This window comes from Solanum verrucosum, unplaced genomic scaffold, assembly GCF_900185275.1.
Source record: "Solanum verrucosum unplaced genomic scaffold, falcon-dt-bn FXZP01000182.1, whole genome shotgun sequence".
NCBI classification, from domain to species: Eukaryota; Viridiplantae; Streptophyta; class Magnoliopsida; order Solanales; family Solanaceae; genus Solanum; species Solanum verrucosum.
The window spans coordinates 288168-360256 of NW_026020378.1; the positions used below are offsets into that span (position 1 = coordinate 288168).

Below are 72089 nucleotides of genomic sequence, written 5' to 3' on the forward strand. Positions count from 1 at the left end.
CGACTTGAAACTTGAACCTTAAAACGAAGGTAAAATGTTTAATAACGACTCTTGAAAAGCTTTAGCGACTTGCTTGAACTTACTTCTTAACTTTGCTTGACTTGACTCTAACTTCACCTTAACTTGATACTAACTCGCTTTGAATTGGATTATGGATTTAAGGTGTATGATCACACGTTTTTGGATGAGTTCTTGACGTTTAGAAGTACTTTGGAGTGTTGGAAACAATTAGGGAACATAGGTACAATACCAAGGAACATGCATGAAAAAGTATGAAAAGGATGGAGGGAACTTGGCGCTCTGCAAGGCGCGGAGCGCCAGCCCTTGAAGCTCAGAAGGGACCTGCTGGCGCTTTGCTAGGCGCGGAAACCCAAGGGAGAAAGCTCAGAAGCTCTTTTGGGGGCGCTGGCAGGCGCGACGCGCCACCCATTTCCCTAGAAAACTCGACTTTTCTCCCTCCTTTTCCAACTCTAAACCACCCTAACTTGAAGGCTTTCAACTCCAAAAACTAAGGATCATAAAATCCCTCAACATACAAGAGATTCAACTCAAAAACACAATCAAATCATGTACTAAACCAACAAGAACTTCCAACAACACAACCAACAACTTCAACAACACAAACCAACAATTTCAACAACCCAACCAAGCTTTTCTCGGAAATTAAACGAGTTGGGCATGTGGGGGAAAGGATCAACCCAACACTAAGAACTCACATACCTAGTGGGGATCACCCCCGACGATATCCACGACGGAAACTTGCTTGATCTCCTTTTTCTCCTCTTCTTCTCCTCTTCTTCTCTTCTTCACTCAAAACCCTCACTCTCACTCTTTTAAAATGGGATAAAATGATCCAAAAATCAGCCTAACACAACAATATAACCCCAAAAGAAATAGCTAGGGAAAAGACCAAAATGCCCTTAAAATTTCCGGGCGGATTCCCTGCCAAATGCCCAACTTTCAAAATGGCAAAACTCACTCATACGAACTCGGAATCAAGCAAACTCGGTGGCGTTGGAAAGATCATTCCACAAGCTTCGCAAACATAACTGGAACTACTCCTAACTCATCCTGAGCTAGGAGTTATGACTGCTCAAAGTCGGCCAAAAACTCACTGATTTCTACACTTAAACCAATTTTCCAGATTTTTGAATTCCTTCCAAAAATGACTATTTCCGATTTTTAAGCCTCTTCATAGTTATTTCAACTTACCGGATGTTACACACGTCATCAGCGAGTGTTTTACACACACCTTACAAATTTGGCAGATTGTCGAAAAAGTGTCAAAATGACACAGTTGGGCATGACATGAGGTGTCTAAAATGAACAAAGCCTAGTTAAGGTGTCTAAGTGAAAGATCGTGCCAAGTTTAGGGGGCCACCGATGGGTTAGCCCTTTTATTTTTGTCAATTTTGTTTGCTATTTTTCGTCAGTTTATTTACTGCTTAAGTTGAACATGTAAGACAATAACTTAGTGTTTAAGATAATATATATATATTTGACAACTATTTAAACATCTATCTATATATATATTTGACAACTATTTAAACATCTATCTATATATAAAAGGAGAAGAAAAAATGACGCATGCCATTATGCCAACACCACAAATTTTCAGAATTTTAAATAATTTTAAATAATTAATAATCAATAATTAAATAAATAAATATAGACACATATCAATAATTAGAATTAGAACGACACATGTCGATACCACAAATTTTTAAAATTTTAAAATTTAAGTAATTTTAAATAATCAATAATTAATTAAATAAATATAGACACATGTAAAAAGTGTCACGTGTCATCACCAATTCAAAAAATAATTTTAAAATATTTTAAATCTGTATCTAAAATTAACCAAAAAAAAGTGTAACCAACTAAATAATTTCATGTTTCTTGTTTTCATAAAATAAAAATTGGTTACTGCTTTTTAATTTAATCTTTTTAAAAAAAAAAAAATTGGAATAGTTTAATAAGTACGGACTCTATAAGTAATGGTTCCTAAAACATAGGTAACACCAAACATATGATAGCTGTTTTAAAAATATTAACTATTTAAAACATAAAAAAAAAAAGTTATATATACTAATTGATAATAATAATAATAATAATAATAATAATAATAATAATAATACCTAAACCGTTAGAATTTTTAAATTCTAAACTAATTATAATTTTCAAATTAAATATATACTAATTGAAGAGATCTATTTAATTGTTTAAAATTTCTATACATAAATTATACAAAAACATATTTAATATTTAAAAATTATTAATTGTCAAAACCACAATTAATTAGTACATATCAAACTTTTAAAAATTCCATTTTTAACGTTCCATATTAAAAGACACGTTAGAGTTTCTAACATATTTTTTTAACAAACTAATTATAAATATGTAGCTAAAATAACTAATTATATTAATAGATATTTGTTTATGCTTATTAAATAAATATTTTTTATGCTTATTAGTTTTAAAAGAATTTCCTTTGTAAATTTTATATAAATACGTTAATGAAAAGAAAAAAAAATAGTTTTATAACTTTTCAGTACCTTTCCACTACTACACATTCCTATAATAAATAAAAATTTATGTTAATAACCTTTTATTTATTTTATTCGTAGTTATCTTAAATTAAATAGAAATAAAAAATCGTGAATTATGAAAAAAAAAAACATTGAAATAACAAATTTTAAAAAAATAGGAAAGAAAAAAGAAAACCAAAATGACTATGGACCAGCCATTTTCAATAAATAAAAAATTAAATATAATTCTTACTTATTAATAAATAAAAAAGAAGCAAAAAACGCACACGTTCTGCATATCCTTAAATAAATCAAAACAAAATACTTATTCAAATTTGTTTTACATAAATCCAAACAATTAGGATCTGGTTAAATACAATAATATACTATAAAATTGTATTTATACAAAAAATACTAAACATGTGTAATGACGGTTAAATATTTTATAATTAATGGGATCACTTTAAAATTTATGTAAATGTCATTATTTTAATTTTCAATTTTGGATGGAGTAATGGTTCCTAAAATATAGATAATCGATTAAAATACGGTTTTTTTTAAAAAAATAACTATTTAAAAAATAAAAAAATAAAATCAAAACGTATATTACATCGAAATAAATCATGAATTTTATATTTTTCTTTACCTTTTTAAATCACATTTTAAACAAAATTCAAACACTTTTAACTATTTATTAACGGTTAATATTTGTTTATACTTATTAAATTAATATTTGTTTATGCTTATTAGTTTTCAAAGAAGTCTCTTTATAAATTTTATCTAAATGAATACGTTAATGAAATATTTACATAAAGATAATTACTTCAAAATCTATTTGTTGTATATGTAGATAAAGCCAAATAATTAGAGAACAATTATTTTGAAAAGCGATATACAATTTATTCTTTTTCTATTTCTATCTATGCAAAAAAATAATTGACCATATAATTTTTTCCTTCTATGGATGTGACTTTGTAGTTGTTGAGACAAAATTACTATAATCAACTTCATATTTAGAATTAACACTATCACTGAGATTTGTGTATGCATTATATAGATATAGCAACTTTTTGAGCATTAAAATCTATTATCTATAATTATTGTAAACCATTATAAGTTTTTCTTTTTTGCAGGATGATTGGTGTTTAATGTGCATATTTGAGTTTTTATTTTTATTTTAATATACTGTTGAAGTTATCATTTACACATATTTAGTGTGAAGCATTTATTTGATAATATTATTTAATAATAAGTTAAATTTTAAAATTGTCAATAGATTAATTTTTATAATTACATTTATTAACTAACCGCACAACTCGCGGACACGAATACTAGTATAAGATAATAACATGATCTTTTTTCGCTAGTTTATTTACTGCTGAAGTTGAACTCATGTGTTCAACGTATTATGTTTTTTAAATAAATTTCAGTGTGACTTATACTTATTGTTAGAATTTAATTTTATAGTTGTTTAATCTTTCTTGTTTAGTTGTTAATATGTTTGTTAAACTAAAGTTCATAGTAATCTTTCTTATACTAGTTATCTTTCTAAAAGATGCTTTTATAGTATTTTAGAATTAACTTTATATGATGCTAAATATTATGATTTTGAAGTTGTTTCTACTAGTTTTTTTAAAAGTGATTACTTTGATATTTCTTAAGGTCTTGAGTCAGCTGTGCTGACCTATTTTCTAATGTTGAAAGAAAAACGTGTGCAAGACACATATTTGGATAAACTAACAAAAATTGAAGAGGTGAAGAAATGAGAAAAATATTTTAATGATATGCTAAAGATAATTTTGAGGTGAAATTGAGTGATGAGTTGGAATATATGAAAAAAATTGGTGATAGAATATGTATTCATTGCTTGTCTATAATAAAGAATATTGGTATATATATTTATTTAGTGAAAGAACCAAGTATTATGTGGTGAAAAATAATTTGTATATGTTAGTCCTAGACACAAATCTATATTAGTATGCTTGAAGATATTGGAAATAAAATAGTGGATAGGCATGAAGATATGATTAAAATTGCAGATACTTAGATCAGTAACATTTCACCCATGAAAAGATTAATTTTAGAATAAAAATAAATTGACACGAAATTAAATGTGAATTGAAACCATAATATTGAATTTGAGATCAAGGAAGGAGAATATAGACACATAATTGACATGGCTAATAAGACATGTAGACACAAGTTATGACAATTGAAGGGTATTCCTTGCCAACATGTAGTTTGTGCCTTGTATCATATTGTGCAAGAATCAGAACATTGGTATAAAAAAGATACATTCCTACATGCTTATAAGTACTTGTTATAATCTATCTCTAGTATGAAAATGTGTCTTGAAACCAATAACCCAACACTTGAGCCCCCTGAAGTAAAGTCAATGTCTGAAAGAGCAGATGTAGAAGAAAAGATAAAAACGAATCAAAAAGAAAAAAGTGAGGAAAACATCAAAGAATGGAATGAAAATGGCATACTCTAAATACCATCAGATTGGGCATAACAAAAGAAGTTGTGAATCAGTGGTAAGCATTTTAAAATTTCTTTCATTTTTAATCATTTTAATTTTGTTTCTTAATGCATAACCCTCTCAACACCCTACTCAGCATCTTTCACAACTCTTTCAAAATCTTCTTCAACAACCTTCTTAGTAGCCACTTCAATCACTAGTAAGTCAGCCTAGCATTCAACATTTCTCTTCTTTATATTTAGAAACTTCAAAAGCTAAAGAAAATAAAAGTCAACAAACAACTAGTTATTCAATTGTAAGGGCAACATATTCAGTTGGAAAAAAAGAACAATATAGATAGGATTTGATATTTAAACAGATATATACACAATCATTAATGTATGTATATTCTTTACATGATTTTCTTACATCTTTATTTATATCTAATGAATAATTATATAAATTATGCGGGAGATAAGTTATTTCAAGTGGATTTAGGATAACATTAAAAGATGCATCACAAATAAATGTTGATTTTGAATTCAAGTTACCTGATTTAAAAATGAAATGAAAAAAAAAATATTATGACCGAAACCAACTTCAACAAATGTTATAACGAAAAATTGCAAATCAAATTCAAGTGAGTTCCATATGAGTTCAACAGTGTTAGTGATGTGGTTTCATGATGAAAAAATGTTGATCTTGGGCAGCCTTGTTTTGCTTATTTTGATATATGTTTTTTAAAAAGCTTATTTTAATTATTGATCATTTGAGTTATTTTAATATATGTTTGCCTTTGGACAAGTTTTTGAAGGTTTTTATGGATCTTTATGAAGCTAGTTTAATGGATGTTAAGCTGAACTAGCTTCACAAAGAACCATAATAACCTCAAAGACCTAAAGACAAACATACATCAAAATGATACGTAATTGGAGTATGCCTTTAGAAAACATATATCAAAGTAAGAAAAAACAAAGCTACCAAGATCAACATCTTTTTCATCATGAAATCACATCACTGAGACAGTTAAACTCTTATGAAATCTACTTGAATTTGATTTGCATTTTTTTTTTTGCTGTGACATTTGTTGAAGTTGGTTCCTAATCATAACATTCTTTTCAATTTCATTTCAAAGCAAGTGGCTTGAATTCAAGATCAACATTTTTTTGTGATGCTCTAAACCTACTTGAGTTAACTCTTTCACTTGGTCTCCCAAGCTGTATAAATCATATATATTATGCATTATACATAAATAATAATGTAAATAAATCATGTAAAGAATATACGTACATTAATGACTTGTCTTTCATATTGTGTATCTGTGTAAATATCAAATTTTATATCTCTTGTTCTTTTTCTTCCAACTGAAAGAAGATATTGCCCTTGCAGTGAAAGAATTAGTTGTATGTTACCTTTTACTTTCCTTAACTCTTGAAGTTTATGGACATAAAGAAGAGGAATGTTGAGTGCTAAGGTGACTCACTGGTGATTGAAAAGGCTAATGAGAGGGTTGTTGAAAAGGCTCATGAAAAGATTGTGGAGGCTGCTGAGTGAGTGTTGAGAGGGATATACATTAAAAAATAAAATTAGAAATCTAAAAATAATTAAAATTGCAAAGAAATTTTCAAAATGCTTATCACTAATTTACAATTTTTTTGTTATGCCCAACTTTATGGCATTTGAAACATGACATTTTTACTTCATTGTTAGATGCTTTCTTTCACTTATTTTTTCTTGGTTCATCTTTATCTCATCTTTTATATCTGCTTGATGTTTCAGATATTGACTTCATTTCAGGAAACTCAACTAGTGGGTTATTATTTCAAGCCACATTATCATTTTAGAGATAGGTTATAAGAAATACTTATAAGCACGTAGGAACGTATCTTTTCTATATAAATGCTCCACATAATCCTTCAATTTTTTCCCAATGTGATACAAGACACAAACTACATGTTGGCAAGGGATACTCCTCAACTTCCATAATCTGCAGCTACATGCCTTATTAGCTATGTCAATTATGTGTCTATATTCTCCATATTCTCCTTCCTGACTCCTAAATCTAATGTCATGGTTTCAATTCACCTTTAATTTCCTGTCAATCTCTTTGTTTTGTTCTAAAATTAGTCTTGTCATGGGTGAAATGTTACTAATTCAAGTATCCGCAAACTTTAATCATATCTTCATGCATATTCATCAGTTTACGTCTGATATCTTCAAACATACTAATCATAGAGTTTTTATTTAGGACAAACAATTTATGAATTAAATATTTCACACATATATTTTTCACCACATTACACTTGATTATTTCACTAAATAAAGTCCTATTCTTTATTATAGACAAACAATTACTTACATACTCTGTCTCTAAATTTTTTTCATATATTTCGACTCATCTTTTAATTTATCAAAAGTAGCCCTGATACATCTTTAAAATACTTTTGTTTTCTTTACCTTTTCATATTTTTAATCAGTCTACCCAAATATGTCATACACATATTCTTCTTTCAGCATTAGAAGTAAGTCAACAACAACTGATTCAAGATCCTAAGCAATATCAAAGTAATAATTATAAAAAAAACCAGCAGAAAAAATTTTAAAATTACAATATTAGCATCATATAAAATTAATTCTAAAATACTACAAAACATCTACTAGATGATAGCTAGTATAAGAAGACTACACTGAACTTTAGTTTAACAAATACATTAACAATCGAACAAGAAAGATTTTCATAGCCATGAAATCAGATCCTGACCACAAGTATGAATCACACTGAAATAACATAAGATGCTGAACACATAAGTTCAACTTCAACAATACATAAACTCGTAAGAAAGACCATGTTCAAGTTACTGTCTTACATATTATTTTAAGGACTAAATTGTTATCTTACATGTTCAATGTAAGCAGAAAATAAATTGATAGAGAAATTTAAAGAAAATTAAAATAAGTAATTTTTGCATGTCAACGATGATTGTTATGTCATTTTCAACATCAAGTTATAAATCTTGAATGAGATAGCTTAAGCATCAACTCCAAGATTGTTTAGTTTCTTTGTCAACCATTGTCCAAGATATTAGATATATCAGTTGGTTTTCATTTTTTCATAAGCCCCTAATAATTCTCCTCTATAAGCACTCTTCAAAAAACATTCATCTACTCTTACAATATTTCTACAACCTTCTCGCCATTTTTTCTTCAATGCAACAAGGTATACATAGAAATATTTGAACAAGTGTTTGTCACAGTCTGTCTAATCGTCAGTTTTCACCCAACAAAATGTCTTAGAATTTATATTCTTAATCATATCAATATAATCTGATAATTTTGAAAACTCAAGCTTCTAATCACTCATGAACTTGATAATAACATTCATTTTTAGCGTGTAACATATTGATCATTTCATTTTAATCTTCAGTCTTTTCTTATTGTCTTTTGAGGCTTATGAACTTCAATGTCAGATTGAGATATTATTTTGTCTCTCATCTACATTTTCACATATTTGGCTAATCACAACTTGTTTATGTTCTTTGTCATACATTTATGAGCAGGATAGTATTTTTTCATAATTTTTTTTCGTATTTTATTCAACCTTATAAAAAATATTTCATTTACACTTTTCTTCACTTCTTATCTAACTTTATGAGGTTCATTGAGTTTAAGCTTTAATTGAACCTTATGTTAAACAATATAATCAATAACAACTTTTTTTAAAACTGAGTTGCACTCTTAAATATCATATACAATTCAAAACAAGAAATGAAAGAAGAATAATCATACCTCAACTTACTGCTTTTTATTCTTGAAGGTAAATCAACATCTAATTTTACTAAAACATCTTACTCTGCATCACTATCTTCACTTGATTCATTTGATGAACCAATAAACTCTTCATCATCTCCCAACATACCAATATATTTGTCTGCCTTGTTGGTGAAAACATTCTCAAGTTCATTATCTATGTAGCTCTTCCAAACTCAACCTCTTGATCCTTGAAAGTTTTGATAATTCTCTTTTTTCGCTTTGTAGCTTCATTATTTTTTCTTGTTTAAGATTTTCTCTAAAAGCTCTCAATTCTTTATCAACTTCACTGTCATCCTGATCCGAAACATCATCTAAGTCTTCCTCTTCAAAGTGGAAAAAATCACAATTTTTTTCTCAAATAATTTTTCAACTCTATCTATCTTATTTATATCATCTTCAAGATGTGAAATCTAGAATAATCGCCCTATTCTTCATTATTATTTTTTCATTAGAAAATAATGGCAAAACAATAGACACCCCTTCTTTAACAATCACATGTTTCATATTCAACTTAAAAGATGACCCACTCCACAAATCTTTAACAAAATTGTACAGTTGGTTGTTACTTTCTAACTTGAAAAAATTATGGGTAATAGAGTTTTCAGTATAAAAGGCTTCAATTTTATCACACCTAATGTCTTTTGCATAAGATTTCAATTTGGTCAAAGAGAAATGATCTTTGTCTCTATATTAAATACATTATTTTCCAATTCGACATATATTGATCTTTATAAAAGCGACCTTCATGATGAAAAATAGCTATATGATAACCCATATGACCAAAACTGTAAAAGGGAGCGAATTTACAGTCATAGTGACAAAAAAATATACCTTCTATCAAAAATAAATTTTCAAAAGGGTAAAATTAAATATATCTAGACTAAATTGAGAAAGAAGAATATGTAAACATACAAGTAAACAAACTTTTACCACAAATTTTAAATAATAATATTCCTTTGATTCATGAAGAAATTAGGGCTAGAGTTCGCGTTTTTAACTTCAAGAGAAAACCGAGTAAAATTATGAAGTATTTCACTCTACACCCTTGTATATTAATTTAGTTTTTTGTTATTTTAATTCTAAAATTTATGTGTAAAATTTTAAATTAGCTGGCAACTATTCAGTGGCTCACTAATCCACGTTGGAGAGACTGCATATCACACGTTTTGACTTCATGATTCGAGTGTTTTTTTTATTTATGTATTTGATAGTTAAAGTGTCTACATATGCACTCTCAAAAATAAAAGCCAGAGTTATAATTTGAAACCAAATTAAGGGTCTTATTTAATTTGAAGATCCAAACTTATACTTGATCCATATTTTACATATGAACAAAAAATATTAAAATTTCATTTTGTGTGTGTGAAAGTAACGAACATTTCATTGAATTTCGTACTAGTCATGAGATTTTATGGCTATTAGTCAGAGTTGGTGTCTGTCTGCCACTGCTGCTAAAAACTGTTTATCTTTAAAAATACTTTGTCAAAATAGTTTTTCAGAATAGTGCTTTTGAAAATAAAAATAAAAATTTGTGTTTGGCTAATTCATTTGAAAAGTGTTTTTGATAAACAAATTGTGTTTGACAATTTAAAAAAAAAAGTGTTTTTGAGAGTCAAATTACGAAAAAGGGCAAGTATCAAGTAGAACTTACATAAATCACATAGTGTAAAGAGTAAATTACATTCTATCCCTACTCTTTTTCTAATTACAATAATTCCTTAAAATTTGTACCTTTTGGATACATAAGTCACCATTCGGATACATTAGTTCACCATCCGAATACATTAATTCGATACAAGAAGAATCCATCTGTTGCGCTAAAAAAGGGAACAAAATCTTTTCTATTGTGCCTAAAAAGGAACAGAAACGTAAATTAAATATCAAATTCATAAATCATGCAATTACGTTGTTGTCACTGCTAATCAATCTCTCCCAAAGCATAACAACATCAAAAATTCAATTTTCAAATTTCTTCTCCAAAATTTTCAAAAATCTTTTCAATTTTTTGATTCAAAATCATTGAAAATTGAGTTAATACATCATGAATATCTCTATTTTGTTGTGACATTCAAGAATATGAGAAAGTGAGGTGAGTTAAATCAGTCATTGCAGCTTGGAGATTGATGAGTTGAGAAAAATCTGGAGATTTGAGACATTACAAAGACGAGTGTTGCTTTATCCTTATACAATTGTTTAAAGATCCTCTCGATTTTTATTCAGAATTGTCACAAAAAAATTGAGATTCAAAATTCTTCTCTCAGTTCATCAAAGATCCTTTCAATTTTGATTCAAAATTATCGAAAAAAATTGAGATTCAAAATTCTTCTTCCAGTTTATAGAAGATCCTTTCAATTTTGATTTAAAATTGTCAAAAAATATTAGAAGATACATCATGAATATCTTCGTTAGTATGTACTTGGAGGTGAAAAAACATGAGAGGAAATTTGCAATGTATCTAGTATACATTGATACAACACACAAAAACGTTGGAGAGATGTTGTGTGGTCGATTTTTTGATTTGTGATCTCAAAATGTTGTATAGTCGATTTTTTGTGAATAATTGTATCATTGGTTATTGTAATGTATCTGGTATATGTTATAAGATGGTTACAAAATTGTGCCGCTATGTGTTAGTTTGTCGTTACATAATTTCTATAATTTGATACATAATAAAGTAGTCAACATTGTCACTGTTATGTATCATATACCTATTATTGGAACTGATACGTACTGCTCTAATTATAGAACATTATGATTAATGTATCAAGATTATTTTTGAATAATATATACATATACATAGCCTTCTAAGTTGGATAAGATTGAACACACACTAAAAATTGTAGATACATAATACGCAATTGATTTGGTACTGTCTATATAACCTTTTAAATTTGAATAGGATTAAAGATACATTGTAGAACTTGATACATATAAATGATACATTAAGTAGTATATGTCAAATACATTTATATTAAGTAGGATAAACACCATAGATACATTGTTTCGTTGTTTATATCTTTTTTCGAGGAAAGTTTTCATCATCAAAATCTATATGTATTAAAAAATTGTGGATGAAAAAGCTAATTTTTTTTTTAAAAAAAAACGATAATTCAAGAACTGGAAAGGAAAAAAATTGATGAAGAAATTGTTCTACCTCTTTAGGAACTTGAAATCGATGAACTGGAGAAAGAATAGATTTGAAATTCAAAAATAGAATGATGAAGGTAACTACTGATCTGTGGGATTGATTCCAGTCGTGAAAATAGGAACAAAAATTGTTGGGTTAGAGGGCAGTGAGTTATGTATCTAGAAAAGGAGAGAAAGAGAGAAAAATAGGATTTTTTGTAATATTTTAAAATGGTAGGAAATTTTATAGAATATGGAAAGAAAAATTGTGTAGTTAGGTAATTTTTCTAAGTATCAATGAACTTTTAATATTAAGATTGTTTTATAGAGAAAAAATTATTTTAAATATCTATTACACAAGTTTAAATTAAAATTTTATTTTAATTAAGTGAAAATGTACATATTCAAATTTTCAATCAATATTATACATAGAAAAAAATAAACTAAATATTAATATAATATTAACATGATGATTTAAATATAATTTAAAATATCAAGCAAGATAAATTTAAAAACGATTCCACAAATTAAATCACTACATACGAAAATTAATATTTTTTTCTTAAAAATCATTCTACATAAATTTTCTTTTTTTTAATCCCACAAAAATATTGTTGTTACCTTTATTTCTAGTTCTATAAAATAATATATAAATTATGAAATATAAAATAATAATGTATAAACGTAAAATAAAATAAAAAACTTATTATATAAAAATAAAAGTAAAATTCTTGAATGAAACTTAACTAAACTTAAAAGATATGCTAATTAATTAATAAGAAATATATATATATATGGAAGGATAATTTAGTCATCAAAAAAATAATCTTTTGCTTTTGCTTCTGCTTTTGCTTCTGCTTTTGCTTCTGCTTTTTTTAAGAAACATAATTTTTTAGCTTCTTTCCAACACCAGAAAAACTGCTTCTGCTTTCATTAAAAAACAGTTTTAAGGATTTGTCAAATACTTCACTTTTAAAAAAAAAATTGGCCTCCCAACAATAATGTCAAACATGCTCTTAATATCTTAAAAGGTCACTAAACTATGAGAAATTATCTAATAAAGTGATTAAACTTTTTTTGTTGTATCACTAAAATCACTTAACTTAACACTTTTATCTTCTAAAATCATTAAAATTAATTTGACATGACAAATAAAATTATTTTTAGACCGTGTAATCATAGACCCCACAAATAAATAAAATTTATTTATATTAATGTCATGTAATCATGAACCCTATGAATAAACAAAATTATAAAATTTATTCATTTTTATGCCTTCTTCTCTTAAATTCAATTTTTGCAATAAAATCAGTAACATCTTTTTTGGAGTATTACATACAACCAAAATTCCTTTTCTTATCAACAACATTTGAAAAAAATTCTAAATTGATGAATGGAAGGGCCGTCGCTCAATGGATAAAAGTTCAGTTTTGGAAATAAAATTAAAGAGAAATGACTGTTAATTTCAATGGCATGACAATAACTGCCTCTAGTGTGCACCATGTGACATAACCATGCTTGCACATCAATAAAACACAAGTAACATTAGACTATTTCTAAAATGTATATGACATACTAGGTTGTTATGAGTACCATTATTAGCCAACAAAAAAAGAAGACAATAATATATTGTGTCATAATAGGTGTCTGACATAACCAAAAAAATTACAAAGAAATGAAGGAATCCATTGTTTATGAAGAATTTCAACATCAATGACCTTTTAAAAAAAAAATTCAGCACTTGGAAGAAATAAAGAAAGAAGTAGAAGAAGCGGAAGATTTAGCAAGAGAAATAGGGTTTTAGTCTTTTAGAGGGAGACAATTTGTGTGTGGATGGGTGGGCATATTAATAAATATATTTTATAATTTTATTTATTTGTGGGTCATAATTTGACATAATTTTTTTATAATTTTGTCATATCAGATTCATTTTAGCAACAAATATAGTTTAATGATGATTTTAGAAGATAAAAAAAAATTGGGTAATTTTAGTGATACAAAATAAAATTTAATACTTTATTAGATAATTTTTGGGATAAGGATCTGAAAAATATCTCAATTTTGGTTAAATTTGCTGTTGCGATACTAAACTTTCATGAGGATCTATTACCTCCCTAGACTATTTAATATCATATTTTTTTACCCCCTGAACTATTTAATAGTGTATTTTAAAGGTATATATATGCCCACATGGACACATTACTATTTGTAATTTTACATTATTTTTTATGTCAACGTGGGCAAATATATATGTTTAAAATATGGTATTAAATAGTTTAGAGAGATAATAGGTCCTCATGAAAGTTTAGTATCACAACAGCAAATTCGACCAAAGTTGAGGTATTTTTCAGACCTTTATCCCATAATTTTTCATATTAATTCCTACTAATCACCATGTGAACCCTTTTGTAATTTCAATATTATTCATTATATTGAACCCATTTTCCATTATTAGTAATACTAGATAATGGGGCCCGTGTTCAATATATGTTAGTTTCTTTGTCCAATAATAGTTGTCTACTATACTAAAAAAATAGTTGTCCAATAATATTTGTCAAATTTAAAAAATCAAGAGATAATTTATCTTTTGTGTCTATTTTACCTTTACTATTAAATACTATTTATCATCTAACACACTCAAAGTATTAAATTTAATAAAGTCAAAGGATTATTTATTGTTTCTTAAGGAGTGTGTCAAATCAAAGTTTTTGGCCAAAAACATCCTTAAACTACACCCCTAACTTAAATTACATCCTTATATTATTCTTCTTAACAAAAAACATCCTTAAAGTATTTTAAACTTAACAACTTCCATCCTTCTATTAAAATTTGACAAAAAATTAACAGAATTCATACAAAATATGTGTAATTCATACTACTCTAAGCAAAACTCCCTAAATCACCAAAGATTAAAAAAATCTCTTCATTCCGAGATGTTGACACCCAATTTTGACCCTCCACAATTTAATTAATTTTCAAGCTTCTTCAATTTCAAACAATTTGAAATAATTGTTTTCGAGAATCAAAAATACTTTCGAAATTATTTTCAAGGCAATTTTTTGCCATTTCCGTATAAAATATATATTAGATTCATATATCTACTACTTTTAATAGAGATTAGGAAAAATGGTTTTACCAAAAAATAGTGTTTTAATTGAATGTGCATTTTATTTCCCTAAAAATTGACTAATTCATGAGTTAATTGATATGGTCGATCTTTTATTTCAAAATAATTATTTTATCTTGTTAACTTAAGAAGCTCGATTAACTAATTTTAATTTGCATCGAACTGCATTCTTCGAATTTAATTTCTTGATGAAATACATTATTTGGGTCCATATTTTAGGCCCAATTTTCCAATAAACCGGCCCACACCCTTAATTATTCAACAATTTTCCTAATCCTCCTATACATCACGCGCCCACAAAAATTGGGTTAAAACCCATAAATACCCTTCTTTTGCTTACTATTTGAGGACGAATTTTTGGAGACCAAAGAGTACCCTAAAATTTTTGGGAATTCTTGGTTCCATAGTTTAAAATTTTGTGGCTTCTTGTGGTCGTTCGAGTTTAAAAGGGGTAGTGGAATCGCTTCCGTCAAACTTGACGTCCGATTCGCTGCCCACAACCAGGTAATCTTCTTGCTCTTTCTTCAGTCTTTTCTTTCTGTTGCATTATATAATTTTTATTTGTCTTAGTATTGTTAATCATCTTTTAGATTCAATGTGATTAGTGAAAATAAGGGTGATGTTTATGTAATTGGCACCAACAGTTTTCATTATCCTGATCTCTTAGTTAAGTCAATTTTTGAATTAGTTTATTAAATAGTTTGTTGCTCTGTTGATGGCTGTTTTCTTATAATTTAGAGATGTGAATGTGATTCTAGTTATTGTTAATCTTATTCGACTTCGAAATCCATGTTATATAGTTGTAGTTTTCTACCTTAATTTGTTGTCTTTTGTATTAGATTTTTACCTATGTTTTTATCAAAAACTGGTTTCCTTAACCTGTCTTATAAGCGTTGATTTGGATAATTATCGATTGTTATTTTAAAATAAGGTCTTGTTCGTAATATGAATTTAAGACGATTCTGTCCAAATGGTGAATGTTAAGCAATCTTTAGTTTGTTCATTTGTTGGGATCGGCTGCCAGCTCTCTCTGTCATGTTAGCATTAATTCTGCATATTTTCTATATTGTGTAGAATCAACTCAGCTATATTTTAACTTGTATAATGTGATTTTATTTTATTTTTTTATTGCTTTTTCCTAATTCTTTATAAAGTTTGTTAATATGTTATTGCCTCAATTTTAAGGTTAATGCTTTTTATTTTATTTTAAATAAAAATTTATGCAAGTTCTTTATGAATATGTTAAGTATGTGGCTACTTGTCTTTAGTGTTGTAATGTTGTTCCCTCTCGTGTATGATTATCGGTTTCCTCCCTTCACTCTGCCCTCTTTGAGTGCATATAATTGGAGATATAATTTGTATATTTTTCCTCATCTAGTTGCCTGGTCTAAAGATGCTATGTCGAATTTGTTGGCTCTTAAATTGCTCACTTATTGTGTTGCTGAAGTCTATCTCTGTTTTGCCAAAAACTGATTATTATTATTATTTTTTAAAATCTGTCTATCTTGTTGGAAATCAAATATTGATAGTAACATGAATATGTTTTCTTTCAAGTTTTATTTAGTTGTATCCCATTAAAATCTTAGTTGTAGGACAACTATTAATTTCTATCGCTTGAAGTTTGTTCACTAATGATAATCTCCTAGAATTAAAATTTAGTTGTGATTAATGAAAACAACTATGTAGTCAGCTAATCTCCTACTTATTTGATTTTTATTAAGGTTGAATATGTAGTTAAGGTTTGTTGTTTATACATGTTTTATTGCTTTCACTTGTCTTGTGACTAATTCCAACATGTTAAGACAGTAGTTCTTTGGTAATAATGAGTTTGTTGTTTAAATTGTTGAATTGATTATCCTTGAGTTTTGTATCTTAGCTTATTAAAGAATTTGTTCGTTTACTTATCTTTTTTTCCTCATTTTCTTTGCATGAATTCACCCGTTTGAGTCCATTCAGACTTTCCATTCCCTCACATTCTCTTCTTTTCAAGTCAAACCTCCGTCAAGTTACGAAAGGAAAGCTAGTATATTGGGTTGAGACCCAAAAACTAGCAGCAACAGTAGCTCTAAAGAGCTAAAATGAGCAACAAAAAATTGGGTTAAAACCCATAACGGTCGAAGCAACAGTACAAAAATTTCAGCCTCCTAAAATGGTCGAGTGTGGGCTAGAAATTTCAGTTATTTAATTCACTATTTACTTTTATTTCCTTGTTATTATTATTTTTGCGAATGCTAACTCTTATTGACGTTTTCTTTAACTTCGATGAATCCTTGGGAGGTTTTTTGATGACTTTTTTTTATCTCGTTACTTATTCATTTTTAAGTAGTCAAGTTTTCAAAACTCTTTCAAGATTAGGCAACTTAAGCTCTTAGACTAAGTTGAGAATTATCCATATTCTTTCATAGTTAGTAATTAGCTTTGAATCCATGTTTATGAATTTGAATTAACTATTTGGTTCAAATTTTTACTAGGATAGAATTGTTAAGTTTTGTTAAACTAAATTAGTTCTCCTTTAAAATAACTTAAGACTTTGTATGAATGACTTATAGATTTTCTATATCCTTTCATAGTTGTTAAACAAGGTCCCTTGTTTCATGTTGGTGAGTTTGAATTAATTGTATGACTCAAAACTTGACTATGGATAAAAGTTTCAAGTTAGGATTATTTTTTGAGATTTTTACAAGAATTAAATGATCATTTTATCTAAGTTTCAAACAAGATTTTTATAAGTAATTCTTTTATTTTATAAAATTAGCCAAACTTCTAAATCCGTCGATCAACCGTGTGTTAGCGAATTCTCTAAGATGTCTAAACCCTTCCTTAGAGAATTATTTGAACTCTTACCCGACTCTGGTTTTATTTAAAATATTACATTTCAAAAAAAAAATTCCTTTTAAAATGGTTTTCTTAATTTTTCCTAAAGAATTAAGTAGCGACTTCCAAATAACTCATTTTTCCAAAACTTAACAAAATTGCCACAAATTTGCGAAATAGCTTCGACATCTTAGTTTTCGAAAATCGGATCGTAACAGAATGGCGACTCTGCTGGAGATTCATCTAGGTTCTAACCAAATTTTTTTTATCGTTTGGCTAACTATTTTTGTGCTAATTGTTAGTTTATGCAATTATGTGTTTAAATGATTGAATTTTAACTGTCATATTGCATTAATGACATTTTCTGATATATGTATAGTATATTAAAGAACGGTTTCTGCATAATCGCAGCCGAACTTTTATACTTAACCTTTTTTCAGAACGATTAGCAATTTATTGGTACGTCATGCGTCCAATGGTTATTGTGAGTTTCAACCTAAGTTGTTCGCTTGGATTCTCGATCAATCAAAAAACCACTCTTAGTCAACTAGCGTAGAGCGAAATCAAAACTTTATTTTAGGTGCATTAATGTAAGATGGTCCAATATCCAAGGTGTATTGGGCCCATTAGAAGTCCACCTTGTGTCTAATTGACCTTCGGTCAATATAAGATGATCATTCAACTATTTGTTAAATTTGAAGGATATGTATGTCGATTTGTGCGTACTATTTCCCTTTGGATTGAGTTTTTATTTACATAGGTAGTTTCTTTGTTGAAGTCAAAGGAAGATCATCCTCATCCGAAAGAAATTCAAAAGTACCAAGAAGTTCGGGAATGAAGATTTCATATGGAAGCTTAGTTTAGTTTACCATTGTACCCCTGCGTGGGACTGATATTGATTTTCCCTTTCCTCTATTATGTATCCCCATTTGCTTTATTCATAAGGTTTGTATTTTTTTTTGGGGCAATGGAACGTATTACAAACGATATACACATCCTTCAATCGTTAGGCCTACCTTTGGCTCAAAAAGGTCACATGCATGTTAGGAGGCGTTATATATTGTTTGTGTGTTAAATGTTACAAATTTTGTTTCGTTTGTGCTTGTTTGACTTATGTGTTCTATACATATGTTTTACTTTAAACACAATTGGTCCATTATTTCATTCTAAAGTCTTAGAACATCTTTTAACATATATACTCAATTTTCAAACTTTCTGAAATACTCTTGACTTCATTATCAAAATACGTTCAAAATCACTCAAATTCTAGGTTCAATAGTGCTTTAAAAAATTATTAGGTCATTATTCAAATTCATGTTGACCTTGTTGGTTCTTGAAATTTATTTTTCAAACCTACCTAGCCGGCGTTACTAAATATTCCGTCAGTTTTAAGTCTTAAGTCCCTATTTCTCGGAAGGGCTTTTCAATTGAACCTTCCAAAATGTACATTTGAATCTTTACTCAAATCATGTAGTTTGCTTTGTTCAAACTCCTTTCTTTCGTTAAAATTTTAATTCACAGAACGATCAAAATTTTCCCATTTGGTCACTCTTTTAGAGTCCTTTGTTCTTCGAATTTTGGACTAATTTGTTTGAAGCAAAACAAATGTTATTTGTTTTATATGTTATTTTGGTTGATTATTATGATTAATGGACTAACTCTCTTATTTTTTGAGTTGTAATTAGAAGAAGAGACTGATTTGTGTTGGTAATCAAACTTGCTCACATCACCAAAGTACCCGCTAGCAGAACATCAATATTTTACACGGTCTAAGGTCAAGGAAATTTCTACAGACTCTTCATTTCTTACTTGGACTACTAAGAGGACTCGGTCAAAAATGGATTCCACTATCAACACGGTTGCTTCGTCCGGCATGATCCCCACTCCATCTGTCGTGGCCAATTCTAGTGCCTCGGTAGCAACTGAATCACTTATGGAAGTCATTGCTCGTCTAGAGCAACGAATTGGTGAACTGAACCTCCTGGTAACACAATTCCGAGCTGTTTCTCAGAACTTACCACCTGATGCTCGCCAAAAAGGGCCCATGCCACCTTCGTTTCCAACTTTAAGTGAGCTCAATCAAGGAGATCATTTTACCACCTTTCAGTAAACTCAAAACGCCTCACTCCTTCATTTAACTCAGGATACTCCTCTTGTGTACACATTTGCACCTCCAAAAGCTCCAATGGTAACACATCATGCTCCGCCAGTGTACACTTATGTCACTGCTCCACCTGTTACCAAGGCTCAAGAGTTTCACCGCCAAGATGTTAATCACTATGTTGAAATTGAAAATGATGCAAGATCAATTGATGATGAAATGATGAATAGGAAGATGAAAAGCTTAGAGGATGCTATGAGAGGTCTTCGTGGGTTCGATAGTAGGCAGAGTGTGAGATATGAAGAGTTGTGTACATTCCCTGAGGTTGAGCTTCCACCCGGTTATAATATTCCGAAGTTTGAAAAGTTCAGTGGATCAGGAAATCCTTTCTTTCACTTGAAAATTTACTATGAAAAGTTGATTAGTGTTGGAAACAACGAAGGGATAAGAATCAAGTTATTCAATCAAAGTCTGACTGGAAAAGCCTTGGAGTGGTATTCAAAGCAAGATGTGACTAAATAGAGTACTTGTGATGATCTAGCGAATGCTTTTGTGGATCACTACAAGTTTCATGTTGAAATTGCCCTTGACAGGATCTCTATTACCAAGTTAAAACCAAAGTCAATTGAATGCTTTCGAGAATATGTCATTCATTGGAGAGAAGAAGCTATTAAGGTGCATCCACGTATGGAGGAATCAGAAATGATCACCTACTTCATTCAAGCTCAAGACTCAGAATACTATGAGCGAATGGTGATAATGGGTGGAAAAACATTTGCTGAAGTTATTAAGGCTGGAGAAATGATTGAAGATGGTCTCAAGACTGGCCGAATAGCAAGTTACACCTCACCTCAATTTGCTAACAGGACCTATCAAACTGGTTCCTTTGGAAAGAAAAAAGAGAAAGAGGTTATGATGTTAATGACACGAGGAGCTACCTCATATAACCGTCAACCACCTCCAAGCTATCATGGTTCACAATACTATATTTGAAACAATTAAGCAACATTTCGTCCTCCACAACCAATGCAAAATCATCGAAACGAGGCACATCGTCCCAATTTTGAGAAAAAGCCTCCCCGAGGTTTCACTCCATTGTGTGAGACACAGATTCAACTTTTTGAGAGATTGAAAGAGGCAGGAATACTCCATCCAGTGGAAGCCAAGACTGTGAACACTTCAACCGAGTGGTATGACCCAAACAAGCGGTGTGCTTATCATTCAGGAGTTATTAGACATGATACTGAGAAGTGTATCACTCTGAAGCACAAAATTCAAGATCTGATTAACAACGAGGTGGTAAAATTTGCTCAAGCTCCACCGAATGTGAACACCAATCCACTACCCAAGCACAAGGAGTAGTTGTTGGCCTAACCACTTGCAAAGAAGAAGCAAGTTTCCTGGAAGTCGCACTTTTGGTGTCTTTTAGTCTTGCATTTAGAGTTTGGTGCTTTATTTCCTTGAAATTGCACTTTATCATTTTGTTTTCTTTGTAATCGTACGTTGGTTTGATTTTATCAGCAAGCCCTTTTATCTTTACATGAACTACATCTGACCTAAATTCTCAAGAATGAGATACGTAGGCGGCCTACGTCGGCTTCGATCACCCATAGATTTTTTAAAAACATTTTCTTGTACATGAACTACATCTGACCTGAATTCTCAAGAATGAGATACGTAGGCGGCCTATGTCGGCTTCGGTCACCCCTTTATCCCCTTTTTAATGTTTTCTTTTATGTGAACTACGTTCGACCTGATTTCCCTAGTGGAATACGTAGGCGACCTTCATGGGCTTCGATCATGTTATCAAAAATATTTCATTCTCTTTTGTTGGAACTACATTTGACCTGATTCCTGCTCAACGGGATACGTAGGCGCCACATCGGCTCGGTCATATTCCTCGTAAGATTTCCATTTTTCTTTATAATGAAAACTGGGCAGAATTTTGAGAGGATCTCAAAATTCGTTAAAAGTGGACTTTTTCCAACAAGCTAGAATCAAGGATCACTATAGAGTTACAACTGGGGCAGAATTTTTGAGATTCACTCAAAAATTCAACAAAAAACCACAGAAAGCTCAAAGTTTATGATTATATTTTAAGCTGAGGTAAAATTTTCGATGAGGGTCCTCAAAAATTCCATCAAGCGACATTTCAAGATCAAACAAGCTTGTAATCCAGAAGGCAAAGGAGAATCGAGATAGCAGAGCAAAGCCAACATGAATCAGTCTCTCAAAACTAAAAAAATTTCTTTGGATGCAGGAACTACAAAGTTACAAGGCATCATTGGACCCACAGCGGCCTCGTCATAGCTCAAATGATTTCTACTCTTACTCATCTTCTAAAAAATTTCCTTTCACTTTATTGTGACTTACACATTCTCAATTTTACAAATGGAATAGCTTGGCACAATGTCGAAGACCATAAGACGTTATCTAGACCAATATAAACTGAACAACTTTATCCTTAATTTATCTTTTGTTATATCATTTACTTTGATAATTTTATTTTGTTACTAACTCACGACTGAGTTTCGCAGGTATCATTACCAGAATTGAAGGAAAAATTTCAAAAGATCTTCTGAAGTTTTGAATGATCAAATCAGATATTCATCAGAAAAACGGTAGGAGCCAACCTTTTTCAAATTTCATAATGAAGGATTCCCGACACCAAAGATCCAGTCCAGTAAGCTGAATCTTATCCTTTATTTTGCGTTGACGAAATTTGTCTTCCGTTATTTCAAATTTTTTACCCCTTTAAAGGCAAATTTCATTTTTTTTCTTCTCTCCAAGAATTCTATAAGTTTCAGGTTCTAACTACGCCAGACCTGATTTCTTGTTCCAGCAAGATACATAGGCAATCCTATATAAGGATTTGGTCTTCCCACTGTTTCAAATTACAGGCCTTAGAGGAAACTGGGCATGTTTTTAAATCAGTCATCCGCCTTTTTTTTCTTTTTCTTTTTTAGTTTTTTTTTTTTTTTTTTGCAAATTACTTCAGTTAAGCATCCTTGGACTGGAAACAAGGGCAACTTTTTGAAATAGTTCAAAGTTCTTAAAATCTCCGTTCAACTTCAAGTTTCAGATATTCTTTTCAATAAATTTCTCTAATTATGTAAAATCCCTAATTTGCCTTCAGTCCTTTGTTGCAGTGTTATAAGTTCTCAAAGCGTTCTTCCAGAATTTTGCGTTTTATATGGCTACCAGATTGTCTTGACGTGTTCAAAAGTCTTGACATGTGTTAATTTTTGTTATCTACTAACAAATTCTTTATGAGCGCAGAAAATAAACTCTTTAAAGACAATCACATGAAACATTATATATTTGGGTTGTCTTTCTTTTAAAGAGTTATATTGAGCTTCCACCTCAACATATTATTGGAGCGTCACTTCCTTCAACGTGACACATTAAATTATTATTGGAGTCACTTCCTTCAACGTGACACATTAAATTATTATTGGAGCGTCACTTCCTTCAACGTGACACGTTAAATTCTTATTGGAGCATCACTTCCTTCAACGTGACACGTTAAATTATTATTGGAGCGTCACTTCCTTCAACGTGACACGTTATATTATTAGAGCGTCAGTTCCTTCAACGTGACAAGTTAAAATTATTATTGGAGCGTCACTTCCTTCAAAGTGAGACATTATTATTATATTGGGTTGTCACCTCCTTGAATGTGACACGTTATATTACATTGGGTAGTCATTTCCCTCAAAGTGGCGTTATTATTAAGTTGGGAAGTCACATCCCTAAAAAGTGACACGTCATATTATGTTATTAAATCATCACCTCGTTTAAATTGACACATCACTTTGGATCACCACTTCCTTCAAGAGCAATACACTTGAATTATCTCCGACATATTAAACCAGACTTTGCAATACACAAAGTGGACTACGTCAAATAGGACGCAGCACAACGTGAAACTTTTTCTTAGCAGCGAACTGGGACATAGTTCAAAGAGGAATATCAAACTCTTAGGACACGAGTTGAGGAACGACTTCACCACAATCAAACCACATCCCTATCCTAAGGCATGTGGGTATTTCTTGGGACTTAATAGTTTCAATTTCGCCTTCGGTGAAAATTTCAACTCTCACCGGAGGCAAATTTTCAAATTCGAGTGACACTATACCTAGAGTTATGGAAGTTATGTCCATGTAAATTCTTACATATGGGTGTGAAGGGTCCCACATTCATATTTGAGATGTTTGCAAGCCTCTTTTCCACGCTCAATTAATTTGTCAGTCATCCTTAAGCTAAAGGTCATTTCCAAATAAGAGATTTCCTTCTCAACCGATTAAGTCGAACTACAAGCAGTCTGATTCCCAAAGTTTAGGGATATGTAGGCGGACATAATGTTGAAAACTCGACTGTACTCCAACAAACCTCACTTTATCTTGTTCCTGAGCTTTTCGATGTCTCCATACTTCAACATCGAAATGACTTTTGCATTATTTCAAAATTGTGCGTTAAATCAAGCATCTTTCGAACTACAAGTGGCCTGAATTCTCATGCAGCCTGAGATATGTAGGAAACCCAATACCAGGGTCCGGCCATAGTTCCTCAAAAAAATTTTTTATACCATTTACCTTTCCGAAGAGATGAATTGGTGGACGGACAAAATTGGATTCGTCAATTTCGTTTGCCTCGAATCTCTTTCATCGATCCTAAGCAAACGAGGGGCAGTTGTTGACACCCAATTTTGACCCTCCACAATTTAATTAATTTTCAAGCTTCTTCAATTTCAAACAATTTGAAATAATTGTTTTCGAAAATCAAAAATACTTTCGAAATTATTTTCAAGGCAATTTTTTGCCATTTCCGTATAAAATATATATTAGATTCATATATCTACTACTTTTAATAGAGATTAGGAAAAATGGTTTTACCAAAAAATAGTGTTTTAATTGAATGTGCATTTTATTTCCCTAAAAATTGACTAATTCATGAGTTAATTGATATAGTCGATCTTTTATTTCAAAATAATTATTTTATCTTGTTAACTTAAGAAGCTCGATTAACTAATTTTAATTTGCATCGAACTGCATTCTTCGAATTTAATTTCTTGATGAAATACATTTATTTGGGTCCAAATTTTAGGCCCAATTTTCCAATAAACCGGCCCACACCCTTAATTATTCAACAATTTTCCTAATCCTCCTATACATCACGCGCCCACACATTTTTCCCCCCAAAAAGAACACACATAACTCCCCCTACGCGCCCCTCATCCCACTTCTTTCTTTCTTCTTCTTCTTCTTCAGCAAAAGCAACTCGAACCCAACCTTAAATCCTCGATTCACCGCCTCAATTTCCCATTTTCTCTTTCGACTCGTACAGCTAAGCGTGCTTGGCACGAGCTCAAGGACAATCTTCTAGCAATTTTGTCCCCTCAATTGCGATTTCGTTAAAAAAATGGTACGAATTCGTACATTAACCAGTTGGCAATCTTATCTGCTAAGTATTTTGGACTTTTTCATTATTCCCACATCGTTTTCCCCCTCAAATTCGACCCAGAAGCTGCCCTATAAATACCCTTCTTTTGCTTACTATTCGAGGACGGATTTTTGGAGACCAAAGAGTACCCTAAAAATTTTGGGAATTCTTGGTTCCATAGTTTAAAATTTGTGGCTTCTTGTGGTCACTTAAGTTTAAAGAGGTAGTGGAATCGCTTTCGTCAAACTGGGCGTCCGGTTCGCTGCCCACAACCAGGTAATCTTCTTGCTTTTTCTTCAGTCTTTTCTTTCTGTTGTATTATAGAATTGTTATCTGTCTTAGTATTGTTAATCATCTTTTAGATTCAATGTGATTAGTTAAAATAAGGGTGATGTTTATGTAGTTGGCACCAAAAGTTTTCATTATCCTGATCTCTTAGTTAAGTCAATTTTTGAATTAGTTTATTAAATAGTTTGTTGCTCTGTTGATGGCTGTTTTCTTATAATTTAGAGATGTGAATGTGATTCTAGTTATTGTTAATCTTATTCGACTTCGAAATCCATGTTATATAGTTGTAGTTTTCTACCTTAATTTGTTGTCTTTTGTATTAGATTTTTACCTATGTTTTTATCAAAAACTGGTTTCCTTAACCTGTCTTATAAGCGTTGATTTGGATAATTATCGATTGTTATTTTAAAATAAGGTCTTGTTCGTAATATGAATTTAAGATGATTTTGTCCAAATGGTGAATGTTAAGCAATCTTTAGTTTGTTCATTTGTTGGGACCGGCTTCTAGCTCTCTCTGTCATGTTAGCATTAATTCTGCATATTTTCTATCTTGTGTAGAATCAACTCAGTTATATTTTAACTTGTATAATGTGATTTTATTTTATTTTTTTATTGCTTTTTCCTAATTCTTTATAAAGTTTGTTAATATGTTATTGCCTCAATTTTAAGGTTAATGCTTTTTATTTTTTTTTAAAATAAAAATTTATGCAAGTTCTTTAGGAATATGTTAAGTATGTGGCTGCTTGTCTTTAGCGTTGTAATGTTGTTCCCTCTCGTGTATGATTGTCGGTTTCCTCCCTTCACTCTGCCCTTTTTGAGTGCATATAATTGGAGATATAATTTGTATATTCTTCCCCATCTAGTTGCCTGGTCTAAAGATGCTATGTCGAATTTGTTGGCTCTTAAATTGTTCACTTATTGTGTTGCTGAAGTCTGTCTTTGTTTTGCCAAAAACTGATTATTATTATTATTTTTTAAAATATGTCTATCTTGTTAGAAATCAAATATTGTTAGTAACATGGATAGGTTTTCTTTCAAGTTTTCTTTGGTTGTATCCCTTTAAAATCTTAGTTGTAGGACAACTATTAATTTTTATCGCTTGAAGTTTGTTCACTGATGATAATCTCCTAGAATTAAAATTTAGTTGTGATTAATGGAAACAACTATGTGGTCAGCTAATCTCCTACTTATTTGATCTTTACTAAGGTTGAATATGTAGTTAAGGTTTGTTGTTCATACATGCTTTATTGATTTCACTTGCCTTGTGACTAATTCCAACATGTTAAGACAGTAGCTCTTTGGTAATAATGAGTTTGTTGTTTAAATTGTGGTGAAGGACAAATTGTTGAATTGATTATCTTTGAGTTTTGTATCTTAACTTATTAAAGAATTTGTTCGTTTACTAATCCTTTTTTCCTCATTTTCTTTGCATGAATTCACCCGTTTGAGTCCATTCAGACTTTCCATTCCCTCGCATTCTCTTCTTTTCAAGTCAAACCTCCGTCAAGTTACGAAAGGAAAGCTAGTATATTGGGTTGAGACCCAAAAACCAGCAGCAACAGTAGCTCTAAAGAGCTAAAATGAGGAGCAAAAATTTGGGTTAAAACCCATAACGGTCGAAGCAACAGTACAAAAATTTCAGCCCCCTAAAATGGTCGAGTGTGGGCTAGAAATTTCAGTTATTTAATTCACTATTTACTTTTATTTCCTTGTTATTATTATTTTTGCGAATGCTAACTCTTATTGACTTTTTCTTTAACTTCGATGAATCCTTGGGAGGTTTTTTAATGACTTTTTTTTTATCTCGTTACTCATTCATTTTTAAGTAGTCAAGTTTTCAAAACTCTTTCAAGATTAGGCAACTTAAGCTCTTAGACTAAGTTGAGAATTATCCATATTCTTTCATAGTTAGTAATTAGCTTTGAATCCATGTTTATGAGTTTGAATTAACTATTTGGTTCAAATTTTGACTAGGATAGAGTTGTTAAGTTTTCTTAAACTAAATTAGTTCTCCTTTAAAATAACTTAAGACTTTGTATGAATGACTTAAGGATTTTCTATATCCTTTCATAGTTGTTAAACAAGGTCCCTTGATCCATGTTGGTTAGTTTGAATTAATTGTATGACTCAAAACTTGACTATGGATAAAAGTTTCAAGTTATGATTATTTTTTGAGATTTTTACAAGCATCAAAAGATTTTTTATCTAAGTTTCAAACAAGATTTTTATAAGTAATTCTTTTATTTTATAAAATTAGCCAAACTTCTAAATTCGTCGATCAACCGTGTGTTAGCGAATTCTCTAAGATGCCTAAACCCTTCCTTAGAGAATTATTTGAACCCTTACCCGACTCTGGTTTTATTTAAAATATTACATTTCAAAAAAAAAATTCCTTTTAAAATGGTTTTCTTAATTTTTCCTAAAGAATTAAGTGGCGACTTCCAAATAACTCATTTTTCCAAAACTTAACAAAATTGCCACAAAGTTGCGAAATGGCTTCGAAACCTTAGTTTTCGAAAATCGGATCGTAACACGAGATACATCTAAAATATTATTGTGAATTCTTTTTGGCAACAACACTAAATGACATTATGCAGATCCTTTTATTAGCAATTTTGTTTTAATTTATTTTTTCATTTGATTTGATATTAAAAAAATACCAGTTGAAATATTTATTTCACATTGAATCTGCAAGAAATGGTGGCGACTTGAGACTTTTACTTTTAAATATGGGGAACAATACTCCAGTGTCATATGTGAAATTCAGAATCTTGATCACTTCAAATATCAAATTTCCCCGAAAGTTTGTTGATCTAATTACATTTTGACTTTACAGAAGGTGAAGATGATGTGAAATTAAGCTCCAACTTTGTTAAGTTGGTAAACGAGAAGGAGAGCAGATCATGACTCTTTGCAACACTATCCTAACTTTATTTCTTTTCAGCAAATAATGGTCTCAAGAAAATTAGTTTTTTTTGGGGGAGAGCTATTTCCAGCGGATAATGAAATTATGTGGGAAAAGTTTTACTGAGAGCAGTGTGACTTTCACATGTTTTTGTGTAAAATCCATTAATTATTTGACAAAAATTTTAACAAAAGGATGGAAGTGGTTAGGTTTTAAATATTTGGGATGTTTTCTGTTAAGAAGGATAATTTAAGGATGTAGTTTAAGTTGAGGGTATAGTTTAGGGATGATTTTAGCCAATTTTTTTCTTTTATGATTTGTAAATAGTGGACAATTATTGTTGGACAGATGAAGTATTTATTATGTCTCAATTTATGTGATATAAATAAAATTTCGAAAGTCAATTAATTTTTTTTTAATGATTTGTAAATATTTTAAGTTATTAATTATTATTATTTATAGCACTTTAATATAATTTTTAGATAATATATGTTACTCCTTCTATCCCAATTTATGTGGCATCGATTTAATTTAGAGAGTTATCAAATTTTGATGTCTTTTATATATGTTTTTTTAAATATATTTTAAGGAGTCAATTATCATGATTTATAATATTTTTTAAATATATAAAAAAAATAAAAAATAAGACAAACAAATTAAAACGAAGAATTTTTTTTTTGCAAATGTGTATGTAAGTGTGGAACCACATAGGTTAAGTTGTTAATTATTGTTATTTATAATTTTTACGTAATTTTAAATAATATATGTTACTTACCTTGTCCCAATATATGTATCACAAATAGAATTTCAATAGCCATTATGTTGTTAATAATTGAGATTTGAGATTTACAATACTTTTTATGTAGTTTCCAAATTAAATAATACATGCTACTTCTTTTGTCCCATTTTATGTGACACAAATAGATTAATTTTCTGAATCAATGAATTTTTTTATTAGCAATCAATTTTTTATATGTTTTTTAAAATATATTTTAAGTTGTCAATTATAATGATTTATAATATTTTTTCATATTTTTAAAATATATAAAAAAATTAAAAAATAAGACAAACAAATTAAAACGAAGATTTTTTTTTTGCAAATGTATATGTAAGTGTGGAACCATACAGGTGATCACCAATCATGTTGACCTTCACCTGTGTGGTTATCCACACTTATATACAAGTAAATAGATCTAATTACTAATGAGATATAGGTTAAGGGTCTTCCAAATTTAGTGAAGGGGGTGTAAACCTTTTTGAGAATGTTATCAAAAGTGAAAAATTAAGAAGTTTTATTTCAAATTCATGCAACTTTTTATATCCAATAGCAACATAAATTCTCAATGAAAGGGAAATTGTAGGTTATAAATGTTGAGTATATGACTAATCACGATTTCTTTTTATAAACTATGTTGAAGATCATATCATATATCATATATCATATATCATTTATAAAGAGAGGATATACAACTGATCTGTACGACCTCTTATTTCCACTTGTTGTATTTAGGGTCAAATTAATCTATTATCATAATATTTATTTCATATAATTAAGTTTGTTCGTAAAAAATTCTTAATAAATAAAAAATAATTTATTTTGTAATAGATTTTTTGAAGGATCATTTTGTGAAACATTATTATTTATATATCTGTCTTACAAGCATAAATCATAATGTAATCTCTTCCTTACTAGTAAACTTGGAGAGACCAAAAGCTTTGTTCAGATGGCTCCGTCCCCTTCAATCCCCAATCTGCAAGGTAAACACTTTACTATACAAAGGAACATAAATTGAATCTTTCAGATCATCAAGATTCAAAAAGAGTTCGTGTTTTGTGATTTTTCTGGGGTTTCTAATATTTTACTGAATTTGATCGTCTTTAAATTGTCTTTAAATTGGATTTTCCGAGGATAGAATTTTGGGTTTTTTCCATTGTTGTATTTGCTCCGTTTTTTTTTTTTATATATATATATATATGTAAAGCACTCGGTTCAGTTCCCACTATCAAGTTTTAGTATTGTATGGTGAAAATCGTAGCACCCAATTTGATTTCTATTGATAGTTTAACAACTGATAGTACTATGCCTCAATTCAAACACCGCAAAAGCTAGCTATTAAGGTGGGAGAACCCAACGCTATATAAGCCGCCCATAATCATGGTTTTGATTCTTCAAAAAAAAAAAGAATTTATATTTGTTGTATTATTGGCTGAAATTTCGCGTTGTATAGTTGTCATACAACCCAATAAAAGAAATATCTAGGTGGCCCTTTTTACACGGACAACTGCTGTATCAAATATGAAATGCCTAAAGAAATTTCTCTCCACTTATGTTTAGATGACCTAATGGTAATTGGATTGGATAGGCCATTGTGACTTGATAGTTCTGATTAATGTAGGTTCCAATCATTTTTAGTCATAAGGAAGAAAATATCAGCACTATATGCGAGCGTCATCTTTCCTTTCATTCACTAGTTGAGTACTTCCTCCTGTCAGATAGAAGCTGTTCAAAGGGTGCTTCGCTTCCAGCTCTTCTTGTTCGATACCGCTTCCCGTCCTTGTAAATATCATCTCTTACCACTCTTATGGATCAATCGGTCAACTGTAGGAAACTGGCAAATTGCTGTCAACTGGTATCGGTACAACCACGAATCTCTTGTTTTCTTTGTTTACAGCTGGCCTTTAAATAGGAGTTAAGCACAAGGCAATAAAAAGGAAGTCTTTTGCTATTTGATAATGTATTTAAGTTTCATCTTAGACCATCTTTAGGCATAACGTGATAATGATCTAACTGTAGACCTTTTTGAAAAAGAAAATAATAATATTGAAGTCTTGTACAGGAGTTCAATAGCAGTTAATGGATGTCAATCAATGATGCTGCAATTTTGATGACCTTTCAATTTTCTATGATGCTGTAGTATTGTGATTTGTGCAGGAGTTTTTATAGCGGTTAATGAATGTGAATCACGGATGCTGTAGTTTAGCTATGCTTGCAATTATCTATGTCCCATTGACTATGTTGGAGTGATGCCAATCTTTTGTTTTTATCACCCTTACTTTTTTTCTTTTTCTTCCATAGAGACTCGGCATAAGCGTGTGACAGTACATAACAGTCATGGTGAGAAACTGGTGGGTGTGCTACATGGAACAAATTCCCTTGAGCTTGTAGTTATCTGCCATGGTTTCAAATCATCGAAGGTTTGTCACAATAATTTGAACACGTAAGAATTACTTATATGGCGTATTCATATAATCATTTATCTGAATTTTGCTGCATGCTGTTCTGGGTTGATATATATTTTTCTTTATGAGAATTAGATATTCTTATAGAAAATATGGTTTATTGCTTTTGCTATGCAGCAACATTCAAGCTTAGCTTGAATTTGGTATTAAATTCTTTTAGGAACTTCTTTTTTCTATAACTGAGTGTAGCGATTGTGCTGAGAGAAACATTCTCTTGCTTCTATGTCTATCCTCCCCTCCCCCCAACCCAACTACCATACCCCAAGGAAAAACAAAGGAAGGTTTTTTACTTTTTCGCACTACCTGTAAGCTTTTAATAAAAATTAAATGGCTGTTTTAAATGTCTGAGTACTCTCATCATAACTTCCATCCTTCCTTGAAGAGCAAATAAAATGGCACCCTGAGAAATATGTGGTGTATCAGTGCATCTACTTGTCCTTGTATATGCCACTACTCTTATTGACTGCTGCATTATGTTTTACTATTGTTGAATCTAGTTTACTGACATGCTTCCTTTCTATCTAAAAAGATATTATTATTGCTTATTTACTTAGATAAAAATTCATTTAGGGATTCTTCTAGAGACTGGACATATGGGCAAAGGCCTAAATGGACTGAATATTTTGCTTTCTACTTTATTATGTGATTCAGTCCAGCAACATCCAACTCTTTGGCTGTTCAACTGCTTTTTCTCGTCTTATCGTACAATTTTTGGACATTGATTGTGATTGACTAATAATAATCTTCTTTATTAATTTTGCTTTAAATTCAGGATCGGATCCCCATGGTGAATCTTGCTGCTGCTTTTGAGAAAGAAGGAATCAGTGCCTTCCGCTTTGACTTTGCAGGAAATGGGTATGTTCAAGCACAAAAGCCAATATAGAAACCTCTAGGTTAGCAAATAAATGGAAAGGGAGTGCTGCTCCCAGTGAACTTTGTTCTTCTCTTACTCTTGATCTGTCAACTTAGATTTACTCAATGTAGAAATGGTTATTGGATTCTCTGCTTTTTGGAAAGTTGAGGAAAATCTACTAGGAGTACCTGTTCTTATAAACGTGCAAATTCTTTAGGTTATTGGGAGAACTAAATATATATGCATGTGGATTGCTGCTGCATATGCATATGGACCAAAAATACATTTATTTAACTTCGATACTTTGTTTTGTTCTCTTTTTTTTCCCCTTTTCACTTGCAAGTATTAGGAGCTCCTCGCATACTTGTCTTATATAGTGTTGTTTCATATACACTATATTGGTCTTGAAGTAGCTGTAGTTGATTCTTGTGACTTTAATGGACAATTTGCTGCTTCCAGCTTGTTAAATTGGAATCTTACAGATAGGGTGCTGTCAGATGGATCTTCTCTTCAAGTATTCTCAGGATTAAACTTGACTTACATTATGCATAGCATTATATTCTCTATATAGAGATGATAAATTTCTAATTTCTAAATATTATGAACACAGTAAAAAATAATTGAAACGAACTACTGAAAACTCACTTTATTTTTGGTGTCAGTGAAAGCGAAGGTTCCTTTCAGTATGGTAACTACCGCAGAGAAGCTGATGATCTTCGTGCCATAGTCGAGCACTTCCATAAGGAGAAGTGTTTCATAGCAGCAATAGTTGGTCATAGCAAAGGTATAGCCTTTGAAAGCCAACTTATGTCTGATCTTGGGAAGCTACACCGTGTTTCTCTTTTCCTTTCCCCGTTCCTAGTTCTGTTGTTAGGGGTGTGAATAGTGGTGTTTGGAGGATTACAGTACCACCATACTGGAACAGCACATGCAGTCTAACTAACAGATGTTTCTTGGACTAGTAGCAATGCTATTTTTTGCTGCTGCTTGATTTGAGTCATTGAGAGATAGAAGCTTTCTTGTCATTTACTGCTTATCATACTTGATGGTTTCACGAGGGGATTTTACATTTTGTCCTAGTGATTTATGTTAAATCTACTGCCATTTTTTCTGGTTTAGGGAGAAGGTGTAAGTTATTTTGCAGTGCATGAGGACTAAATGAATACCCTTTCTTTGTTAGTTGGTTAGTTTTTCTCATTAGGTCATCAATATTTTCCAGGATCGGGATTCATAAATATGTTAATAGATTCTTGATTTTTATCTTCCATTTTTGGGTGTGTTTTATGTCTATGTGACCCCCAATAAATTGTTGGGGGTTCTTGTAATGGTTCAGTACTTGAGGGATCATTAACAGTACCTTTTGCTGTTTTGCAAGCATAGGTGTGATTTGAAAATTTTGTGTCTTCAAACTCAAAAATGCACAAGTACCCCCCAACCTATGCCCGAAATATCAGAAACACACTTATACTATATTAAGGTCCTATTAACCCCCCGAACTTATTTTATAAATAATTTTCTACCCCTTTTCGGCCTACGTGGCACTATCAACCAGATAACTTGAAAAAATTGTCAACACGCGCTGGGCCCAGAAGATAGTACCACGTAGGCCGAAAAGGGGTAGAAAATTATTTATAAAATAAGTTCGGGGGTAATAGGACCTAAGTGTGTCTCTGAGATTTCGGGCATAGGTTAGCTTATTTTAAACATTGAAGAAGGGTTTTCTTTTTAAGTAAACAGTTCTGTTATAATCAAATTATGATTGCTAATTTAGAAATTTTGAGTTTACTTCTATGTTCATTTTAGATTTAACTTTAAAAAATAACAGTAAATGTTGACAACCTTCATGTTTTACCCCAACATTATATGGTCTTGCTAACCGTTGTTGTTTATGATGATATATTCTACTTAATTTCTTATCGGTAAGAGTTGCACAAATACTTTGAGTTGTCATGACAGTGATGTATTGATCTCACAGGAGTCTGGACACCGTCAAATTAACAAGGAAAGATAGTATCTTCTTGTGCTATAGTTTGCGTTGTATCCACTCTTCACATAATCAACACATACTGCAGCTCAGTTCAGTTTTAGTAACTATATCCAGCTTATTTATCTGCGAATCGTATCACCTCTAAAGTCTCTGCTGAAAGTGTATTTTTTTTGTGATTTACCTACAGGAGGAAATGCTGTGCTCTTGTATGCTTCAAACTATAAGGATGTACAAACTGTCATCAATATTTCTGGGCGCTTCAATCTTGAGAGAGGGATAGAGGGTCGCTTGGGCAGAGACTTCAAAGAAAAGATAAAGCATAATGGTTTTATTGATGTTAGAAATAGAAAAGGTATGCTTAATAGCCTTCTTTTCCTTTTGTGCTTCATAATCGACATATTTCTGTCCCATTTTCTGGTGAATGTCTTTGGTCTGGATCATTGGATGTTTCACACTTCTATCACTATGAAAAACTACTAAAAAACGACGGACAACATCGCTCCAAAAAAATACATCATTTGTGACACTGTCCGTCGTTTTTATTATTTTTTTTACAAAATGCAATGGACAGTGACTCTATGTCCATTGCTTTTTTTTGACGGATTTTTCCGTCAAATATGCATATAATTAATAATAATATATTTAATATGCGTAGAGACGTCCTCCGTCGTTTTTAATTAAAAAAAAAAAATTTAAATTAATAAATAACCACGCTATCCATTGTTTTTAATTAATTTTAATTTATCAATTATTTTTTAAAAATAGTGACGGACGGTATCTCTAAGTTTGTCGCTTTTTGGTCAAAATGTTTGGTCAAATATTTTAAAAAGCGACATATAGCGTCGCTTAGTTCGTTGCTTTTTGGTTTAAAAAAGTGAAGGACAAATGTCTGTCGCTTTTTTTAAAATATCTTTCGGACAAACAACAATTTCTCCATTTTTCTCAATCCCTCTTTCTCTCTCTTCGTTGTCTCTAAAAACCCCACCCTGCTACCACCCTGCCATCCCCGCCCCACCGCGCCGTCCCCGCCTCCCACAATCTCTCTCTCCTTAAGGTTAGGGTTTTAATTTTAGTTTTTTTCAATTTGAGTAATATTTGATTTGTTAGTTTATTGTATTTAGTTTGTTGAATTTGTGTTATTTGATTATTAGTTTGTATATTTGATTGTTAGTTAGTGAATGGATTTCTAATTTTGATTTTAGGGCTTTAGTTTTATTGGGGATTTTTGAATTGGATTGTGAATTGGGTATTTTTTGAGTTGATATTGAAGTGTTTTGAAGTTAAAAATTGAGTGTTTTGAATATATGATGTTTGAAAAGTTGAACTATTGAATATACTTGAATGTCATGAATATATTATTGAGTTGGAATTGATGAAGTGATTTTGAAGTTAGAGAAATTAGATAGGGAAAATGCATAAGTACCCCCACAACCTATGTCCGAAATCTCAGAGACACACTTATACTATACTAAGGTCCTATTACACCCCCGAACTTATTTTATAAATAATTTTCTACCCCTTTTCAGCCTACGTGGCACTATCTTTTGGGCTCAGCGCGTGTTGACAATGTTTTCAAGGATAGTGCCATGTAGGCCGAAAAGGGGTAGAAAATTATTTATAAAATAAGTTCGCAGGGATAATAGGACCTTAGTATAGTATAAGTGTGTCTCTGGGATTTCGGGCATAGGTTTGGGGGGGGGGGGTACTTAATGCATTTTTCCAAATTAGATATGAACTTGAATTACTACTTAGAATTTATAATTAATTAGGGAAAATGCATAAGTACCCCCAGCCTATGCCTGAAATCTCAGAGACACACCTAACCTTTACTAAGGTCCTATTACCCCCCCAAACTTATTTTATATGTAATATTCTACCCCTTTTTGGCCTATGTGGCACTATCTTGTGGGCCCAGCGCATGTTGACAATTTTTTCAAGGATAGTGCCACGTAGGCCGAAAAGGGGTAGAATATTATAGATAAATTAAGTTCAAGGGGGGGGGGGGTAATAGGATCTTAGTAAAGGTTAGGTGTGTCTCTGAGATTTCGGGCATAGGTTGAGGGGGTACTTATGCATTTTCCCAATTAATTATAACTTGAATTTATAAGAACTTGAATTTAATTAGAGCTTTGAACTTGAAATCTTGTTGACCTTAATTAACTAGAACTTAATTTGAACTTTGAAGTACTTGAAATCTTATTAACCTTAATATATTTGAACTAAATTAGAACTTTGAACTTAATTTATAGGGATAAGGCACAAGTACCCCCTTCAATTATACGCGAAATCTCAGCGACACACCTTAACTATACAGAAGTCCTATTACCCTCTGTATTATTTTAAAGTGTAAGAAACGCACCCTTCCGTGCTGAGGTAACACATATAGCGTGTTTACTCTCTTAGAGGCATGTGATATACGAAAAAGAGGTATTAAAATTTGTTTAATATGGATACATGTTCATTTTTAATTGGACATTTTTATAATTAATTAGTACAAATAATTAATTAACATTAAAACTTAAATTGATATCTTTTTAATTGAATTTCTTTTTTTTTTCTTTAAGAAATAGAGTCAAATTTTATAATTTTTTCACAACATATATAAATTATCGGAGAATTATTTTTAGTGTTTTTCATTAATTTGTATAGTATTGAGAGAATTTTTCTTTTCTTTTTCATTTTTTACTCAAATACATAACATGAAATTCACTAATGAGGATATTTTTTTTCGCATATTATGAATTTAATTTAGGCAACATATAAAGAGCACAATTTAAATTAGAGTTTTTTTTAAAAAAAATTAATAAATAAATAATTTAATTACCCTCCCCTCCTCAATTATCCATGTCATACCCCTACTCTACCTCTACCCCTAACCCCTACCCCCACCCCCGACCCTGCCCCTGTCACCGCCCCCACCCCCGCCCTCCACTTCAGTTCTCCAACAATATGGCATCCCACCCCTACCCCAACCCTAACTTCAATCCACTTCAGTTCTCTATCAAAACACCCCGCCTCCTTCTCTTCCCTTCTCACTTCAATCGGTCTTTCTTAACCCAAATTCAATCAGAAAAAAATAACTCTAATTTTAAATTATTTTCGAATTAGAGTTAAAAATTTAGGTAGTTCTTCAATGGAGATTTTGGACTATGGTTTATGAAATTTTATTTTTACTTATTTTGTTAGGTCATAAACTTCAATAAGATGTAAGAGATCTAGCATTTTAAAATTCAGATTTAATAGCTCGAGTGTTTGAGGATTGGAGTTATATTTTGTCGTGGATTTAAATGTCGGTGAAAAAATATATGGTTTGTGTTTTGATGTTTCGTGGTAAAAAGATGAAATTGATAGTAGATATTGAATCTGGTGGTAGTGAAGGGATAAATTTAGTGGTGGGTTATAAATCTGGTTTGTGTTTTGATGTTTCGTGGTAAAAAGATGAAATTGATAGTAGATATTGAATCTGGTGGTAGTGAAGGGATAAATTTGGTGGTGGGTTATAATTTTCATGGTGATTGCTGAGTTTTAATGGTCGAAATAAATGGATTTATTGGTTTTGGAGTGGGTGTTGATAGTGAAAAAGAAGGAATCAAATGACATGGATTTTTATTTTTATTTTAAAATCTGACTATTTATTGACGTGGCATTGACATAATGATGACTTGGAGGCAAGTGTAAGACATCTTCCATCATGTGAGTGACTATATAGGTTTTAGGCTGTGTTAAGGGTGTGTTTATTACACTTTAAAATAATCCAGGGGTAATAAGACTCATGTATAGTTAAGGTGTGTCGCTGAGATTTCGCGTATAGTTGAGGGGGTGCTTGTGCCTTTTCCCTAATTTATAATAACTTGAACTTAATTAGGATGATTAATTATTTGAAATCTTAAGCTTAAGTAGAATTTTTTTGGTTGGTATAAATTTTGAACTTTAGACTTTAGAACTAATTAATAAGAACTTAAAACTTCATGTTGTCATGAATTACTTGAACTTAATTAGATACTTTAGTTTTAGAATTTTTAACTTTAATTATACTTGAAATAGAGAATTTTGCACTTTAACTTAGAAAAATTAAACTTGAATGTGTCATGAACTTAGAACTTGATTACAACTTAAAACTAAATTATAACTTGCTTTTGTAAGAACTTTGAACTTGAAATTTATTATTAGGTTGTGAACTTTAGAAATCTTGATAAATGTAATCTTTATGAATTAATTAAGCTTGAACTTGAGATCTTGAAATGTGGTATTTATAAACTAATTAGGTATATAAATTAGCTAAATATATATTAATAAATATAATTATTAAATAATTATAAACATATATTAACAATATAAATTAGTTTAATCTAATTAAATTTAATTATAATTGAATATCTATATTTTTGTAGATGGTGTATAACATGCAATATGAAACTGGTGGTGTTTTGAAACCTGAGTTTATTGATGGTGTTAGAGGTTTATTGAACATACACTGACACATGATATTTTCAAGAATAATAGATTGGTTAGGTGTCCTTGTAGTGCATGTAGGTGCTTGAAGTTTTTTCATCTTGATACAATCATGGTTCATTTGTACCGTAATGGATTGAAGCCTAGATATTTTGTATGGGTTGATCATGAAGAAAGATGGATTGAATGGTATGTTTTATAATTCGATGCTCGTGGATGAATATAATATGCTTACACCACATGACCAAATTAGGGTTGAACATGATACAATTTATGAAATGATCAATGATGCTTTTGGGGTTCAAGATGGGATGAAACCCGAACAATATTTTGATGAAGCTCATAATGAAGAAGCAAGACGCTTCTATGATCAATTAGAAGAGTCTAGTCGTCCACTATGTGAAGGGATCCACATTCTGCCTTGTTAGTTGTGGTTAGATTAATTAATATTAAATCAGATTGGAGTGTTCTCAATACGGCTATGGACTCAATGGTTGATCTTTTGGGTGAACTAGTTAATCCGGAGTTTAACATACCTAAGACAAAATTTGGTTTTCAAGTTAGGATTGTCGTATGATAGAATTCATTGTTGTGTTAATGACTGTATGTTATTTTACTAGACTGATAGTGAATTAAAAAATTGTAAGTTTTGTGGACATGCTCATTATAAGAGGACTCCTGCTGGAAAGATGGTTCCAGTTAAGGTGATGCATTATTTACCTCTCAAATGGATACATCCATATTGTTCAACCCTAATTTGGCTATGTGGTGCAAACATATTATATTCATCCATGAGCATCGAATTATAAAACATACCATTCAATCCATCTCTTTATTAATGATCAATCCATACAAAATATCTAGGCTTTAATCCATTATAGTACGAATGAACCATGACTGTATCTGGATTAAAAAAATTCAAGTATTTATATGCACTACAAGGATACCTAACCAATCCATTATTCTTGAAAATATCAAGTGTCAGTGTATGTTCAATAACACCGTCAATAAACTCAGGTTTCCAACCACCATTAGTTTCATAATGCATGTTATACATCCACAAACAATGATCCAGGTACAAAAATATAGATATTCAATTATAAATTTTGATTAAACTAATTTATATTTATAATTACTTAATAATTATATTTATTATTACTTATATATATTTAGCTAATTTATATACCTAATTAGTTCATTAATACTACATTTCAAGATCTCCAAAGTTCAAGCTTAATTAATTCTTAAAGACTACATTTTTTCAAGACTTCTAAAGTTCACAACCTAATAATAAATTTCAAGTTCTTACAAATTCATGTTATAATTAAGTTCTAAGTTCATGACACATTCAAGTTTAATTTTTTTAAGTTAAAGTACAAAATTCTCTAGTACAAGTATAATTAAAATTAAAGTATCTAATTAAATTCATGACAACATGAAGTTCTAAGTTCTAATTAATTAGTTCAAAATTTATACCAACCAAAAATACTCTATTTAAACTTAAGATTTCAAATAATTAATCATCCTAATTAAGTTCAAATATATTAAGGTCAATAAGATTTCAAATACTTCACAGTTTAAGTTCTAATTAATTAAGGCCAATAAGATTTCAAGTTCAAAGTTCTAATTAAGTTCAAGTTCTTATAAATTTAAGTTATAATTCATTATAAGTTGTAATTCAAGTTCATATCTAACTTCAAAATCAACTCCAACTCAATGATACACAATTCACCATCTAATTAAAAAAAACCTCATGATATTCAAGTATATTCAATAGTTCAACTTTTCAAACATCTTATATTCAAAACACTTCAATTTCTAACTTCAAAACACTTCAATATCAACTCAAAAAAAATACCCAATTCACAATCTAATTCAAAAATCCCCAATTCAAACTTAAGTCCTAAAATCAAAATTAGAAATTCATTCACTAACTAACAATCAAATAACACAAATTCAACAAACTAAATAGAATAAACTAGCTAACAAATCAAATATTACTTAGTTAAAAAAAAAAACTAAAAGTGAAACTCTAACCTTAAAAAGGAGAGAGAGACCGTGGGAGGTGGGGTGGGTGCAGGGTGGGGGTCTTAGAGAGGAGAAGAGAGAAAAAGAGGGATTGAGAAAAATGGAGGAATTGCACGTCTGTCCCAAAGATAATTTTTAAAAAGCACTTTTTTTTCAAATGTTTGACCAAAAAGTGACAGATTAAGCGACGTTGTCCGTTGCTTTTTAAAAATATTTGACCAAAAAGTGACGGACTAAGAGATGTCGTCCATCGCTATTTATAAAAATAATTGATTAATTAAAAATGACGGACGACATGGTTATTTATTAATTTTAAAAATAATTATTTTTAATTAAAAACAACGGACGACATTGCTATTTATTAATTTTTAAAATAGTTATTTTTAATTAAAAGCGATGGACGGCGTCTATACTTATATTAAATAAATAATTATTAATTATGTATATATTTGGCGCAAAAATCCACCAAAAATAGCGACGGACATAGAGTCACTGTCCGTCGCTTTTTGTAAAAAAAATTAAAAAATAATAAAAACAATGGACAGCGTCGCAAATGACATCGTTTTTTGGAGCGACCTCATCTATAGCTTTTTGGTCTGTCTTTTTTAGCAATGTTTTAGTAGTGTCAGTGGATGATAGTAAATTAAACCACATAGGGAGGTAGTGGACATGGTTAGATGACTTGGTGTGGCTGGTTTAGTTGATGGAAATCATTTCGCTCTAGATCATATATAGTAATGTTATATTTTTAAAAAAATATTTGAATATAACTTTGTGAACCCATGTTCAAAGTATCATATAATAATACGATGATGATTGGGTGCACCTCTCTAAGTGAAAATAAAAATTTAAATCTTTTATCTATCTCGTATTTTTGAGTAACACCTCTCTAAGGGGTTATCAGTTACACTTTTGGTGTTTCAACTTTTTTTTTTTTTTTTTCTCTTTCAATTTTTCAAGTGTGTTACATTAAAAATTCCTAAAATTTTAGCACTGTAAAAATTTTATATAACTAAATGAAATGTGTGTTTTAAAATTTAAACTAATAGTATTATATATTTTGGACCTATAATTTTTAAAATTTAATTGTTCATATTAAGAACCAAAAAGTCAATTTGATCAAATTTATATTTAAGATGCATCTTGCCGAAATCTTGTATACGCCTCTGCAAGATATGGGTTGTAAATGTGAGGTACAACACAAGTGTGGTTCATGAGAATGACATAATGCTATGCTTCAAATAGATAAGTTCTGATGATTATAAGTCTGGAACTAAAGACTTACTAAATATGGAATGTGGCATTCTTTTCTAAACAAAACTCAAGCGGAATGTAAGACACATAAATTAAAAAGGTGGGAGCATAACAATATAAAAATCTAAAATATGTGCAAATATGTAGAGGCAAACACCTTAGTATAATGAAGAATCACACTCTAGTCACCGAGTCAGTTGCTTCAACGTAGGGTTATTATACTTCAAGCCTATGCCCCAACACATATGTTTCAGACATTGCTCTGCATCACCTATCGTGAATATGTCGCTTCATTCTAGCACATAATTATTTGATCCTATATTTAAATGATACCTGATGATCTGTAGCTTTCGTTCCCAAGGAATATACACATTCTTGCAGCAACTCCTTGCTTCCTTGTTTTTTTGTATGTTGTTGTCTTATTGAAGTTTATGTATTCTCAATTAACTCGAATTTTAACTTTGTAATTCACTTTAAATCTTTTGTTGTAATCCATATTTATTGTTAGGCTCCACAAAATAACTTTAAAAAGGAGTGTGTTTTGGTGGAAAAAAGGAAGAGCTTATTTTGAAGCTTTTATTATGAAATGAAAAAAGAGCAACAGTAAAATCCCTTTGTCATGTCTGGTATTGTCCATTTCGCACCTTCCCATGCTAGTGGGTTTTGCCACAGGTATGCCTTAGACTCTGGGCGAATCCATGTGCAAAATTCTGGGTACATCACTGCACCAAAAGAGGCATAAAGAAGATGAATTCTAGGTAAACCTTGTGCTGTTGATCCTATGCAATCTCTAATTTGTGGTTGCTTCCTCCACTATTCTTAGGCTGAGAGTGATCAGTTCTGTTTTCTATTCTGATACTCCTTAATGAAATTATCCTAGCACGCGACTGCATATAACACACCTGTGGGAGTAAAACAATGAGAAAATCTAATTCGACATACCCACAAAAGATGTGGTAACCCAAATTCCTACTTTCTTGATGGATTTTAAGATTGCCTTCAGTTGTTAATCCTACACAGTGTAATCTCTTGCTATTTGCAGGAAGGTTCGAGTATCGTGTCACTGAGGAAAGTTTGATGGACCGTCTAACAACTGATACTCGTGGATCATGTCAAAGTATCCCCAATAGCTGCAGGTCAGGAATTGATATTCTGATTAGAAGTTAGAACTAAGTGATTCTTAAGTTTTCACATCATGTCTACTGTATGAATACAACCTTTTCAACAGTTGGGCACTAATTTGTTTTCTGTGCCCATTGTGTGCACATCTCAGTATGAGGCTACTTTTGCTTGTGAATGGTTATTTGTTCATCAACTGTGTATTAAACCTCCTGGGTTAATATAATAGGGTGTTGACAGTCCATGGTTCAATGGACGAAATGGTGCCAGTTGAAGATGCTATGGAATTTGCCAAGAATGTGCCAAATCATAAATTACAAATTATTGAAGGAGCTGATCATGAATTCACTTTGCATCAAGATGAGTTGTCTTCAGTTGTGGTGGCTTTTGTGAAAGCAGGTTTAGGTGGAAACTACATGGCTATGCCATCTCAGTCATGCAAAAGAACAAGTGGATATATACCTTCACGATTTTGATCCAGTATCCTTATGTTGTGTACAAGTTAATTATTTACCAACAACATGAAGCAGACACCAAAACAGCTTGTAACTTTGTAAATGAGCATAGCCACTGTTGTAATCTCACTGCTAATTAAGTATTTGAAGGACCAAATGCCAAAACTCGGGGCATCACATGAAACTTATAGGTACTGCAGAAGATGGGGAAGAAAACAAGAAAAGGATATTATGGTAGTAATGGCGGTTGTTTTCTTCCCTATTTTTGCTGGGAAGAACCATCTTTCAACATTCTTTTAACTTCTGTACAATTTTATATCAAGCATGATGAACATTGATTTATACAAGTAGTGAAATGTTGAAATTGCTTTTGGTTCATTTTCTGGGGTGTTTCTAAGTTTCATAGCTGCACAGATTATGCGGAGGTTCATTTGCTTTGGCTTTATTGCCAGCAAACAATACAAGCAAAGACATCATCATAGGAGATGTCCTAATTATCTCAAGAGTTCAAATAATTTTCAACAAAGTTACATATGCTTCAACTTCTTTACTTGAATATTATGACTTAACAAGCCAATAAACCATTAATGTTATACAGTGTCCTCTTGAAGTATGGACCTTTTAGGAAACCTATCTTCAGTCACTATGCAAACAAAAATTCATCTGTCAAAATGAGGAGGATATCCGGGAACAGGTCTATCTATGTAGCCAAAACTAAATTGATAAGTAAATCACATAAGTTTCAGGCTTGAAACAGGTCATGACTACCTCGAGTATTTCCTCCAACAAAATCTACATCCACAACCTTCACAAGCTTCCGAATGCAACAAATACTTCCCAAAGTAACAACATAAAATTGTGCAAGGCATTGTAAAAATACTATAACTCCTATTTAAAATGGCATACAAGAACTTCCAGTCTTAAGTCTCTATAGCTTGTCTAAGTGATTTATGCTGCAACAGTCTTTGGCTTCGCGCCAATTTTTTTCCAGGAAACACTAGGCATGATCTGCTTTGTGTCGACACGATCCTTATATTGAACAGCAAAGTTCAATAGAGAGTCTAGAAGAGAATCAGAAAGAAGGTGAGGTTGTAGTCCCAGCTCAATAAGTTTAGTATGTTTGGCATTGTAGTAGTGTTCCTCTGCTTCTACTCTTGGATTGGGCACTGATATGGCCTTCACCTCAAGTCCAAGTTTTTCCCCTGCCTTGGTGACAAGGGCTGCAAGCTCATTTACTGAAAACTGCTCTGTGAATTGGTTGAAAACCCGGAACTCTCCTGGTTTTGCTGGATTGGCAATTGCAATTTCAACACATTGAACTGTATCTCTAATATCCAAATATCCCCTGGTCTGTACGACACAAAAAACACACATTAGAAAAGCTAGGAATGCTTTTAAATGGCAAACGACTTATTGTCAGGGGGTAGTTGGTCAGGATGCTTATAACTTAATATAAACAGTAAGCGGGAGTGAACAAAAATCAAGCCCCATCCAAAGGAAGGAAGCCACTCAAATTCACCTTTTATTATTTTCTAAAGACCGTACTGCCCCCCTTCTCAACACTGATTTTGCTTTCTGGATAATCGTGTTAAATGCACTATATGAGGTGAGATCATCCAAATCTCAATACCTTCCATGTCCAATTGTACTAAAGCTTACTTTTCATGGGTATTGCGAATTCTGGTGCAATGAATTACAAACACACAAAGGGAAGAAATATCAGCTTATATTCAGCAGTTGGGGAGAATATATGCAGAACAGTCTGCAGTCCAGTGTTTCTAGCATTTTCTATATAGAAGGTTTCTCAGTCCCTTCCTGATAAAAATAAAAGGTTTTTCCGGTCCCTATCTCCGTATTGAATGGTTACAGTCATGGCAATGGAAGAATGAGTTGCATCTTAACTCTCTTTTGATGAGGGCAGTTATGGATCATGTCACTGATTATTGAAGTTCACCCTGTTTATGGTCCCAAGAACAATTTTTTTTTTTTTATATGTTCGTCCGAAAGAACAAATAACAAAAACATCAGAGATGGATTCAATGTATATCTTATGCACTTTATAAAAGCCAGGAAAGAAGTTTCACTTGAGGATCTATGGATAGAGCTCAAGATTTCTTCAATAGAATTAATTGTTTATTCATTAAATGCAGTACCACATGGAAAAAGAGGAAATTCGTACCTGCCCTCCTTTACCATACACCGTAAGTGGATGTCCAACAGCAGCCTGAACACAGAACCGATTTAGTGCAGTTCCAAATACTCCATCATAATCAAGTCTGTTAACCAGCTCCTCATGCATTGCAGTTTCATCAGTCCTCACCCCATATACAACTCCCTGATTCAGGTCGGTAGCTCTGATTCCCCACGCCTTGCAAGTAAAGGCTATGTTGTGGGAATCATGGACTTTACTCAAATGATAGAAAGAGCTTGCTTGTTTGGGATAAGGAAGAGTATCTGTTCTTCCATTATGAGTAATAGTTATATAACCTTCTTCAATATCTATGTTAGGGGTCCCATATTCCCCCATTGTCCCGAGTTTGACCAAATGACACTCTTCCCTAAACTCCTTTATGGCAAATAGTACATTAAGTGTCCCTATCACATTATTATGTTGGGTATAAATAGCTCTTGACCTATCAATCATAGAATAAGGGGCAGACCTCTGCTCTCCGAAATGGACTACAGAATCAGGTTCAAAGGATTTGAAGGCTTCTGCCAAGAACTCAAACTCACATATATCACCAACAAACAGTTGAATGTCTTTTCCTGTGAGAGATTTCCAACGCCTTATGCGGTTATGGATAGATGAGATGGGTGTTAGAGAATCTAAACCAAGCTGGTCGTCAAATAGGCGACGGATAAGGTTGTCAACAATGGCAACTTCATATCCCTTGTTGGATAGGTGGAGAGCAGTAGCCCAGCCACAATAGCCATCCCCACCAATGACCATGACCTTCTTCCTAGTGGAGGCTCCATCAGTGGTCTGTTGAGAACCAGAGTCATTCTGGGTTCTGGCTTCTTGGCTCATGGAAACAGCTGAAGCTCTGATCACATATTTTGCAGACCTTTTGCTTTGCAAACTTAGCTTTTTCAAGGGTGAGAAAGAAATTCCCATATTAAAAGATGTTGGAATAGGAGTAGAGCATTGGTTAATTGACTTGAAATGCAGCTTGTTGCTGGAAGAGACATCTAAAGAACACGTAGTAGAAAGTAAATGTGCCATGATAGCCGCCTCGATATGAGCCTAAACTTTCTTAAACCTGCAAAACTAAGAAAAAAAGAATCAGAGCAGGACGCAGACTCCTATGCTAACTAGGAAATACAAAATAGGAAAGCTAACAAGAAAACTGAAAACCAATACAAAAAAACACTAAAATAGCTAGTGTCAGGTAACTGAAAAATCAAAAAATAATAAAGATAAACAGCAAGTGTCCTCTTAGTGTATAAAATCATTATGTTGCTAGATTTTAAATTTCTCTTTCTCTTTCTGTTAATGGAAATAGATTTCAATCACAAAATAGAAGTAAGGTTATGATGGCTAATACACTTTTACCACATTCATCTTGAAAGAACTGCCCAAAATGTAAGAAGAAAATTATTTTTTGATGATTGATAGATTTCCTGTGAGTTTGCTAGGCCAAACCCTAACTGTGCATTTGAAACTGGAGGGAGTATGGGCCCACCCCTCTACCCTTTCTCCCACTTAAATACCAGGCTTCGAACCAGTGGTAGGTGCGCCAAGTTCACACATCCCGCTGCATCCTTATCACTGAACCAAAATGCTTGGAAAGGTGAAAAATTTATGAGAACACAAACTTTTGGCGAAGCAAATATGCTTGGCAAAGAACGTATGATCATCCTTAGGGAAGGTGTTTTTTTCACAGAATCAAAGCTGAAATAGAATACACCACGATAAATTGTAAGTATTGTTGGAAGGAATGAAGCATCAAAATACAGATGGGGAAAGTGTCAAACCGGCATGAGAACAATAGTGTAGGAAGCAGGTGGAAGATCTGAAAGGGCTTCCCTGCCAGTATGCCCAAAATTTGAAGGTTTAAATGGTTCTGGAAATGTGGACACATAATTGTAAGATTGATAGTAGCAAACAAATTAGTTGATTTTTTCACTACACATTTTAACAAAGCAGGAATAACCATATCTCTTCAGAGGGGAGATCATCTCCATCCTAGTCCTTGACTTTTGCAGGCATCGCAAGAAGATGCAAACAGCGAATGCCATCTGGAAACTTCGGCTGATGAAATATCAGTCTGGATCACTACTCAATAAGGTAAAGTTGCTTAATTGAAAGGATAATATTTGTTCTATCAAAGTCATGATGACACTTCCACTACTAATTGATCATTTTACTAATCACAGCTTTGTCCGTCCTCAGCATGAATGTGCAATTAGGACCAAGCAAAGCATCTTGATGTAATAACCTTCCTAGTGCAAATAGACCGGAAACATGAGTTGTTTTTACAGCATTATAGCATAAGCAGTGTTTCAAAGAGATGATTAAACAACCTTGCTGAAACTAGGATAAGGTCAGTTACACTATCATAGCGGTAACAATGGAATAGTTTCACTTAGAACAAAGCCCAAAAATGGCAAAGACTAAAATAGTGGAGTATAATTTTTGCCGATGATGGATTTTGTGTTACAAAATGCTCAAAAACCTAAGACATTTTCAATACAGACATAAATTTCTCTCCCAGTTAGTCTACTCCTCCAGAACAGCAAAACACATATTGATAATATTTAGTCAAACCCCAAGTGTTCATAAAGAACAAACTAGAACAGAAAATAGTCAACTGACTACATAAAACCAAACCCATGAAAGTTTCACCAAATATTGCAAAAAAACAACATCTGGGACTAAAATGGTCACCAAAAACTGAACCAACTTGTAGAATTAAGAGGGTAAAGAATCAATTTTGTAACTAAAATCTTCAGAAAATATTTCAAAAAAAAGCAACTTTTAGAAGCTAAATGGGTCACCTGGCGATGCTTGTTAGCGATAAAATCCTTAGAATAATAGAGTGAGAAAGGTATCTCGGCTAAGTATTGGGGCTAAGATTTTCATTTATCCCTGGGCGAGCATCATAGTTTTGCCCAAACGGATATTCTGTACTTCCCAACATTGTAGACGACAAAATTACAACTTTGTCCCTCCCTGACACTTGCCACTTCAATCCTGTGCCTTGTGGTGTTGCTTATATTAATGAACAACTTTCACATATAGCAAACATAAAAATTATATCTATATAGTATAGTTATAATCTGTATAATTGCGCTTCATAATTCGCTAGATACATTCAATATTATATAAATTGTTCAGTTTTGTATAAATTTATTTATATATTGTAATTTGTATAATTATAAGTGTATATGACGAAAATATATGTATTTATATTTATATATACATTTTTCTCTCGCTTTATACAAACACAAATGCATTTTATAATTTTATACTGAAATGTATAAAATGACTAATTGTATACCGAATCAGATGACAAAAAAATGGGATGTTTGTTGTGAATTACAAATAAAATAAACTATGACTATAACATTTAATTTGAATTAATAGTTTGTTATTTCATACAATTTTCTCTATATTAATTGTCATATTATTAAAAATAATTTATTTCAAATTCTTTGTCGATCTATAAATTCAAAATAGAATTAATTATATTTTTTTCTATTTTACTTTTACAATTAATTCATTTTAAAATTGGTCATTAAGTTTTTGAAAAAACTATTAAGAAGATAAATTAGTAAAATTACTCTTTCTTATTTATGATTTTTCAAAAGTGTAAAGAGAAAAATTAACAACTAATGTAGGATGGGGGAATAACAAATAAACTAAATAAATGTTACATATTTGATCTTGCGGAATTAAACTGGGCATTTTGTTGTTTGGCTATGCATTATTTTTGGCAACCAAAACTACAAATTTTTTTCATACAATATTTGACCATAGGATAACCTAAGTACCATTATTCATAAGAAGATAAGTACGATAAGATGCGTACTTATATCGTAAAAAGTAAGAAATGGATCTCAATATGCCTCATTTGTTTTCATTAAGATTAAGATATCTAAATTTGAATGAACATCTGAATGATTAAGATGTTGTCTCTAGGTCTAAACACTGAATGATTAACACTATTTGTTTTTCATGCAGAATTTATTAATAGTTAAACATCACACATATATAATTTAAATATATATGAAACGTACTTGCCAATGGTAGAATTGTGCTATTAATTCTCACCTATTCATTTATTGTAATGCAAAGAACACAAAGTAAAATATGTTACAAAGAGAATAAACTTTCCGTTCCAAAACAAAACAAGAGTTTCTGTAGAATGTGATGTAATGGCCTTTAATGCCATTAACATTCACAATGTGTTATCAAAATTAACTCTTGACTCTACAATAACTCCTATAGAAATTTCCTATATAAGTAGTGCATTTGTGAATGCTAAGAAATCCAACAAAAGGAAAACAAAACATTTCCCTCATTTCTTCTTATCCTTAGAATGTTTTTGGGCAATTGGTTTTGGGCAGCCTCCAAACTCTCAGCCACGAGTGCACGTGTTTGAGAGTAACTGTGGAACCTTGGGGAGCGACCGGCGACAACGATTTGCATCAGAGTCAAGCCGAAATCGCTTTCAAGGCAGTGGTTTGCCACGACATAGTGTTTGTGATAAGTTATTCACTACTTTATAATTCCAATCTAATATCAATATTGTAGTATTTTTCCCAACAAGAATATCTACTTTGAATGCTATGTTTTCTCTTTATTTTCTCACACAATTTTGGACGCTTTCTTTCCTTTTTGTTTAGCTTAAGTTACGGACATCTTGTTGGTCTTCTTAAATCCTAGTTTTACAACTGATGAAAACTAACACTAAAATACATTCTAAAAAATAGAGAATTTGATTCGAGAATGTCCAAACGGGATTTGATAATTTATAGGTTAAAGAGAAAAATATTAAGTTGATTGATTTATGGTTGAAAGAGATGAGAAAGTGGGGAAGTTGATTTGAGAAGAGAACAATAAAATGAAGTGTGAGTTTGAGAGAGATAAATAAAAGTATGAGTTTTAATGTTTGAATGTTATTAAGACTCTGTATTTACGGTAGTTTTGAATATTACTTCCTCTACCACATTTCGTTAGTTGGATACATGTATCTTAATTCGATGAATACATGTATCCGAGGAATTGACAAAGCAAGATACATGTTTAATTAAGGACTCCAACTAAAATGCTTAATTTAAGGAGGAAATCACTCCTTTAATAGAATTCAAATATATTTTGTCTAACAACTTCTAAAAATTCAAAAATATTTTAATTTCTTCTATTTATTTTTTAGCAACAAAAAAGTGAAAAAAAAATTATTTTCAGAAATTTAAATTTCGAAATTTTTTATTTTCAGTTTTCATGTTTAGAGAACAATAACATGTTCCTCGCACTCTAGTTGGTTGTTACTTTGTTGAATAATCTAATAAAAGTATATTGTTGTTTTTTAACTAAATAATGGCCTTGATTTGAAATTCTTATATAAATCAAAATCATTAATTAACTGAATCAGGATACATGTCTTTTACTAATGTATTTGAAGTATGTATCTGATTCATGCATCTAATTTCCTTAGATACATTTCATTAGTTATATCAGCTATATACGTGTATCTGATACATACTTAGTGACTTAGATGTATTAATTATGTACCAGTTACATGTAGCATATAACAAATACATGTATTTGAAATTTGTTTATGTATCTGAAGTATTATCCAATAAATTTGTGATTGTCGTAATTTCATAAAACTGTAATCTACAGCAATCTCGTTGAAGTATGACCATATACATGACAGAACCATCTCAGATACACAAAATAAAATACACTAGATCACGACATAAAAATCTCATAAACATAGAATAACATGCTCAGATACATGACAAAAAACAACTCATATACATTTAATAAATAAACAAGATACATAAAATATTCTGACTAGATACATGACAGAATTATCTCAGAAAAATTGAATGAAACATACGACCTACCATCTCATTACAAAACTTTTTCATACTCTTTTTCATATGAAAAGGTTAAAGCAACCACTCCTGCTGCAAACCATATTACTACTTATAATTTGTCTTCTTTCTTTCTTTCCTCCATTTTTACTACCATCACTATTTTATTTTCCTGTTTAATTTTAGAGAGGGATGTGCAATTTTAACGTGGAGTGGGAGGGAGATACTGTTGGCGGAGGAAATTGGGGGAGGTGGATGAGAGAGAAAGATATTTGCTAATGAAACAAAAATTGTTTTTGATAGATATTCTAAAGAAATTATGAGTTGAGAGGATGAAGGAAGCGAGAAAATATGGTGGAGGACGTTGGAGTGTTGGGTTCGAAAGTGATTATGGTGTCACGCGAAAGCTTACAATTGCAAATCATATGGTTGACAAATTAGACGACAAATAAAAACATACTAAAGACATATTATTAATATGGTTTGGTCAAGCGACCTACATATTGAAAACTACTATTAAAAATCATAAATATGTTTAGTAGAAAAATCTCCCCATAAACAAGACTCTTAAATGATTACATTGTGGATGCTCATTGTGTTATTGATATAAGAAGATGGGTCTTCAATTTATAGATCTCCTAACTTTTCCTCTAAGGGAAAAATAAACCAAATATGAAAGAAAAATATATTTTCCTTTCATGAAAAGTAAAAACATTTATGGTAATGTCTTGTCTTTTCTTTTAGGAAAAATAAACTTCAAATAAGGTAAGAAAATCAGGGTAAAACCCTAACAAATATCTCCTTTTGGCTGGATTTTCTTGACAAAACTTGATCCACCTTCTTCACATGCATAATAATTATCGTTCTTCACATAGTCTTCATCATTGTTACTTTCCATGGTTAAAAATAAGGTTTAAAATATATGGGTTAAAAATGGTTTAAAAATATTTTGTTTTTATTTTTAAAATTGCAGCAACAAGAATGTTGAAAATATGGTTTATATCTCTTCTCCACATGTAGCTAGACAAAAATCTTCATTATCATCAAATTTGTTGTAAATTGATTTAAAACCGCGTTGAACATGTCTTCAACTTCGTTCCATCGGATCATTCAACTATGTACTCTGATACCACTTGTTGGATTCGAAAGTGATTATGGCGTCATGCAGAAGCTTACAATTGCAAATCATATGATTGACAAATAAGACGACAAATAAAAATATACTAAAGACATATTATTAATATGGTTTAGTCAAGCGACCTACATATTGAAAAGTAATATTAAAAAATCATAAATATGTTTAGGAAAAAATCTCCCCATAAACAAGTCTCTTAAACGACTACATTGTGGATGTTCTTTGTGCTATTGATATGAGAAGAAGGGTCTTCAATTTATAGATCTCCTAATTTTTCCTCTAAGGAAAGAATAAATCAAATATGAAAGAAAAATATATTTTCCTTTCACGAAAAGTAAAAACATTTATGGTAATGTTGTCTTTTCTTTTAGGAAAAATAAACTTCAAATAAGGTAAGAAAATTAGGGCAAAACCTTAATATGAAGGTGGTAGAGAGTTATTGTTGGCAGATGAGATTTAGGGAGGTTGAATTGTTAATGTCTCTTTAATTAAGTAATTTAAATTTTAAGATAATTATTCAATACTGTCACGATCCAATCCACCGGGCTATGCGGGCACCCACTCTAACACCTAAGTAGGAGAACCCTTAAATCCTAATAGTAAAACAAGCAGAAATTTTAAGAAAACCAGAAATAAATATAACACTATGATTTTATAAATAATACCTTTAGACACAATTGTAGGCAAACTTGACGAGTAATTTAACAATTCTCATTGATCTAGTCTAAATAGGTACAATAACTACTAAAGTACAACTGGACAAAATAAATAAGAGATACAACTCCCACCATGCAGAAAGAAGAACAGAAGCTACTGGAGATTTTCTTCGTCTTCACCTAATGAAACGTCACCAATCCTGCATTCAGACTATGTCAAAAGATATAACAAGAGTAGTATCAGTACAAAACACACGTACTGGTAGGCATCATCGGTCAAACCAACTAGTAAGATCATGAAATAAACCACTCGTTTCTCCACCTTTACTCTTTCTTGGAAACACCCCCAATATACCCTAGCACCCTGATTACTAACTCCCTTTTTTACTCAACCCACTTACCAAATTCCTGATCATAACTTAACCGTTCTAAAAACACGTAGAAAATACCCAAGTACAACCACCGTCAATGCAACTATCCTCTTACGTCATACCATTGCTTCCTCGTCACATTAGCAACCACAATCACATAATACATTAATTCAAGCTTTCTTAACATTAAACCCAATCTCTTTCCCCCTGAGGTGAAATCCACCTAAGTCTATTCCATCACGTACACTATCGCTACCCTCACCATTACATCCCTCGAACAACCAACTATAAATCGTCATAACACGTGTCCCCTAAGTACAACCTGTACAACCAATACAACCCTATACTCACAATCGTATATCAAGCATACACAATATTTATCAACAAGTATACGAACAACGAACAACTCACATTTAATAGCACATCATTGGTCCTCTCACGAAACACAATTCAGTTGTCCTCTCATGGAACCCAAACTCAAACTGTTACATACCGGTTCGTGGTACCCGATCCAAGTTAGTGTGTTGAAACGTGGAAGCCGATCCCATGTTCATGCCGGAACGTGGCTATTCGATCCCATATTATGCCGGAACGTGGCAATCCGATCCCATTCACACACCACAATCACAAATGTAAGCGCATCATCAAGATCATACATTAAGAGGTGATTCATGGCATAAAATTATTCAATCATCCTCATTTACAACAAGTGTGATCAATAATGCAACATTCACATACATACATGTATCATAATGAAGCAAGAACAAAGATACATCACACAATCATAGAATCACAACCATCACCTACGACTTACTCTTCAATCCCTATCATATATATAAAAATTGCCCTTTCTCAGCCCTAGTTCGTCATTAGGGTTTTCTTATTGGGGTTTAAACACAATTCATCATAATTCCTCAATTTCATCACTTCAATTATCAGATGTAACATACATTCATGAATTTAGTTATGTTCTTGATTTTATGTCCTTATTATTGACCCAATTTTATCCATGATAGCAATTCTGGGTCTTCCTAATAACTCACCAATTTCTCCTCACAAGGTATAAACCCACATACTTTGAATTCTAAGGATTATGCATGTAATCTACTCGGTGCACGAGGGTCTACACACAACCCTACCATTGATTTACATATATCACATAGTAAGCACAGATTAAAAACTACTCAATTGTAAAAACCTAGCCTACCTGGGCGCCAAGCAGTTGTACGAAGTTTTGACTTCAATTCGAGTTTTCTGGGTTCGTGTCGGTGAATTTGTCCAAGAATTCGCAAGATTTCACCATCCTCACGCTAGACTTATCCTTCTCCTTCCTTCCCAAGCTTAGAGCAGCTTTTCTGGGGTTTCTAGGGTGTTTTACGACTTATTTAGGTATTTTAGGAAGATGGAGAAAATAGGATTTCTCAAAATTTACATTTTGCCTCGCTTATCCCGCTCTGGAGCCAACTTGCCCCGCCCTGGCGGCGGCGCCCCAGCGGCACCTGGCCCGCCCTGGCTGTTCAATGGCCTAGATTTTCTCGAATCTTTGTTTTTCCTAATTAATGACGGTTCGGGTCGTTACAAATACCATATTTAAGAGATTTGTGTATATGATTTAATTTTTATAATATATAGTATAATTATTAAAAAGTGGTATTATGAGTAATATTTTTAAACTATAGGTAAAATATGTATATATGGTCGTTAAGTACTCCCTCCGTCCCATTTTATGTGGCACTTTTTGGATTTTGAGATTCAAACAAGTCTATCTTTGACCTTAAATTTTTAATAGATCTTTTAAACATTTTGAATTATTAATTATTGTGACTTATAATACTTTTTACGTAGTTTACAAATATATAAATTTCATTAATTTTTTTTTGAAGATTTCATGTGCAAATTCCCGGTCAAACTTGAACTGTTTGACTCTCGAAAAATGAAAAGTGCCACATAAATTGGGACAGAGGGAGTATGTCTAATTATGTAGTTTTCCCAAGAAAAACAAATGAACTTAATGGGCTTAGGTTTGAATCTGAATTATTAAGATATTATCTCTAGATTTGAATACTGAATGATTAAGAATGTTTGTTTTCAACATTTGAATATATCTACTACAAAAAATTAATAAAATTAAATCTTTATCTAATTAAAAAATTGAAATATTTATACTTGCTAGTGATGGTGGAGATAGTTTGTAGTGGTGGTGATAATGATAATAGTAGTTGTTAGTGAATACTAATGATGTTGGTGATAGTTGTGATGATGGAGGTGGTTGGTGTTATGGTGACTATCATAATGGATAGCCCAATGAATAATTTTGGTTAAGTTACTTATCTTCCAATAATTTCTTTAAATATTTAGCATATAAATTAGTTAAATTATCGGTTTAACTGTGGACATTTTTAAAGTGCTTAAAATCTTTTTCAGAATGTCATTAGAATTCTGACTTGAATATTTGAGCATTAAAGAATTGAAAATATGTGAGACTTTTAAGTGGATTTTTTCCAAAGTCAAAACCCACCAAAATAATGTATACTTTCTAGAATAATTACTCTTAAAAGGTAAAATGGCAATTAAGTTTTGAATTTTTAAAATGACAAAGTATTATGTATCGTTTGTTTTTAGTAATAATAATGACCGTATTTAGGAACAAAGAGTACTTCTTCTCTTTTTCTGCTTCAGTATTCAAAAATTAATAACTAAAATTTTGAATAATTTTAATGTGTTTCACTCATGTATGATTTAGCGGAGACATACATAAAAAAAAAAAAGATTAAGTGGTGTTACATGAGTTTGTTAGATTTGTTATTATTTTACAAATTGATGATTAAAATTTATTGTTTGTGATACATAAAACTTTTGTTTCGAATTCGAGATTATTTGGAGTAGATTTAAGTGTTGAAATTTAAAAATAAAATTATTATTTTTTGACAAAAAACTTTCACAATGCACTTGCCTGAAACTTCAACCCATTTTTACATGTACGGGTGTGTTTGCTATGAAACATGTTTCCCATAAAAATTCTTAGAAATTAAATGAATTCCTTACTTATTTTTAGTACTTGATAAGTAAGTAAGAAAATATTATCTAAAAATATTTGTATATAATCTATCTAAATATTATGGGGTGAGATGGGATGGGGTGGGTGTTCAAGGCTGGCGGTGTGTGTGTGTGGAGGTGGAATGGTAAAGGAGTGGGAGTTCTGGGTGATGGGATGATGGGTGAGTAAGGAAGAAATAATAGACTTGAAATGTCATATTATAAATTACATGTGAATTTTACTTGGGGATCATTTTCGCAGAAATTTCTAATGAACTTTCATGTGGTAATATAAAATTTCTAAATTCTAGACTTATTTTCTAAAGAAATGTTTTCAACAACATTTGACCAACCAAAAATAAAAAAATTGAAAATTATTTTCTATAAAATATTTTCTTCCATACCTAACACATTCATTGTTCAGTCATGTATGCATGACTAAAGTGCAAAGTTGAAAAAATTAAAAGGGTATTATACGAGTTTGTTAGATTTCTTGTGTTTTTTTTGTTGATAAATTGATGATTGGGTTTTGCTCTTTATGATATATGAAATATTTGTTTTAAATTTGAGCTTGTTTAGAATAGATTTGAGTTTGAATCATTTGTTGGGGTCGTAGAAATTTGAAGAACAAAATTAGGAAAAATCACCCACATACATATTTAAGAGACAATATTATGGATTTTAAATCTACTTTTAAAAAATTCTTGCTTATAACAGTTTAATTACGGGTTATAACATATCACTATTTATTTATAAATCAATTTAATTTTACTTTATTAACTAATTAATTTTTTTATAATTTTATATATATTGTTAAATTATATAAATAAAGAATCCACCATAATTATCTCTTACACATTTGTAGGGATTTTACCTTAATTCTTGTTTCTTTTTTACCGTTACACGTCAAACCCACACCCCCTAAGTTGTCATCACTCTTATTCTAAACAACACGCCATCACCCCACCACCCCACGTTCAAAAACTACCAATTCATATTTCACCTCTTTCAACCATATTCCATTGAAACCGTTTTTCAACATCTCAATATTGATTAGCAGAAAATATTCATCCTACAATCAAAAGAAAAAGCAGATTCACAATATTAAGAATCAAGATTATAAGATTTTCGATAAAACATGTCGAAGAAACCTGAGCATATTCCTCGAAAGAGCCCTAGATTAGTAGAAATGAGTTCTACTGTTGAAATAGAGGCTCCGACCTTCAACTTTTTGACTCAAACGCCGCCGCCAAACAAGAATGAAAGTCCGGCGAAAAAGGATGGTACTTCTCAAAGGAAGAAACATGTTACAGAAAAGGGGAAGAAGAGTGAAGTAAAGAAAATTGAAAGTCCTGCAAAAGGGACAAAAGAGGATGGGGGAAATGGTGGAACCCCCTTCTGATTCAAACTCAGATTTTGTAAGCGAGAAAAAGAAAAAAAGAAAAAAAATCAACAAATGTCGATATGGGCCAGTTATCAAAACCATAAAAAAGAAGAGCAACAATGAAGGAGGACTCGGAAATTCCAATTATCAGAAAAGGGCAAAAACATGATTAGCGTAAATATTATATTTAATTTATTTTTCAATTATTCAATTTAGTAGATTTTTTGTTAAAACTGTTATATTATGCATATTATTGTTTGACATGAATTTTGTTTTAATGTTGGCATGAAATTGATGTGGTATATTCATACACATGTATATTTACTATCATTGAATTGATATTAAGTTGGGTATTCTTTTTATCAAAAAGGGTATGACACAAGGGCGGCTCGACAGTGTTAAAAAAAGACATGTGCCTTAGGCCCCAAAATTTAAGGGGCCTCATTTTTAATAATAATAGGTTATAAGTTATTATTTTTTTTAATAAATATTGAATACTATTTGTAGGAAAAGTAATTTTTCACGAAAAATGAAGGAATTATTAGAAGAATTTGACATATTTGGCGTACTATATCTCATTAAAAATAATTTAAAATAAGAATGGTTATATTATCAATTGAAAACTAGAACAAATCAATTAGATAAAAGTTATTAACAATTTAACTTAAGGCCCCGTTTGATTTTTGTTTTAGGCCACGAATATGCTTGAGCCGCCCCTGGTATGACATTAGTGTTTAAATTAGTTGCATTGATTGTAGTTTGTTAAATGACTCATTTGTTGTATGAATTATGACTAATATTGGTATGAAAGTGGTATTTCTTTTAGTAGGAAAGTTTCTTTTCAATTTATCCAATTATGTATATCAATGTGTCGTGAAATATGTTTAACATTGGTATGAAATTGACATAAATTGATATTAAATTTGGTTTTCAAAATTATTGTGACTATAGTTGGATAAATGTTGATTGTAGCTGGTTAAAGGCCACATCTCTTAGTTGGAAATTTATTTTCCAAACTCCTTCATTGTGTACATGAACTTGGTATGAAGTATTACTAATATTGGTATGAAACTTATTTAAATTTGGTATGAAGTTGGTACACATTTTAGTAGGAAAGCTATTTTTCAAATTCTTCTCATTATGTCTATGAATGTGGCATGAAAAATGAATAATATTAATATGAAACTGACTTAATATTTGATTTATGAATGTGGTATGAGGTATGTTAAACATTGGTATGAAATTGATTTAATTTTGGTATGAAATTTGTGATCTAATGTAGTTATATTTAATTTTAAATAATATTATTTTTAAGGCAAGGAAGCAATACACACACTGGTCTTCATGCACAAACATGAATTTTGTTAAAGACCTGTGGAAATTCCTCTGGCAAGAGAAGTTTCAACAATTTTTGAAAACACCATTTGGTGTTTTTAACGACCTACCCCTCCACAAAGATTCAATATCAGTTATTGCACCATTTGCTACTTATTGAAACTGATAACGACAGGGACAACATGTTCATTGTCAAAGTAAACGGTATTGTACTATGTTTTGGGATTAAGGAATTCGCAGCAGTTACTGGTCTCAAATGTGGACTCGTCGGCAACTTTGTTTCAGATCCGTCTATTTCAAATAGGCTTATTCAAAAGTACTTTGGTAAAATGAACAAAGTCCCTAAGTTAGATTTCTTGAATAAGTTTAAGGAGGTCGATTACTTTGAGTCCGAAGATCGATTCAACATTGGTGTTCTGTACTTTATTAGTACATTTCTGATAGATTCTGAGGCATCCAAAACAATGTTACCTAAACGGTATTTTAATTTGTTTGAGACAAAATATAAATAATAAATCGCAAAGAACACTAACCTGAAGGATCCCATCTACCACCATGTTTTATTAATATTGATAAGAAGCCGTCTATTACAACAAAATGAAGATTATTGAACCTAAACGAAATGTAGCTAGTCGTGAGTGACGACAATTATAGAAAAAAATTAGAGGAGAGAGAAACGTTTGAACAAAAGAAGAAAATCTGCTTTTTGAACGAAATTTAATTGATTTGAGTTAAAAAAGGAAAACAAATATTTCTATTTTGTTTGATTCTCCTAAATTTATGGCAAATATTAATTATCATTAATGCATTCAAATTTATTTCTACAACTATATCCGTTTTTTACCTTTTATTATTTTAAATAAAATCTATTTTTACTATTATTTTAAAGCATTTTTTTATTTTAATAAAATGTTAGAACATGTAATTTTTTACTGTTACAACTTGAAAGAATTATTATATTGTTATAACTTGAAATTATTAGTCCTATATATGTCATTTCACCCTATTTCTATATATAAATAATAACTAAGGTACAACATACAATAAAAAATAAAAAAAGTTCAAAAGTACCCTCAAACTATATGAAATGGTCTAAAAATATCCTCCGTTTTATTAAGATTACCCCTCCACTAGTTTTTATGGCTCACTTTTACCCGTGAATCTAACCATCCTTTCTTTACTTTTTACTTTTTAAAAATTATTTATTATGTGTTATTTTTTTATTGGGTAAAATATAAAACCTCACCGAACCAAAGTTGATGAGGCAAACAAGATGAACTAATTTTATTTTATTTTACAAATTTTAGAAAATAAAAAAGGGTTAAGAACTTAAAAATTAGAAGAGGTAAAGTGAAGTGAAGATTCAACAAAGTACCAATTCTTTTTTGGCAACTAAATTTTATCGATTTTTTTTTACTTATTTGTGTCCCATATTGAAATTATATTGCCGAAATAAATGGAGATGATAGGAGAAAATTCTATCATTTATACCACTGGGCAACCTGCAATATCACCTTTAAAATACTCAATTAATTACCATTGACTAAAAATATAGAACCAATAACTACCATCATTCTCATTAGTCCATAAAATAGTAACGTCCACAAAGCGTTCTATCTATTCTCATTTACCAAATAGGCATCGCTATCACATAAGCTTATGACCAAATGCACATGTAGCTACACTAAGATTGGGACAAGCACAGTTAACAAGAAAATAATCATAAATAAGAAGTGATTCGAGTTGTATTTAGGTTCAATTAGTCCAAAAAATGAAAGAATTTGAGGTAAAATTTAAGAGAGAAAATAGTTGATGGGTCTATCTCCAATGTTCTTCATTTATTACTGCAATATATTTTCAAAAATCAATCAAATTTTCAATTTTTATTAACATTAGCAAGTATAAGTTTTCCAATAAAATTTAGTCATCGAAAAGTTGGTATTTTGTTGGATCTTCATTTCACTTTGTCTCTTCTCATTTTCTAGTTGTTAATTTTTTTTCTTTCTAATACGTAATTATTTGTTCATCTTATTTGCCATGTCATCGGCTTTAGTGGGGTGAGTTTTTTTTTATAAATTTTACCCAATAAAAAAATAACACAATAAATACTTTTAAGAAAATAAAAGAAAGAAAGGATGGTTAGTTTGAAGGGTAGAAGTGAGCCAAAAAGATACGTGGATGAGTATTTTTAACAAAATAGATGGATGGAAGGTATTTTTAGACCTTTTGCTATACTTTGAGGGCATTTTTCTTTTTTCGAAAAAATTGACAAAATATGAATCAACTATACATGACTGAAAATTTAATTATTTTTACACACACCAAAGCAAAAAACATCTAACGTTTGCATTGGCAAGCCATATTAAACATAAGACAAAAAATGGGTAAACTTACAAAAAAATAATAATTATAAAGTGAACACTAGTTAAATTGCCACCCAAAAGCGAATATTTGTCCACCCCAAAGAAGCCCCTAAAATATTTAAATTTGTTGATATTCATAGACTAAAAGCACAATTCAACCTATTAGGGGTCGTCAGATATCTTATTAGAATTATGCAAATATTTGTAATGTAGAGATTAATTATAAATTAATCTATGTATTATTTTATACATGTATTGATTATGCATAAATGAATTATTCATGTATTAGTTATTTTGCTCTATATTCAGTATAAAACAATATATAGATTCCCTCATATTTATATATGTATTAGTTATGCGCGTTTCTAAATTATCAATCAAATATCATATTAATTTATATATGGATATTTTATTTCCTATCTACCTATCAAACATCACATAAGTTAAACAAAAACTATTATTCTCTTCGTTGCTATTTATATGTCACAATTTTAGATTTAACATCTCTTAAGAAATTAGGTAAGTTTACCATTATATTCTTATTTAGTGTCCTCTTAAAGTCAAGTATTCAATCAATGAACATGAATTTATTTATTTTGATTAATTGATCGATCAATGAAGATAAATTATTTACTTAATTTTTCAATGTTGGTCAATGCATAATAAATCTCAAAGGTAAAATAGAAAGAATAATGTCATTTATTGATTTTGTAAATTGACAAATACTCTTTCCGATCATTTTTACTTGTCACTATTTGACTTGACACATTCATTAAGGAAAAAAAATAATATATATTGATAAGAACAATTTATAAATGGAAAAAGATGAAGTAAATAAATAACTCGTTTTTTATCCAGCTACCAATCAAACATATAGTATTAAACTAAAAATTCCATTGACAGCTGCAAAACGCAAAACATACCCCCCACATCCCTCGTACTGAACTAGTGAACTTGCAAATTGTTTAAAAATCTCATGCCTACGGCTACCCCACCAAGGCCCATTCCCTCTATATTCCAAGAATTTGCACGTTAACGTCCCGCTCTCCCCTCACTCCATTGATACACTCACTACAATACACTCCCCCATAGAAAATATCTTCGATTTTCATTATACAAGTTCAAGAATTCATCAATTTTTTGCCTACGATTCTTTGCTAAGCGGGTTTGGTAAGTCTTTTGAACAGCTACTTAAACAGTTCACCACATATATAGATTTATAACTGAAAAGGGGTATGTGCTAATTTTCAAAAAAAAAAAAAATTGTTCTGTGGCGCCTCCCTGCATATGCCAACAATGTCTATAGGTGCAGAAAAGTAAAAGGGTTTGAGAGAACAGAATTTCAATTCAAGATTACATCTTTTTACAAGTTGTGATCTCACAATTCTGGTTTTTTTTTTCTTTTTTGAGAAGAATTTAGGAAAAGGTCTTTTTCAGATCTCTTTTCTAGCATCTTTTCTTATGGCAGATTCAAGAAAGTACATTACTAGTGAGGAACTGAAGAATCACAACAAACCAGGGGATCTGTGGATATCCATTCAGGGTAAGGTGTATGATGTATCAAATTGGGTGAAGGAACATCCTGGTGGTGATTTCCCACTGTTGAATCTTGCTGGACAGGATGTTACTGATGCATTTGTTGCATTCCATCCTGCTACTGCTTGGCAGTATCTTGACAAGTTCTTTAAGGGGTTTTACCTCAACAATTATTCTGCTTCTGAGGTATCTAAGGATTATAGAAGGCTTGTGTCTGAGTTCACTAAAATGGGGTTGTTTGAAAAGAAAGGTCATGTTTGTTTATTCACCATGTGCTTAATGGCAATGTTGTTTTCCCTAAGTGTTTATGGAATCTTGTGTTGTCAAAGTGTGTTGGCACATTTGATAAGTGGTGGCTTGATGGGGTGTCTTTGGATACAGAGTGGGTGGATTGGTCATGATTCAGGGCATTATCAGGTGATGAGCACTCGTGGGTTCAACAGATTTGCTCAAGTTCTTACTGGGAATTGCCTTGCTGGAATCAGCATTGCTTGGTGGAAGTGGAACCACAATGCTCACCACATTGCCTGCAACAGTCTTGAATATGACCCTGATCTTCAGCACATGCCATTCTTTGCGGTATCTTCCAAGTTTTTCGACTCACTCACTTCTTATTTTTACGATAGGAAGATGAATTTTGATTCTTTTACTAGATTCTTGGTTAGTCATCAACATTGGACATTTTATCCTGTTATGTGTTTTGCTAGAATCAATTTGTTTGCTCAGTCATTCATATTGTTATTATCCAACAAAAATGTGCCCCATCGAGTTCAGGAGCTTTTTGGGGTGGTTTCTTTCTGGATTTGGTATCCGTTGCTTCTTTCTTGCTTGCCAAACTGGGGCGAAAGAATTATGTTTGTTCTTGCTAGTTTCACAGTGACTGGAATTCAACATGTTCAATTCTGTTTGAACCATTTCTCATCTGAAATTTATGTTGCACCACCTAAAGGAAATGATTGGTTTGAGAAGCAAACTAATGGCTCTCTCGACATATCATGCCCTAGTTGGATGGATTGGTTTCATGGTGGATTGCAGTTTCAGATTGAGCATCATTTGTTTCCTAGATTACCAAGATGCCAACTGAGGAAAGTCTCTCCCTTTGTGAAAGACCTCTGTAAAAAGCATGGTTTACCTTACAGTTGCGTCTCCTTCTGGAAGTCTAATGTTTTGACCATCAGCACCCTCAGAGCTGCAGCTTTGCAGGCTCGGGATTTAACTAAGCCTGTTCCAAAGAATCTAGTTTGGGAAGCCGTCAACACTCACGGTTGAGACTGAGGAGCTCAAGGAAATCCATGGGATCATTTCCTCATGATCGATGGATTGGAGAAAAGTGCTTCTGTTTGTATTATTTATTCATAGTATTGATCAATTCTAGCAACTATAATCTTCATCTCCATTTTACTGGGAATGCATATCATTGTAATATCTAAAGAGAACAATCGTATTATGTCATTCTATTAAGGCTTAATTATTTGTATTTGATCTAGATAACAACAGGAAAATTCATATTTTCCCTCCCTGGTTCGATTTAATGTATAATAAATATCACCAAAGTAGTAGCTTTGCAGGTTACTGCAGATCTTGTTTACTGCTCTAGCACCAGGTTAAAAGTTATCGTGTTTTTTCTGCCTTTTGGCTCTTTTCCTCATTCACTTTGCTAGGCCCTTGGTACTTGGTAGGTTTTGTTGTCTACTGAATGTTTTGGAGTACAGGTTCAAGTTTGTCAAATATGCTTGTGACATAGGAATTTTCTATTCTCGTGGCCGTTCATAGCATTCATGTGATCTAGTGTCAATTAATATTTTGTGCATTATATTTAGTTTAACAATGTTTGATAACGCAGTTCTGTGTTTGTATGTGATTTTGCATCAAATTGTTCGATAACTTCACTTTGGCAAAGTGGTCCTTATGAACTCTCTTTGCTTGTGGTTTGCAATAGAAGTAATAGTTTGTTGTTCCTAAGATGCCACAGGTAGCCTATCTTTGGAGCTTTCTCTAAACTTGCAGGCCACATTTGGTTTCATTTGGCTGTCATCTGTCTTTGCTGAAATGGTCAAAATATTAAAAAGCATACATTTTATATGCTCAGAATCTTTTTGTTGTATGCTCTTTATCTGTCTACTATTTCCATGATTGGATTGCCCTTTGTTTATAAACAAACACTTCATTGTAAGTCCAGCTGGATGTGAAATTTTTCATGGTAATTGGTAGGTATGGTTGCGTGAGAGATTTTTTTTGCGGGTCTCTAAGGGTGTGTTTGGTATGAAGGAAAACATTTTCCGGAAAATGTTTTCCAATTTTCTCATGTTTGGTTGGGCTAAATGTTTTGGAAAATGTTTTCCAAATCAACTCATTTTCCTCCAATTTAAGGAAAATGACTTCCCTTCTAAACTTAAGGAAAACATTTTCCAAAACTCTCTTCCAACTTCAAATTACAATTATTTTTTGTTTAAAAATCAATTTATTCCTCAAACCACCCCCTAACCAACCCCTCCCCCCCAAAAAAATAAAAATAAATTTAAAGCTTGTTTTTAAATTCAATTTTTTTACCCTACCCTCACCCCTACCCCCACCCCCTCCCAAAAAAATATTTAAAAATTGTTTTTAAAAGATATTTCTAATTTCAATTTTTTATTTTTTACCCCCACCACTACCCTCGCCCCCCCCCCCCCCCCCCCCCCGCCCCCCCTAACCCATCAATCCCCAACCCCCTTCAAAAAGAAAAAAAATTAACTTTTTTTTAAAAAAATATTTTCAACTTCAAATTTTTATTTTTTCATCCCGATCCGCGATCACCCACCCCCTCTCTGGTCACCCCCACCCCCAAAAAAAAATTGAGTTTGTTTTAAAAAAATATTTACAAATTCAAATTTTCATTTTTTCACCCTACCCTCGACCCCCCCCCCCCCACCAGCCCCCCCCCCCCCACAAAAATTTAAGTTTGTTTTTAAAAAATATTTTTAATTTCAAATTTTCATTTTTTAACCCCTAGAACCCCCACCCACCCACCCCTACCAGCCTCCCACCCCCCCTCCCCAAAAAAATAAAAATAAATTTCAAGTTTGTTTTTAAAAAATATTTTCAATTTCAAAATTTCATTTTTTCACCCCTACCCTCGACCCCCACCCACCCCCTACCAGCCCCCCACCCCCCTCCCCAAAAAAAATAAAAAATTTCAAGTTTGTTTTTAAAAAATATTTTCAATTTCAAAATTTCATTTTTTCACCCCTACCCTCGACCCCCACCCACCCACTCCTTACCAGCCCCCCACCCCCCTCCCCAAAAAAAATAAAAAATTTCAAATTTGTTTTTAAAAAATATTTTCAATTTCAAAATTTCATTTTTTTACCCCTACCCTCGACCCCCACCCACCCACCCCCTACCAAGCCCCCCCCCTGCCCACCCCCAAAAAAAAATAAAAAATTTTAAGTTTGTTTTTAAAAAATATTTTCAATTTCAAAATTTCAGTTTTTCACCCCTACCCTCGACCCCCACCCACCCCCTACCAGCCCCCCACCCCCCTCCCCAAAAAAAATAAAAAATTTCAAGTTTGTTTTTAAAAAATATTTTCAATTTCAAAATTTCAGTTTTTCACCCCTACCCTCGACCCCCACTCACCCACCCCCTACCAGCCCCCCCCCCCCACCCCCAAAAAAAATTTTAAGTTTGTTTTTCAAAAATATTTTCAACTTCAAAATTTCAATTTTTCACCCCTACCCTCGACCATCCCCCCCTTCACCCACCCCTTACCACCCCCACCCCCCAAAAAAAATTTAAGTTTGTTTTTAAAAACTATTTTCAATTTCAAAAATTATTTTCTATTCTAGTAAAAATAAAAGATATTTCCCAAAAATATTTTTCATTCATAAATCAAACACTAAAAATCTTTTCCGGAAAATATTTTCTACTCACCAACCAAACATGAGAAAATAAGTCAAAAATCAACTTGTTTTCCTGGAAAACATTTTCTAGGAAAACATTTTCCTTCATACCAAACACACCCTAAGTCTTTATAACTTCTCATTTTCTCTTCCTACTCTGTAGTCTGTACTCCCAAGTCCCACCTTCCATTTAGTCCTTTCTCTGACATAGAATACTTTGTATCTTTTAAATTTATTGTTCCCTCTGACATAGAGTACTTTATATCTTTTAAATTTATTAGTGAAATTGTTCGTGCTTCGCGTGATTATATAAAATATTTATAAGATAATAATATGTAATATCTATATTTAGGTTATTATCGAATATATAATATAATTTTGATATTTCTCTTCGTCTGCGACATGATACATTTTTTCACTTTTCTTAGACATAAAATAGAATTTCATTTTGTATCTTTTTAAGGGCAAACTATTCATATGTATATAGTAGAACAAAATATTCACCGTGGTGAAGTAAATGGAATAAGAGGTAATATGTTGAAATAACAATATATTGTATTAGACATTAAGGTGTCGTTTGGTACAAAACTTAATAACACAGGGATTAGTAACGCAAAGTTTATTTTTATCAAGTGTTTGGTTCATTGTTTCTCACCTCATCTTGTGTCTGGACTAAAACTCTATAAAAAATTTCTCCAATTATACCCTTGATTTATTATAAAATTGCGACAAGATAAATAATTGCCGAATATTATTTTTTTAAAATGACCATCTAACTATATAGAAGAACACTTTTTTGGTCATGTTTGCAATTTTTTCAATTGAATTATTTGAAGATAAATAATTGTCATCTTAATAAATTGATTACTCACAAAATGTCAAGTTTAAATTTTTAAAAAAAAGATAAAACATTTCTTTTTAAAATAAAAAAGATGGTAAACAATAATAAGATTGAACAAAACATCTATATTTACACAATTGTAATAATTAAAAACCACACAAGTGTATATATATCAGATCCTGCGGCTTTTAAAGATGTTAGTGGGGGAGTAATTCTTTAGGTGCTTATTAGATATGTTCTCTCTCCAATAAAATATATTTTAGTTAATTTAGAAGTTCATAATCAATTCTACACATACGGTTATTTTGCAGAGAAGTTGTTTGATGATACAGACTCAAGAGTGGCATATTACTCTTAAATGTTTAATTTCATTTTCTTTCATAAAATTTTGATCAAATACCTCAACTTTTTGAAATATATATATATAAAATAAACAAAGTAATTTGAGGGATATTTTTATTTTTACATAGACTTAATAATACGTTCAATTAAGATCACGAACGTCATGTGGTCTTATATTTATCTTTTTAATTAGTAAATGTTAAACAAATCACATTTCAAAATATTGTATTGATTTGTATTGGATTTATTTAGTAACAAACAACTTTCTCTAAATAATTTATAAGCTAATTTATTTAAATAGATTTACTAGTACAAATAAATAATAAAAAATAAAAAATCAAGAAAATAAACAAAATAATCAAAATGATTTGAGGGATATTTTTATCTTTACATACTTATCCCATGGTATTATATCCAATCTATTACTAATACCTCCAAATGAAAGGTATTAGTAATACATCCTATAATACCATGTAGGATGTATAACTAATCCATGACCTAAAATCCTACCAAACATAGTACTAAATAGTACCATACATAATACATGGATTATTTCTCTTAATACTTCCTACCAAACGACCCCTAAATGTATTACTCTCTCTGTCCCATTTTATGTGAGGTAGTTTAACTCGGCACAGAGTTTAAGAAAGAAAGAAAGACTTTTAAAACTTATGGTCCAAAATGAATGATGAAAATTTGTGTGGCTATAAATCATTTCATTAAGGTAAGATAGACATTTTACAGTTAAATTATTACTTAATATAGAAATGTGATTTTTTTGGGACTGACTAAAAAGGAAAGTAAGCAGGGGGGATCTAAGGGTATAGGTGGGGGTGCCATGACACCCAGTGACCTCGGTTAAAACTTTATATATATATGTGTATATGTATGTAAGATGACGTATATAATACGCTTGCCACCATCAAACATAATTGAAAATGGTGCAAGTGGCAAAAGGTGCAATGTCGAACGTGAGGATTGAGTGTTCGAATCTTCGTGACAGCATTGAATAATTTACCTACGTTTTTGCTGGTGGGCTTCAGCTCTTTCTTTTATTTTTGTTCTCTTCTTTTCTTTTTCATTAATAGGTTTTTTTTTTCATTAGTTCTTCTTTTATTTGTTATTAGTTATTTATCTTATTAGGAATAAATAAATATATTTTGCTTTTTCTAAAGTATTCTTATTAACTTTCTCTTTCACTAAGTATTAATCTTTTTATTCATATGAATGCCATGTGTGAATTTTATATTAGTTAAAGATCAATTTAACGTCTCATAAACATTAATAAGAATATAATCTAGAAAATAGGTCTCTTAATCCTTTTTTTTTTTAAAAAAAAAAACTACTTTGGTATATCTTTAGTATTAGAATATCTAAAAGAAAACACTACTGAATATGCATATTTGATCAGTTTGTTTATAAAAATTGAAAAAAAAAAACTAAATGACTCGAAGTATAATCTAAAATTAAAGGAACAGACCCGTTTACCCTATTTAGACAATATGGCACCCACAACCTTTGAATCCTGGATCCGCCTCTGAAAGTAAGTCACATAAATTGGGACAGAGGGAGTAATAATTATGCATTGAATTTAGATGGAAAACAAATAAATGAAAATAAGGGGCGAAAATACAAACCATGTCATAGTTGCGTGTGAGATTTTTTTTAATCGATAAAAATTCATTTTGCGGGTCTCTAAGTCTTTATAACTTTTTATTTCTCTTCCTACTCCTCAACTCCCAAGTCCCATCTTCCATTTAGTCCTTCCTATGACATAGAGTACTTTGTATCTTTTAAATTTATTGTTCCCTCTGACATAGAGTACTTTATATCTTTCAAATTTATTAGTGAAATTGTCCGCGCTTGCCTGATTATATGAAATATTTATAAGATAATAATATGTAATATCTATATTTAGGTTAGTATCGAATATATAAGATAATATTGATATTTCTCTTCATCTATGACATGATATGTTTTTTTTTTTAAACATATAAAATAGAATTTCATTTTGTATCTTTTTAAGGGCAAACTATTCATATGTGTACAGTAGAACAAAATATTCACCGTGGTGAAGTAAATTGAATAAGAGGTAATATGTGAAATAACAATATATTGTATTAGACATTAAATGAATTAACAATTATGCATTGAATTTATTTGTAAAATAAATAAATGAAAATAAGGGGTGAAAATACAAACCATGTCATAGTTGCGTGAGAAATTTTTTTAATCGATAAAAATTCATTTTGCGGGTCTCTAAGTCTTTATAACTTTTCATTTTCTCTTCCTACTCCTCAACTCCCGAGTCCCACCTTCCATTTAGTCCTTCCTCTGACATAGAGTACTTTGTATCTTTTATATTAGTTGTTCCCTCTGACATATAGTACTTTATATCTTTTAAATTTATTAGTGAAATTGTTTGTGCTTCACTTAATTGTATGAAATATTTATAAGATAATAATATGTAATATCTATTTATAGGTTAATATCGAATATATAAGATAATTTTGATATTTCTCTTCATCTACGACATGATACGTTTTTTCATTTTTTTAAATATATAAAATAGAATTTCATTTTGTATCTTTTTAAAGGCAAACTATTCATACGTATATATTAGAACAAAATATTCACCGTGGTGAAGTAAATGAAATAAGAGGTAATATGTTGAAATAACAATATATTGTATTAGACATTAAATGCATTAATAATTATGCATTGGATTTATTTGTAAAATAAATAGATGAAAATAAGGGGTGAAAATACAAAAAATGAACAAAAAAAATACAATAATAGGTGACTGCATAAAAATTATAAATACATTTCAAACAAAAAAGAAGGGAAAATGCATAAGTACCCCCCCAGCCTATGCCCAAAATCTCCGAGACACACCTAACCTTTACTAAGGTCCTATTACCCCCTCGAACTTATTTTTTAATTAATTTTCTACCACTTTTCGGCCTACGTGGCACTATCTTTGAAAAAATTGTCAACACGCGCTAGGCCCACAAGATAGTGCCACGTAGGCCGAAAAGGAGTAGAAAATTATATATAAAATAAATTCGGGAGGGGGGGGGGTAATAGGACCTTAGTAAATGTTAGGTGTGTCTCAGGGATTTTGGGCATAGGCTGGGGTACTTATGCATTTTCCTAAAAAAGAATGGTGATTA

The 72089-nt window shown here is 31.2% G+C and overlaps 3 protein-coding genes across 5 annotated transcripts; 2 read left to right on the forward strand and 1 right to left on the reverse strand.

Annotated features, from left to right (window-relative positions):
• The first annotated feature begins 30278 nt into the window (after nt 1–30278).
• LOC125838835 (putative uncharacterized protein YDL057W) lies at nt 30279–44306 on the forward strand. 3 transcript variants are annotated; one of them, XM_049517862.1, is made up of 7 exons: nt 30279–30360; nt 31679–31797; nt 32615–32697; nt 33358–33479; nt 34870–35034; nt 43459–43552; nt 43765–44306. In XM_049517862.1, exons 1-7 carry the CDS (start codon nt 30327–30329, stop codon nt 44009–44011), a joined length of 864 nt encoding a protein of 287 aa, XP_049373819.1. In that variant the 5' UTR covers nt 30279–30326; the 3' UTR covers nt 44012–44306. The 3 variants fall into 3 exon arrangements, with proteins under 3 accessions (XP_049373819.1, XP_049373821.1, XP_049373820.1); XM_049517863.1 differs by having other exon boundaries at nt 30324–30360; nt 31679–31820; XM_049517864.1 differs by lacking the exons at nt 43459–43552; nt 43765–44306 and adding an exon at nt 43240–43275 and having other exon boundaries at nt 30285–30360.
• A 387-nt stretch (nt 44307–44693) lies between these two features.
• On the reverse strand, nt 44694–49117 carry LOC125838830 (UDP-sulfoquinovose synthase, chloroplastic). The gene is made up of 3 exons (XM_049517858.1): nt 48989–49117; nt 46170–47250; nt 44694–45340 (listed from the first exon to the last, which is right to left on the reverse strand). Exons 2-3 carry the CDS (start codon nt 47211–47213, stop codon nt 44939–44941), a joined length of 1446 nt encoding a protein of 481 aa, XP_049373815.1. The 5' UTR covers nt 47214–47250; nt 48989–49117; the 3' UTR covers nt 44694–44938.
• A 14257-nt stretch (nt 49118–63374) lies between these two features.
• Nucleotides 63375–65337, forward strand: LOC125838832 (acyl-lipid (9-3)-desaturase-like). The gene has a single exon (XM_049517860.1). It carries the CDS (start codon nt 63778–63780, stop codon nt 65119–65121), a length of 1344 nt encoding a protein of 447 aa, XP_049373817.1. The 5' UTR covers nt 63375–63777; the 3' UTR covers nt 65122–65337.
• The last annotated feature ends 6752 nt before the right edge of the window (nt 65338–72089 follow it).

What these genes read in the sequence shown, in the direction of transcription:
- LOC125838830 (XM_049517858.1), bottom strand. Translation starts at nt 47,213, where the DNA reads ATGGCACATTTACTTTCTACTACGTGTTCTTTAGATGTCTCTTCCAGC. An exon ending in TGTATGGTAAAGGAGGGCAG is followed by an intron (nt 45,341 to 46,169) that starts GTACGAATTTCC and finishes TGTGTCGTACAG; the next exon opens with ACCAGGGGATATTTGGATAT.
- LOC125838835 (XM_049517862.1), top strand. Translation starts at nt 30,327, where the DNA reads ATGGCTCCGTCCCCTTCAATCCCCAATCTGCAAG. An exon ending in AATAGTTGGTCATAGCAAAG is followed by an intron (nt 33,480 to 34,869) that starts GTATAGCCTTTG and finishes ATTTACCTACAG; the next exon opens with GAGGAAATGCTGTGCTCTTG. An exon ending in TGATGTTAGAAATAGAAAAG is followed by an intron (nt 35,035 to 43,458) that starts GTATGCTTAATA and finishes TGCTATTTGCAG; the next exon opens with GAAGGTTCGAGTATCGTGTC.
- LOC125838832 (XM_049517860.1), top strand. Translation starts at nt 63,778, where the DNA reads ATGGCAGATTCAAGAAAGTACATTACTAGTGAGGAACTGAAGAATCAC.